At 35.1% G+C, this 72,089-nt stretch overlaps 2 protein-coding genes and 1 long non-coding RNA gene across 11 annotated transcripts in view; 2 read left to right on the forward strand and 1 right to left on the reverse strand.

Annotated features, from left to right (window-relative positions):
- LOC110879469 overlaps positions 1-1,095 on the forward strand; it is a 2,942-nt gene extending 1,847 nt beyond the window's left edge. For 2 of the 9 annotated variants that reach the window (XR_004867767.1, XR_004867770.1), the window contains exon 5: positions 1-1,091. This exon is cut by the window's left edge and continues 157 nt beyond it. This is a non-coding gene — a long non-coding RNA (uncharacterized LOC110879469). The other 7 variants (XR_004867768.1, XR_004867772.1, XR_004867773.1 and 4 more) reach the window with 7 other exon arrangements.
- A 13,100-nt stretch (positions 1,096-14,195) lies between these two features.
- Positions 14,196-35,133, reverse strand: LOC110876713. Its single transcript, XM_035977116.1, has 2 exons — positions 34,975-35,133; positions 14,196-14,609 (listed from the first exon to the last, which is right to left on the reverse strand). The coding sequence occupies exons 1-2, from the start codon at positions 35,131-35,133 to the stop codon at positions 14,196-14,198; spliced, it is 573 nt and encodes a 190-aa protein (XP_035833009.1).
- A 12,423-nt stretch (positions 35,134-47,556) lies between these two features.
- On the forward strand, positions 47,557-48,438 carry LOC110879471 (transcription factor MYB44). The gene has a single exon (XM_022127933.2). The coding sequence runs from the start codon at positions 47,673-47,675 to the stop codon at positions 48,339-48,341; it is 669 nt and encodes a 222-aa protein (XP_021983625.1). The 5' UTR covers positions 47,557-47,672; the 3' UTR covers positions 48,342-48,438.
- Positions 48,439-72,089: the final 23,651 nt, after the last annotated feature.

Below are 72,089 nucleotides of genomic sequence, written 5' to 3' on the forward strand. Positions count from 1 at the left end.
GAGTTTTGACTACACTTGAAGCAAGTGTAAGTTTATTTATAATGTAGCTTTAAAGTTACATGAACTTTTTATAATTCACACATCCTACTTTTCTAAATTTTGGTTCTTTTAATACTAAGGATCTTAGCAACAACATTTACAATGAACTTCCATACAGGCTGCCTTTAAATCTAACACACTTGTAAGTTTCACTCTAGATAAATTTACTAGGTGTGTCAATCGTGTAGGGTTAGCGGGTTGTGGCTTGGCGAGTTGCAGGTTGACGGGTTGATGGGTAGATTGTGGAACACGAACTATATCTTTATTCATGTCAAAATCCGGATACACATAATCTGGGTCAAATCGAACACAACCCATTTTTACCAATTTGCTAAATAATTATTTGGAATTTGAGAATCATACATAAATCCTAAGATTTGGATTCCGATTGATATAGACCAATACTGTCTCTTCCTTGCATAACTTTATATAGTATGATAGTCGGGTCAGATAATGCGTAAAAACAAGTCATGTTTCATTATGCTATTACCCATTGTAGATAACATAACCCAATTTATTTCTCTAATCTTCGTAACCTATTAGTGGTCATTGTCACATTTCTTGTAGGTCGTTTTATGTTGGTGCTGCTGGTGGAAGAGTATCATAGTAATGCGGACGAGAAGTTTGCAGAGGTAGTATGCATTATATCATTTTGTGCTTCATGTTTGTTTATACTACTAAACAGGAGCAATTGTAATTTGATTTTCATTTATAGTTTTTTAATTGGGTATTTGTTAAATTAGCCCTTTTTGTTCCACGCAACTGGTTTGAAGTTTTTTCTTCTGCTTGAGCTTATAACAAGCACAAGCCTAAGTTTTTTGTTATTTTGATTTGCTCTGGAGCTGTAATTTAGTAAGTTTAACCATTTGGCCCCTTCCCTACGCAACATCTGATCCTCTAAGACAATTGCGCCATCACGGCACTGCTTGTATCAGTCAATATATGGTCACGTAAAGACTAGCTTAATGCCATCCAATTGATTGAAATTACCTCAAACCTTGCTTTTTCGGATTTTTAGGCATATTATACGTGTAAATATTACATTTTGATGAAACATTCCATACATTTAGGATCTTTTTAAACAAATAATGTTTTATTATGTAAATAAAAAAATAATTATATCATTACGATTAGGGATGACCTCGGTATCGTCCGGTATCGAACCGGTACCGGTACCGAAAGAACCGGTACCGAAAATCCTCAAAAGTGGGTACCGGTACCGAATATACCCGGTTCGGTACGGTTCGGTACCGGTATTTGAGGGTAAAAACCGGTAAATACCGGTACCGAACCGGTATCGTCCGGTATCGAACCGGTACCGGTACCGGTACCGAAAGAACCAGTACCGAAAATCCTCAAAAGTGGGTACTGGTACCGAATATACCCGGTTCGGTACGGTTCGGTACCGGTATTTGAGGGTAAAAACCGGTAAATACCGGTACCGAACTGGTACCGTACCGGTACCGAACCAGTACCGAAAATGCTAAAAATCGGTACCGAATCGGTACCGAAAAAGTACCCGGTTCGGTAAATTCGGTACCGGTACCGGTTCGGTAAATTCGGTACCGGTACCGGTTCGGTACCGGGAACGATTTGCTCATCCCTAATTACGACGCTAAAAACCCGTCCACCGGACGGGTATTAAACTAGTTTATTCATGTGAGTATGATGTAGGTGAAGAGGCATCACAAAACCCACGAAATTAATGTCTCGGGATTGTAAAGACCTTGTTTTAGCACAACAAAGTATATAAGCTACAGGGTGTGGGATGGAGCCTCTAGAGGCTTTATCAGGACACGTCAGCATCACGTAAGATCCACGTCAGCCAGGAGGTTTTATCACGCCCTCCCTTAATTTGCAAGGTGTGGGATAAAGCCCCATATTAAACAAAATTAAAAAAAAATTTGATTGGATGAAATCAAGTGGGCCCCACCTGAACAAATGGTTCTTCCTCGTTAACATGCTGGCGCCCCACCTATAGCGCCCCACCTTGAAATCAATGGTGTGGGGTGGCGCCACCACCCAGACGCCATAGAGGCTGAGATGGCAAGGGTGACGCCCCCATACCCTCCGGCCTAACATATATTTACCATGGGCCTTTTGAATTATATCTTGTGTAGCAACACTACATACTCATGTGCATACTATGTATTCATAAGAACCTATCCTTGGTATAATTTATATAAACTTATGTAACTGAAGAAGTTCACATGTTCAACTTTCTTGTTTTAATGGTTTAAACAATGCTTATAAAATGTATTTAGTATAAATTTTATATGAAATCAAAGAAAAAACATGATTTGAAAATTTAGGGATGTTATGGAACCTTAGACTCACTCGTACTCACTTGAGCCATTGGTTAAATTTGTATACACGTTAAGCCAAGGTGAACTTATTTATTGTCCACACGAGTAATTTTAATAGCAAGTGGGCTACTAAAATCATTGTGACTTCTTTTTGTCCCATCACATAGGCTATATGAGTGAACAAAAGCGGAGCGATTATTTTACAATTCGTTCCATTGCGTATGAGTGAGCATTAGCGGAAACTTCTTCGCCAATAGGTTCTTTCTACTGATTTAATACGGGATGAGTTTTAGCTCAAGTTTCAGTTAGGCGATACCTGTCATATTACCCAAACCCATGTATCTGCATCAAAGCCGAATATATAAATATATTATATAGTCTTTAAAAAAAATAATAGACAACATATTAAGGTTGTTAAAACTTAAAATTTGTAAAATTATAGAATTGTTGGAAATGTAGTTTAACATCATTAGTCTTAAGTCGTTTTTATATGGATTTAAGATATGATTTCTAGTAACGGACATTACAACGAGTGATTTTTACCATGCATAACAATAAATGAGTATACCCGCAAACCAGGGGCGGAACCAGAGGGGAGTCAAGAGGGTCCGTTGACCCTGCGGTCACCGGAACTTTTTGAATTTTTATTTATAAATTTTGAGTTTTTGAAGAACAAACTTAGAGATGGACCCTCAAATTTGAACCAGTATAGAATATAAGCTTATGATGACGCCCTAACTAAATCGTTCTGGTTCCGCCACTGCCGCAACCCCGATGGGTAATGTGTAATAAATACTCGACGAGCACGGAACTGAGTTATATAACCGAGGATAAGACAGATTACCTATAACCGGCTCATTACTCATCCTGCTCACATATGTAAATCTTTTATATTCTAAAACTATAAAACTATATATGGATTCTAGAACTATATACAAATAAAAATGTTTAAAGACTAATATTTGATCTCTTTCATTCCTAAAATTGTCTTACACACACTTGAATTAAATTGGAAAATTTACCACAAAAGTAAGGAAGTAGAAAGCAAGGAAGAACAATGACCCATAACTATGTATTGCCGTCCACTTTAATAAAGTCAACAACGGTCCACGCGGAACATGTGGGGGTAACAAACAGGGGATCAAGATCAACTGATTGAAAGATTTGGACCCCACTGATTTGGACATATCTTGCGTCTATATCCATTTTGTCACTTCACCTGTGGAGTGGGTGGTGTACGGTGCACAGTTTTGCGTCGTACGTTGAATTTACATACCTACAACTTAATGATTGTCGGTGAATATAAACCCAACCCTGATGTTTCAGATATTGACCAAATGGACCCTTACGTTTAACTTACTCACAACTGATCCTTAAAGTTGTAAGCTCTTAGGCCATCTGAATCTGTTATGCTCGTCACCTCAACGCATCATCAACTCCTCCACCACTCAATTTATGTAATGACCTCATCACTCACCAGTCACCATTAAAGATGCAAATGAGCCTAGCTCGGCTCAAGAAAAGTTTAAGATGAGCCGAGCTTAAACGAGCTCGAGCCCGATCTTCGCTTATCGAGCTCGAGACGGCTTGCAAGTGCTTACTGTGTTTATATATAATATATTAAATATATTTTTAAATAGTAATAATTACTATTTACAATATCATAAAAAATAACTAAAATATATATAAAACATTGATTACAACTAGTATAAATTAATTATTAATAAATAATAGAAAGTCAAGCTTAGGCTTGAAAAACTACCAATGAGGTGAGCTCGAGTTGACTTGGCTCAGCTCTTTTACACCTCTTCTTTTAATTTTTAATACAAACAAAAAAATAAACACCAATAAAAACAGGGGCGGAGCACTGAAGAGGGGGGGGGGGGGCGCCCGACCCCCCAAACTTTTTGCTCAGTAGTATTATGTACGTTTCGTATAGAATTTTTTAGGTATATACGTTTTCGACCCCCCGGTTTTATAAAAAATAAAAATTTTAGGTACACACTTTTAGGTCCGGTGACTTCCGACCCCCCGGTGAAAATTTTCAAGCTTCGTCACTGAATAAAAAGACGCTGTGAGGCATATATTGAATGTGTTAAGTTGAGTGATGAGCGGGGTGACCACCATCTCCACACTATAAACTTGCGGTATGAGAGGGCCAACACCGTGTTCCTCGCAATCCCGTGTAGCCACAACATATCACACGCACCCATCTGAGAGTATAACGCATGGCTTTGTAATGGTTGAAAGAAGAAACATTTATTTAAGGGAAGAATAAGTATAACGAAATAGCAGACAATTAAACACAAGGGAGATTATTAGCTTTTTTGTTGAAGTTGGAGGGTGGTGTTGTTTTGGTAGCATTACAGCGGAGCAAAGTGGTTGTCGGGGATTGCCAGGCTAGCTGAAGATTTTTAAGGATCCTTCGTTACTAAAAAGTCATAGATAATATGGTTTCCAAACAAACACTGGTAACAGTTAGCTAATTAATTAGACCAGTGACAATGACTTCTAAACAAACATGCATCGTTGAGTTCAATTTTTAAAGATTAATTATTCGAAAATTTGGTTTGTCTCTCTTCTAGATGAAGTGAATACTTTATTTTGGTTATTTTTAACATTTATAGTTCAAAAAAAAAAAAAAAGAACTAAAGGGTGATTCTTATTTTTTAAAATTTAAATTAAAATTTATAGTTCAAAAAAGAAAAAAAAAAGAACTAAAGGGTGATTCTTATTTTTTAAATTTAAAGGTAGTAGGTAATTTTCAGTGACTAACTGTAAACTATAAAATATAAAAATGAACGGTTAGAATCTTTCAACAAATATATTAATATACAAAATGGCAAGAAAAAAAACGGAAAATTTTCCCCTTTCTCTCTATCATGAGCTTTCTCTATCCGGTGCTTCACTCTCAAGTATCGTGGTTAAGTATAATAAGGACCATTAATAACGGCGGAATGGTATAAACGCTATACAACACCCAGGGCCGTTCCAACCTTTTTCGAAGCCCAATGCAAAATACAAATTTGGGGTTTTTTTTCCTTCTTTGATTATTATAAACGATACTTTTTTATCCCTGTTTAGAACCAATAAAAAATCTAACACAACTATAATACATGTGCTTTGCTTGTATAAGAAATCAAACAAATCTAAAACATTAATTTGCATTAATATTAATAGTTAGCATATTAATTTTTTTTTAAGTAGAGGCCCTGTTTTTTTGAAGGTCCTATATCCAAGCCTAGATTACTTGTACTATAGGTCCGGCCCTACGACACGAAAACACATGAATGTTAAAAATCAACTGAATTTTATGTCTATAAAGAGATATATAACCCAACCCTTTAGACATGTGAGCATTTCACTTTTTTATGGGTTTTCTCAGACCTTTATCCTTATACCAAATATTAGTGTTATAAAGCATTATGTACTCTCCTTTCTCCTCTTTCCGTATCCGTCTCATCTCATGTACGTGTCCGTCCTTAAACATGTGATTCAAACACCCTTAGGGTGAAGGGGGTGCTCACCTAATAGGTGAGTCCCCTCTCTTACGCCAAACCAATCCCCGTGTGCCACGTCAACTCCTCTCTTAAACTCCCCTAACACCCCAATTTGATGGCGCCACTCCCCTCTTAGGTGAATTGGTTTTTTTTTTTTTTTAAAAAAAAAAAAAAAAGGAAAGCTGTGATTGGTTGATTTGATAGGGACCACCTTCTCTTTCCTCTCCTCTCATCGGTGCCTCTCCCACGAATTTCCTCCCCTCTCATCGGTCCCCGAGTGATTGGCGCCACCCACCGATCGGCACATTCGGTCCCCGAAAGGGGTCACCGAACTGTGCCCCGCACACCCTTAAGTAATTATAGTGTTATAAAGCATTATGTACTCTCCTTTCTCCTCTTTCCGTCATGTTTATTAATTAGGCATGTCCATGTGGGGATTATATAAATGCGTAGCTATTTTTAATAAATGTTAGGTGAGCAGAAAACCAAAATAACTGAATCGTAATCGAAATAACCGATAAAATCGAACCGAAACAAAAACCCATAGTTCGGTTTTCGGATTTTAAAAAACCGAAAATTTCGGTTCGGTTTTCGGATCACCATTTTCAATAACCCAATAAACCCAAACCGAGAAGTTACAATCCATATATTTTTATGCTTAAGTGTTTAACCCAATACTAGTAGAAATTATTAATTTTATTCTTGAATGTTAAGTGTTTATAATAAAAACATTACATGTTTATTTATAATTGAAATGATCTATTTATTACCTGCAAGAAATAACAAAATTTAATATAAAAATTAAATGATCCTTAAATTATTAAAAAAGAAAATGTCTTAATAAAAGCTTTAAAGAAATTTAAAAATCGATTAGAAGGTTAAGTATATGTTAGCAATATTAATTAAAGAGGTTAGCTATAATAATTTAAATTTTAAACATATAAGAAAAATTCTTATATTTTAAATTATATTTTTTATTTTTTGAATCTTAAGTGATTTAGTTCCGAAAAATCGAACCGATATAAAAACCGAAAAAATCGAACGGTTTTAGAAAACCAAAAACTGACATTTCAGTTTCGATTTTAATTTTACCGAAAAACCGAATCGAATCGTGCACACTCCTAATAAATAGAATACTTTAGATTTTATATTTTGTTTTAAATTTATAACTTTTAAGAATATTTTATGAAATTATGCTGATTATCTGACATTGTAATAGTAACATGTAGGGGTGTGCATTGGTCGGTTCGGGTCGAGTCGGTTTTGCCCAAAAACCATAACCATAAACATAACCGTGATGTCGGTTATTGGATAACAATAACCATAACCGATCGGTTATGGTGGTTATTGTTATTCGGTTTTGATGGTTATAGCGGGTCAGTTATTGGTGGTTAACCGTGTATTTAGCTTAGCTAAAAATAGCTTAATTTTTTTAACATGGAATAAATTGTTATTGCAAATTTTTATATATTAGTATATTACATAGTATTAAAAAATACATACAATCTATAATATTAATACCAATTATATAATACTCTAATTTGCAACATTTTGTTGCAATAGAGGTTGTACACCATGCTTTGTTAGTGTTTTATGCATGCAATAGTTGTACCAAGGTTGCATTGTTGTTTGTACCATGGTTGTTGTGTCATCTTCTTATCATGGAGCAACAGAGAGACACAGTAGAGAGAATCAGGAGAGAAAAAACTAAATAGAGTCGCCGCTTCTCTGACGATTGGCCGAGCTCCGGAGAGCAAGGAATCTCATGGTGGTGCTGATGTTCGCAGACGTGACGGCTAGGGTTCCGGTGACCCTAGATGGTGCGGTGGCGTACACAATATGGCAAGAGGCTGTAGGCGCCGGCTGTTGATTACCTTATCCAGTTTTCAGGTTTTCAACACATTTTGAATGAGCATGAAACTTGTAATATTTTGTGTATACAGATGAACACTTGTTCTAAGAAGAAGAAGAAAAGAAAAGAGGGGGCGTCTATAGTAAAAGGCAACCTTGGACTATTGCGGACGATGAACTTCTTACTAGGGGTTTTTTACATGTATCAAACAACAGCGTTGTCGGGAACGGCCCGAAGAGCTTGGATTTTTGGAAGAGGGTGTTGAAATACTACACGGAGGGAGATGGTTCTGGGGCTGAGAGAATGGCTGACAACTTGAGGTCACATTGGCATATAATGAAAGTTAACGTGACTTCATTCAACATCATTATGATACGGTTGAGAGCAGAAAAGGAAAGTGATTTGTCTGATGATGAGTTAAAGACAAGCTCATAAGGTGTATCATGAAGAACATAAAGCACATTTTATACGTGAACATGTGTGGAATTTAGTCAAAGACGATCCCAGCGGTTACATCTTCTATTGTTCTTAATTTGTAGGATTCATTTCACTTATTCCGTCTGAGTCTTTTCTGGTTTCTTCGGTAATCTCTGTTTGTGTCTTCATTTAACCGTCAAGATACACCCTGGTTGTGGTTGTTAATGTCTTTACATTGAACAATTGTTTTTGGCCACACATCACAATGTATGTCCGCTCGCATCGACTACATCGACTACATGTCAATTTGGTTCGCCGCCGCGGCGCAACGCGCGCGGGCCAGTTTTCTAGTTATTATCGAATATTCAAATAAAGTGATATGATACATTCCATAAATTCAAATAAACATTCAACTAAAACCATAAAATGATATGAAAAACCCAAAAATACTAAAAAATTTCAGTCACAAACATAAAATATTAAAAAATATGGGGAAAAGTCCTAAATCCTACAAAAATTTATTATATGTCGGTTTGGTTCGGTTATGGTGGGTATGGAAAAAATGATAACCATAACCGACCCGCTACTTTTGATTTTCAAAAAAACCATTAATCAACCCACTGGTTTTTTATTTGATTCAGTTTTTTTAGTTTGATTTTATCAGTTAATTCGGTTATGATTCGGTTAATTCGGTTTTTTGCACACCCCTTGTCACTTCTATTTACTTTGGATGTTACAACAGCCGATAAAGAGAGGATATATATTAAATGATTTATTACATTTCATGATTGTTAGAATGAAAAAGAGAAAAATATTTATGTATTTCTATTTTATCCTTTTCTTGTTGTTTTTATTCGAATTGTAATTTTAAATGTTCAAAATGAGAAAAAAATATTATTATATTTTTAAACTTTTTTAATAAACACTTATGCATCAACTTTTCATGTTATATAAAAGTATGCGTGTATATATGTGTTAATCTATTCCATATGTACGTTAATACATAACTTAAGAAGTGTCACAAATGATTAACTAAAAAAATCAGAACATATAAAAAGACGGAAACGATCTTATGTAAAGTGTATATAAATTTTAATTAGTTTTTGGAAGTTAAATAATTTGTTAATTTAACTATTTGTTTTACGAATTAAATTTGGTATATTTTTTATGAGTTAGAATAGAAAAACATCTCATCGACAATTGTTATAAAATGTTCTAGTTTTATTTTACTTTTTTGTTGTTTTTATTCGAATCATAATTTTAAATGTTCAAAATATTATTATATTTTTATACTTTTATAATAAACACTTTTATGCAACAACTTTTCATGTTATATAAAAATGTGTGTAATGTGTATTAATATATTGCGCCTGTACGTTAGTACATAACTTAACAAGTGTCACAAAGTATATTAACTATAAAAAGAATCAAAACATAGAAAAAGACTGAAACGATCTCAAGTAAAGTGTATATAAATTTTAATTATATTTTGGAAGTTAAATAATTTGTTAATTAAACTATTTGTTTTACGAATTAAAATTTGGTATAATTCTTTTTTTTTTTTTTTTTTTGTGAGTTAGAATAAAAAACATCTCATCGGCAATTATTATAAAATAAGGTTACATTCGCGACACGTCTCATTCCTAATTTCTTACGTACAAACATTACAATTATTGGTGAAGAAAAAGAGATTCTGCAAAATGTACCAATTATATCAACCTGGCAGTTTACAGTTTTCACATTACAACTGTGTAAGAACTAATAATTCAAATTATAATTTATTACAGGCACGTGACCTTTAGCTTTTAAACCTTCAAAAGTTTTGTCTCGCTCGATGCAAGATTCATTCCTTCAACTTTGATTACATTAAAAGTTGGACGGTGTGGGGTGATACAAAGTGGTATTAAGGGGCTCGGGAGAAGCGGGATGGTCACCGATAAGGAGAAAAGTTTATGAAGAGAAGAGAAGACGAGATGCAGGGGATCGGTAGATACATACCGACCTCATAATGTTTAAAATTAGTTATGATATTTGTACTTCGAATAATTAAGGATCAAATCTATAACCTTAGATAAGCCATAAAGATCATCTTTATAGTTTTATCTATATATACTAGGGGGAATACCCGTGCGATGCACGACATGCATAATAGTTATTGTTTTTTCCTGTAACGACGACTGATATAGATAGTGCGTGACACGGTACGAAAGTGCGAATATAGTATAGATTTTTAAAACAAAAACCGGGTTTTTTTAAAGTTAGCCGCTTGACCATGGTTATTTTGACCAAAGTCCACTCCTCATTCGATGCTTTGTGGTAGCACCACCAGTCAAAAAAGGCCCAAAACACCCGAGGGTACAGTGTTCCCCCAAGTTTTTAAGACGCTTTGAGAGAGGTTTGCGCCCCACCACATGTGGTCTCACAAAACTTCAAATCTATGGACGTGTGGTTTCTCAATCCTCTTCAAAAGACGTCACAGTTTTCAAATTTTTTTATTTTTTCTTTTTCATTGTGTTTTAAATGGTGTAAAATAGATGTTATATATATATATATACATATTATACTACATACACATATACATATAAATTTAGTTTTAACATCTAAAAGTCAAATTGCAGGTTTTGTTCCCTTTTATAGATCAGAAAGCCGTTTATAAACCAACAAAATTAACAAATCCTAACAGTTCTTCAAGTGTTTAGTTATATAATCTATATATTTATTTACTAAAATTTATTACAATTAACCCAATACTTAATAAATAGGGTATGCAGGACTTAAAAAGTGTTATCTGGACACGTATGTCACTCCAGCTTGCCAATCTTGTGTACCGACTCCAGGGTAACATTTTCAGATGCCTGCAACACATCTGGTTATAAAAGTAAAAAATAAACAAAAATGATATTTTAGATTTTTACCCTGGTCTTAAACTTAATGTAGTTGTTTAGTCCATTTAATTAAATTTTATTTTTAGTTGACGCATAGGTACAATGTAGTCCTCTATTTGTGACAATTGTCATTGTGCTTATAGTCATGTGATGTTGTTTTAATACCCGTTAACCAACTCGTTTCGCCTCTATTTCTCAGTTATTTAAAGAAGCAACATATACATCAGAAGTAAATTTCTAAAGATAATGGTGAACCGTCAATGGTACAATAAACTTACCTCAAGACTACCATTTGCTAAACTGGTAATGTATCTCAGAGTCCAGAAATCCCGTGCTAGAGCTATTTCAATTAATATATGGAGAAAAGGAAGAGCCGCATTGATTAAACATGGTCATAAAGGCTCGTACTATTTTATTAAAGTTAATTGTAATATTAAGTATTAGTTATCTAATAACCAATCAATCATTTAAGGTGAATTGTTATGAAAAGTCTATAAACCCTAACTTAAACATTAATATATGGAGAAAAGGAAGAGGCTCATTGATTAAACATGGTCATAAAGGCTGGTACTATTTCATTAAAGTTAATTGTAATGCATTTAAAGCAACCATAAATATTGATTTTAAATATAAGATATAGCTAAACTTAGAAATTGTTTACTGAAAGTTGAAGTTGAAATAAATCATATTCAGATAATTATTTTTTATATGCAAATTCAAACAGACCTATCAAAATATGTAGGAAAACTCCATGCAAGTCTAACTCCGTCACGCTTAAATTCATGTAACCTGAATGCTGTTCATTACTTATTTAACCCATTTATTTAAATAGGCAGGCGAGTAGTAATCGGGTTGATGGGTTGTAAAACTGTGTTAATTTTACCAGCATGGTGGAAGTCAATATTCTACCAGCATCATTACATCCAACTTTTTAAAAGTAAACAAATGGTTTGATAATATGAAAACTATTTCAAATGAATATTAGTAATGTATAAATTTAAACGAACATTCAAATGAAAATAAAGAATGGTTACAAACAAACGCAAATAAGAGAGAGGACAGACATAAACGAAAGTCAACCATCGAACATAAATGAACGAAAATAAACGAACATAACATTGAACCTCTAATTCGTTTACGGGTTGCACCTACTTCTGTTTAAAGCAAGATGTATAGATTATGCAACGTACCTTAACCACGCGTGTGTGTGTATGTGAATATATGTTTTTAACTTGATCCGCATAAATAGTTTTGAGCCAATAGAAAGCGAACCGGGGACTAAATAAAAAATGGAACCCAACTAAAAGCGAAAACCAAGGAAACTGAAACCAAACCTAAACGAACCAAAAAACAAAACCAGACCGAAATGAACCTATACAAACTGAATAATTTTACCGAAACAAATAAGCTGAGACAAATAATGTTGCTGAAATGAAAACCGAACCTGAACCAAAAACAAATAAAGCGAATCTAACCGGAAAGGAAACTAAATTTACACAAAACTAAAAAAAACTGAAAACGGAACAAAAAACGTAAAAGATCTTACCGAAACGAACTCAAAAAACTTAGATTGAAACAAAACAATTGCTGGGAAAAATCAAAACCAAAACGATGCAAAAAAAATAAAACAACCTAAAACCAAACCGAAACCAAAAACTGATAAAAGTAAACAAAATTGATTCAAAATCGACCCGACAATAAAAACGGTCACGTTAATAAAGTATTCACCTTCATACCTGGCAGGGGTGATTAGTATGTGGTAGCAAAACAATCAAATAGTTTACGAACAACAAAAATGCAGGTACCTTAACAACGGTAGTGACTCGGTTAGTGACTATCAATTGTTCGGATATTACTTTGAATCAAGAGTTAGTATGCTAATGGGCTATTAAGCAGTTAGTAATAAATAACCGAGTCACTAACAGCTCTATTAACCAAAATTGTTGCACCAGTTCTACTAAAATTGTTAAATAACAATTGATAGTCCTTATTATTAATTCTAACAACATTAGCATACTAAAATTATTATTGACTATCAGCTAATTATTTATTACTAAAATGTTGTATTAACTTTATTCTGCAACATATTCTTTATAAACTATGCTTACCTTGACATAACCTAATAGCTATATTTCCTTATTAGAAGTCAATGATAATTGAAAATTAGTACATATTATTACCTTGCTGGTGAACACATTTACTCTATGTTTAGGGCACAATTTGATTAGGTTGCTGATACTGAATTGAATATCACACCAAATTACAATAGCAGTTTATATTGCTACTATTCACCCAAATCAAGCACCTTAAATAAGGCAGTGTTTCTCTATATTCAAAAAACGAACTATAACTGACGATCATTAAATTGCAACAGTCAATTCAATCCAAATACTGCAATAGAAACATAAAATCTACCACAATCCGTTGGTTAATCACGTATAGTTCTTAATCGATTAGAATCAGAAAAAGGAAATTGACTCACTGTAACTTAAAATTAGGAAGAAGGCGAACAAAGAGGCGGAGTTTTTCGAAATCAATGACCCCTGTCTTTCATTGTTATTCCTTGAATGAGGTAAGCAAGACCCCATACTACACACTGCATACACATACATAAAAATTGGGTTCAATATTATTTGTATAAACACCGATTGGAAACCCTCACATTGCATTTGATGAAACCCTAATCAATATAAACACACACACTAACACTCACGAATCGAACTTATAAAAGGAAAAATTCGGGCTGTTTTTACCTCTTGCTGCTCCAAATCTTCATTACCATACATTATCTTCATCTTAGAAATATATATATTGCACTTAAAGGTTGCTGGAGAGTCGGAGGATGATGTGTAATTAAAGGAGCAAGTAAATGACCCATTTTGATTCCAACTGAAGTTGCCGACTGATAGAGAGCCTGATGGAGAGCCTGTGCAGGAGATCAATCGAAGATATATGTCTAAGAATTGTGTGCCAAATCTATGAAGATCTTCAATTGGGGAGAAGTTAATTACGATTCCAATTGAGTTGCCGACTGATGGAGAGCCTGATGGCGAGCCTGTGCAGGAGATCAATCGAAGATATATGTCTGAGAGTTGTGTGCCTAATCGATGAAGATCTTCAATTAGGGAGAAGTTAATTATGGATTGGAGAGCATATATTGAGAGGCGAAGGATGAGTATCACGGACTCCAAAGTCCCTACAAACGCCAGTTAAACAACCCTTTCACTTCCGGAAGTCCTCTTCTCGTCGTTGCATCCGTCTCCGGCGACTCCTCCACTACCTCATGTTCTTCCTTTGCACATTCTTCAACTAATGAGATGTTGTACGAAGGTGAAACCGAAACCTCTGGCGAAGGATTTAAAGCTTTTCCGGCGAACCTCCGATGACTCGCCTTCTCTTTCTTCTGGTTAGGTTTACGGCCGCGACAGTTAACCTGTTCACTACTGGTAAAGTTTTCTTCAATAGCTTCAATTACTTGATGAATTAGCTCTCGGTTAACAGACGTGTCCCACCGGAACCAGTAGTTCGTGTAATAATCGAAGCAATCGCAGTCGAATACCGGAGATTTGTGTGCGGCCGGAGCTTTCTTCTTATTGTTATTACAGATGATCTAGGGTTTGTGGAATTATTTTTGACACAAATGATTAAAGTAATGTAACTTGTGATTATTAAACTGGAATTGTTTTTGACCCAAATGATTAAAGTAATATAACTTGTGATTATTAACTAAATTAAATGAAATTAATAGGATTCTTATAGGCTGGTGCATTTAAAATGAATTTTTACATATATCCCCTTATTAAAAGCCCTTATTACATATTTGTCCAATTTTTAAAATCAATTACATATTTCCCCCTTTCTTTATGAAATTACCCTTTTACCCTTTTTCTTAATTTCTTATCTCTTAACTTCAAAATCAATCTAGTCAATACTCTATATGTTGTGATAAAATCTTTAAAATATTTCTTTGAAAAAAAAACGGTCATACCCATTTTATAAAACAAGTGACCTTTTTACATATCTAGTTACTGGTTAAGTTTAAGTTTACATATTTTTTACAACCGACCCATTATACATTTAAACTTTAGTTAACTACACTAACAATTTACGTTAATATATTGATTATCTAAAATATCTTATATAAAAAAACATATTGTTATACAATATACGTTTGTTTTTTTCAAGTCGTAAACAATTTTTCTTTAGCCTAAATCTTAGTTCGATCATCAACATTTTAATTGTTTTGAAGCAGGAGCTAAATTTCCATTTTTTTTGTGTAATGCTATTTCAGAAATCTAATTGTCATGTTTTAAACATTCAAAATAATATTGAAAAAACTGTTTTACAGCAAAAGTAAATTTTTAAACCATGGTCGCATGCCTGTTTTCTTTAAAAAAAAATAATGCTTAAGAGTATGACGTATTATATATAAGCAAAACTTTCAATTTTCACATAACAGAGGCAGAAGCTTATAAAAAAATAGGCAGGGCTTATAAAAAAATGAATTCATATCATTAGGTTAATACCTTATTTGTAAACAATTATATTACACATTAAATCATAAAACATGTAAGTAATGGTATTAGAAAGGGGAAAAATGTAATAATCATTTAATAAGTTCATTAAGGGTAAAATAGTAATTCAATAGGAGTGATTTTAATAAAATGCGTAAATATGTAATATGTATGGTTTAAAAGGGGAAAATATGTAATTGATTTTATGGGTTGGGTATATATGTAATAAATGATCTTAGGAGGGGGATATATGTAAATGATCTCATTTAAAACAACCATAAATTTTGGTTTTAAAATAGAACATATAACTAAACTTTAGAATATATATAGATATTTATTTATTATATGTGACAGATTTATTAAAAATTCAATCAGTAGCAAGACAGTATAAAGGGTGACAAATTAATCTATTGAGGCTATGTGTCTTATTTTGATTGGAATATCAAGATTGAGAGAGATATTCATGATACAATATTGTTAGGTGAGAAAAAAAGGATCAGTCATTGTTTTTTTATTAGTAATTAACTGGTATGGAACCTGAAGGGGTATAGTCTTAAATCATGAGTCGACCATACTCAGGTCGTGCGTGAGACCATACCCAAATTAGGCTAAATTGCAAAATTCCCCGACCTCACGCCGGCTAAACAAATGCGTTCCTCTAATACCCTAACACGGTTTGATCATAAATACGTAACGGAAATACAAACCATAAAATTTATTTCACATCAATGCTCTAACATTATTGAATAGCATTTAAAACGACTCTTTTTAGAGAAAGACATCATTCATCCTTAATGAACGTATCAAGAATAACATGCAAATACAATCTACGTGACTACCCTTCCGTACAATCCATGCTCTTTATCTCGATCTTCACCCGCTTGTTCTTCATGATGATAACGATGTCCTTGTAACCTGCGGTCACCATATATAACCGACGCATTAGTAAATGGTGACATCATACATAATTTAATACATATACTTAAAAGGCCATATCACATTCTAACTACGTAAGATATTCCATTGAAACATCCTATCAATTTTATTCACCCGAGTCCAACATAAATTCATCGAGAGTCCGGCGTTCTCAAACCTGCACTTCATTTCATTCTCAATAGTAACTTGGTTAGGAATACGGAATCTCAAACAGATTGAAAACCCACATCTTCTCATAAACGTATACCAGTGGTCTACAATCATTAGATTACAACACGCGTATACACTTTCAAATATCTAAGTACATTCATACGTGTCCCATTCATATGTGCGCACATACAAATTCACACTACTTACACAAGCTACAGTTCGATATCTACGTACATACATACATACATACATACATACATACATACATACATACATACATACATACATACATACATACATACATACATACATACATACATACATACATACATACATACATACATACATACATACATACATACATACATACATACATACATACATACATACATACATACATACATACATACATACATACATACATACATACATACATGCATGCATACATGCATGCATGCATGAATGCATGCATACATGCATACATACAAGTCACATTCGCTTATTTGTATTCAAATATCATACTTTTACATGCACACAACTATCTAATCTACATACATACATACATACATACATACATACATACATACATACATACATACATACATACATACATACATACATACATACATACATACATACATACATACATACATACATACATACATACATACATACATACATACATACATACATACATACATACATACATACATACATACATACATACATACATACATACATACATACAAATCACATTCACTTATTCGTATTAAAATATCATATTTTTACATGCACACAACTATCTAACTATAATTTATTACAGGCACGTGACCTTTAGCTTTTAAAGGTGACACCTTCAAAAGTTTTGTCTCGCTCGATGCAAGATTCGTTGCTTCAACTTGATTACATTAAAAGTTGGACGGTGTCGGACAATACAAAGTGGTATTAATTGGCTCGGGAGAAGCGGGGTGTGGTCACCGATAAGGAGAAAAGTTTATGAAGAGAAGAGAAAACGAGAGGCAGGGGATCGGTAGATACATACCGACCCCCATAGTGTTTAAAATTAGTTGTGATATTTGTAATTTTGAATAATTGAGGATCAAATATATAACCTTAGATAAGCCATAAAGATCATCTTTATAGTTTTATCTTATATTTATTTAATACAAGTGACGGATTTATTGAAAATTCAATCTGTAGCAAGACAGTATAAATGGTGACACGTTAATCTATTGAGACTATGTGTCTCATTATGATTGGAATATCAAGATTGAGACAGATATTCATGATACATTGTTGTTAGGTGAAAAAAAAAAGATTAGTCATTGTTTTTTATCAGTAATTAAAACTGGTATGGAACCCGCGCTTTGTGGCTGGGCCGTAGAATGATGCTGGAGATGATACACTGGTTAAATGATATATCATTGTTGAAGTATATTACTTAATCACTAGTATGTTTCATAAGCACCGTAGGAAGTCATTGTTGACACCCAAGGGCCAAGTCAGTCTATGCCTCATATGGTGTAAGAATCCAAAAAAAATCTATGACATAAATATGGGAGGTAGGGAGATATGTTCAACATATATTAATTAATAAGAGAGACAAGGTTATTTGTATATATACATCATATAATTGAGTATCGAACTTTTGACAGCTCTATGACCTTTCAAAGTGAAGGTTATGGGTTTGAGTCTCACTTTGACCAAAAATGCTTTGGGGTTGGGTAAGGGATTTTTCTATAGTGGACCTTTGGACGGTGGGTTTCTTCTGTAATGGTGGCAGGCCGGGTCACCAGCGTTGTCTGTGTTTGCGAGTGTGGATGACATTTTGCTATTGGATTTACCCAGATGATCTATCTTTTACTGGTCATTAATATATATATATATATATGCACACACAATATACATGTGAGGGGACCTCACTGGTTGGGATATATGTTAGTATATATATCAGGAAAGTATGGGGAAGGTTGCTTGCAGGACATTTCTTCTTACCTACTTTGATCCAATCAAGGCGACACGATGTCGGAGAAGATCCACTATTTAGAGTGTTAATTATCGACCTTCAAACCAAAGGACATTTTGTTAGTCAGCCTCCAATTTTAAGGCTTTGAAAGGTTGAATCCAAGGAAAGTTGGATGGTCTTAGAGGTTCAAAATCAAGCTAACAATTTAGAAAATGATAAATTAAGCTACAAGGTTCGTTCATCAAATTGAGTTTCTACAACTATTAAAACTGAAACATGGATACTCAAAAATATTATATAACCAATACATCTTTGGCCAAACGATTGCAAGGGTGTCCTACAAACCAATAGTTATGTGTTCAAATCATATCTAAGACATAAGTATCTATATAGATTTGTGTATATTTGCCTTTTGTAAGTGCCAAACCCGGATCTCTAATTCTAATGATGTTTTATGAGAATGTCTAGGTCTAAAACATCAATCGATTTGATGTTTAGACCGGAAAATACGAAGAACGAGATAAAAAATTATGAACACACTTGTTTAATCTTTAAAACCCAAAAGATAATTTACAAAAGATGTTTACAATAAAACCCTCAGTTTTATCTTAATGTGTGTTATATAAAACCCTAATCGCACTTTCTATTTATAGCTTAATTAAGATTAGGCTAATTACACTTTAAGCCCCTAAAGAAATAAATCACTAAAACTATTACTTTAAACAAGAAAACTATATGTCAAAAATGTTACATATATTTTTGTATAAACAAAATATATTTCTTCAACTACAAGTCACGTTCCCTCGTATCTCCGACCTTCACGATGAACCTTCACTCAATTTTCTTTTCTTAACTTATGCGTTGAGAACGGCTCGATCAACTTTGACTTTTGTGACACTTGAGCAATCATGGACGCCAGTGACACTATGTTAGTCTTCGTTGAGTGTTGCCGAACACCATCTTTGTCAGATTTGATATGCAATTGTAGATGCACCGACAACATTGAGATGTCACTGCGATGTGCACCGGTAACACTCAGATATCACCGGGATAACCGGAACACTAAACAGTGATCAAATACATGTCGCTAGTGACTGACGCTTGGTCAACTGAGTCTTCATCTGGAACATACAATCTTCACACCTTCCTGGCGGCACTAAGAGTAAGTGTCGCCTCATCTACTAAGTCTTCATCTGCACTCTTCCAATCTTGACACTTTCAGTCCCCACATCTATCAAGGTGTGGTATATAATGTGTAACACCCCAAAAATCCGATTGATTATATTCGTAAAAGGTTCTTATATAATATATCCCAAAATAAGTATTAGGCTATTTTACCTAGTTAAGGTTTATGGTAAAAGCTAGTAAAAGAGATAAGTAGTGCCAATTGTGTCTTAGAGGCAAACTCAAGGGGGTTAAAATGGGATAAATAAAAGTTAAGTTATTAAAAGAAAAAGATTACACACACACACACATCTTCGTGTGTGTTCTGGATGGATCGAGCAGGGGCTATCAAAGCCCCAAAACCCTAGTTCTTCAAAGCTTCAAATTGAAGAATAAATCAAGGCTCAAATTCACAACCGAACATGAATTAGTGATCACCTTCACAAGGGGATCGTAAGGTATGTCTTAAATCTAAGATTTGTGATCATGTGTGAAGTGGGTTATGTTCAAATCCGTGAGTTAATATGGAATTGATTATGTACAAGGGTTAGAATCATCGTATAGAACATGGGTTACGTATGGTTTGTGTTAATTTGATGATTAGAGGTGAAACCCCTTAGTTAGGGTGAAGATGATGACTAGAATCACCACCCATGTTCGAGTCTTGTTGAAAGATTGTTGTATTATGTGGGTATGATGAATTCTTGTTGGATGAATTAGGAGAAATATGATGATTATATGTTTGATGTTCATTTGGAATGATATATGATTATTAGTAGTAGGTTTTGATGGGTTATGTACGAGTTTAGAAGATTTATGTATGAATTAGTTGTATGTTATGCTTAAAAGGTGGTACGCACATCAAGCGTATGATAAAATGTATATAGTGTCGTCTGTATAGTTGATTATGATGTTACAAGTATATGATGATAAGTCGATAGATGAATATGGTTGATAGTTGACTCTTGAAAGTCAACTAAGTATAAGAAACATGATTTGACTCGTTATTGTAAAGGTAGGATTATAGGAAGTCGTTTGGTACATGTTGTTTTAATATGCGTTATTTTGATTTCATGATGAATTACATAAGTTGGAAAGGATATGAAGTTGATTTTATGTAGTATGCTTGTTAGAAATGACTAAGGGAAGTTAGGTGTGGGTTATGCGATTGGTATGGTTGATAACATGTACAAATGGGTATGCTAACAAGAACGTGGTTTCGATGACATGGAAGTGTAGGGACCATGTCGAGACGGACTCGAGCATGAGAGGCTAACGGGTCAAATAGAGGCGAGGAAACGGATACGAACATGGACGCGTAAGGTAAGTGATTCCTGTAATCGCTTCTTAGTTGTTAAGTAATATAGTGTTTTAACTAATTAAACGTGATGCTTGAGGTTAATTAATTATGTGCTGAAATCCTTCGTTGTAAATGTGGGGCTAAAGTTGACTAAAATGCCCTTGGTGGGTATTTTGGGCAAACAACCTTTAAAAGATGTTTAGAAATAAGATAAATGATCAAGTGAATGATTAGGATAAGTATGGAAGTAAAAAGTATGTTTTTGAGAGTCAAATGCATTGAAATACGTAAATACCCTTAACGGGTCAAAATAAGCATTTAAGCGTAAACGGGACTTTATCACGTAAGGAACCTGTGATTTGAGTTTTATATGATAGGAGATATTAAAATAATGAATGTCATTAGTTTATAGCTCAAATAAACATGTTGGTGTGATAAAAATTATGAACGGGTCAATTCTTGGTAAAACGGGTAGTAAGCCGAAGACTTAAAAGTTTGGGATTTTGATAATCCGGATGTCGGATTTTAACTCCATAAGATGGAGAATTAAATTACAGATGCGTAGGAAAAAGAATCGGTAAAAACGGACTAATAATGAAGAAGTTATGGCCGTTTCCGTGAAATCGGGTTGAGCTGGGAATCTGCAGCACCAGCAAACAACATTCTGTCGAAAACAGGTGCTAGCGTAGCGCGAGCATGTGCTAGCGCTACGCGAGCATGTGTCTGTTTGGCAAAAGTTGTTCTTTTGCTCCGTTTTGTCTTGGGAACTTGTTTAAACGCGTTTTAAGTTGTGTATGACTAATTTAACTTACGTTTTTATATACTTAAGTGTATGCCCATGTGTGGATAGGTATGTATGTATATTTATAAGTATGTGAGCAAGTACTTGGATATATGATGGTATGTATGAGAATAGGTTTTGTATGAGTTTGGTTTGTTGCAAGTAGGGAAGTACATATATATATGTATAATGTCATGGGCGTACATAATGGTGTAGGTATGTGTATATGTTGATACGAATATAATGATGTAGATGTATTTATATGTAGGTATGCATGTAGGTTGGCATGTATGTGTGTGAGTATGTATGCAAATAGGTACTTATGCATGTGTGTACATATGTATGTATGGAGATAGTATGTATGAAGTTTAGGTATGTATGTAAGTCATTCAATATGATTAAGTTTTTATGTCATTATTCGTGTACCTGGAGGTTTAAGGGTAATGTAGGTACAGTATCGAAGAATCACCAGAAGTGAAGTACTCAGAAGGAACGTTAATGCAAAGGAATAATGGAACATAAATAACCCAAGGCTAAGTTTCGTTTATATTGATAACATCTTAATGTCTTGTATGTGTTTGGTGAGTGCAGGTTGTTCGAGCCAGATTATCTTATGTAAAGGGAGCGACCAAAGATCGAGTCACAAGATAAATTGTACGGAAGTGTCGAGTACGTAACTGAGTGAAGCTAGATTATGTTTTCTTATTGTAAATGAGTATAATAAATGTATTTATTGTAAAAGAATTTACCTTAAGAATGAATTTTGTAACACCCTAGTTACTAAATTACAATTTTATAAGAAAATACCACAATTAGATGTGTAGTTAAGACCACACATACTGTACAAAATGCGGGTTTATTAAAACTTCTACAAATCATAAGTTATCCAACATAACGTAATTGGGTTCGTTGTTTAAAATTTACGACGTGGCAATGTGCGAAAGCATGTAACTGTATCGTGTTCGGTTCTTCGTTGAGCTTGATCGTCTTCCGGCATCCGTGGTGTACCTACATTTCATAAACATGAAATGCTTTAGTTATACGAGGTTTAAAACGTGTCTAAACGAGTTCGATAAACAAACGATCACCAAAACAAAAATCTTTTTTTTTTCAATTCTGGCCTCCACCGTAACTTACGGTTCCACCGTAAGTTACGGTGGCCTCTGGTTTAATCTGTTTCTACCGTACAACAGTAGAAACCCACCGTATCATTTTCATCTCCACCGTAACTTACGGTGGCACCGTAAGTTACGGTGGACTCTGTAACAGCCCAGTTTCCTTTTTGCCGTAATTGACACGAAATCTTTCGTATCTTTCAAACCGCTTGTCCGTTTAACCTACCGTTTCTTCCTACGTGATTGTAATTTGATTCTCCATCACATGGAGTTAAAATTCGACGTCCCGCTTAACAAAATTTAAGACTTTTAAGTCTTCGAATTATTACCCTTTTTACCAAATTTTGACCCATTCGCGGTTTTACCAAACAAACGTATTTGTTTGATTCCTATGTCACATAAATCTTGTAATTTCAATGTTGTCTATCTTATTAGGTTCAATTCACGAGTTCATGTATATTCTTAAACCCGTTTGTACTCAAATGCTTATTTTGACCCGTTAAGGGTATTTAAGCACTTCTCCGGATAATTCATAATTATTTATTTCTAGCTTCTTAATTTCGCAATATTTGGCAAATGATCTTCCACCACAACTATATTTATGGTGGGTTTACTAAGGTAATCTATGCAAACCGAGTTTTACCCCTCAACTCATTATTTTACGGCAAGGACTCAAATAGAGCCGTTTGACTAACGTGATACAACTTTCAACTTCTATACTTGTCCTATGTATTTATTTAATCGTAATAATCATTTCCAAACAACTTTTAAAGGTTGTTTGTTCAATTTAGCCTCCAAGGGCGTTTTGGTCCATTTTAGTCTTTTATTAACAATGAAGGACTTTTGAAAGTATATTTGACCCATAATCCCTCTTTTAACCTATGATTTTGTTTGAAAAGTCATTAAGCTTTCCAAACGCTATGTTCATTACTTAAAACATTTGGTTTACTTATCAAGTAACCAAATGTCCACTTTGACCTCTTTTAACACTCTTGAACCACATGTTCTAAATGAGTGTTACCCTATTTCACATACCTGGCGCAGATCAATCTATTGACCCGTTTTTAATACCTTGCTTTTATAACCGCTAATTCATAGCGTTGCTAATACCCATTTGACATTTACACCTGAAATAATATAGCTCGACAATAATCATTAGTCGTTATTGTCAAAGGGTGATATTTTTTCACCTTTTGACCCATTTGGTCTAAGTGACCGATTATGTTGGCGAGATGATATTTATTACCATCTCATCTATATGACTCGCTTCGGTTTACACCGTGTGGTCATTTCACGTATTAATCGTTTTCTTAACGCTTTTTAGCCTATCATGGCTTACGCCTTACAGTGACTTTCAAAACAAATAGTTATGGTCAACGCATGACCAATTTACCGTTTTAATTTCTTTAAAACCATCAACACGGTTTCTTGTCATGCTCGACTACCTTGTTCCGTACGTTTACACGTCGGAACATCGTACTTAAATTATGTATTTATCTTATTCGTAACTAATACGATAAGAGAATATTCTAACATATAAGACTAGTGTAAGCTATACTTACCTTGCATCCGAGTTATGCTTTTTCCTTCATTCTTGATTCGTTTGACCCGCTTCCTTCCCCAAGCCTTTCACCTAGCTCGTTGAGCGTCAAATTATTTTCAACATTTACAAGGTGGTTAGATTAGTCATTAACAATCACGACTATTCCACCTTACTTATTTTCTTTGTCGAAACTATTATTCGACTTCATCACTAGTTAGTTTGACTTTCTAAAGTCAACTACCTTTAATCATATAATATGCACGATCAAGGCAAATCAACATTATGATTGGAACCCGTTTTATCCCATGTCTCATGTAATTAGTCAAACTTGCCAATTACACGTTTTAATTGAATTTCAACACTTTACTTCTCATTTAGGCATTTTATCAAACACCTAATAGGCATACTTCTACACATTTGCTAACTAGTTCACAATTAGTTATTTTTACCAAGATTAACATCAAAATTCAAACTTTCATGTCTAGTGTTCATGAACTACACTTAGTACTAGTATCATAACATCAATATTCATCAATTTAACACTCTAATTCAAGTGTTCATCTTCTTGTCATAAAACCCACTTAGCACACATATGGGTAATCATCAAATTTCTATTTTTCAACACTAGTTTATCAAATTATTAACTAGGGTTGTTCCTAAACATGGATTTCATCACAATAACACTCATAGATTCAACATTCATTCCAGAATTTTGATTATGATTGTTCATCATAATTTCAAAGTATCACTAAATCATAAGATTCAACATACCTTGTGATCCCCACGACTTGGTGATCATTAATATGTGTTCATGCATCCGATTTGGACCAGATTTGACCTTCAATTTGATGGATTTGTTGAAGTTAGGGTTTGAGCTCCCTAAAGCTCTCCCTGTTCGATCCTCACACACGCACACATACTCTTGTGTGTGTGTTTGTGTTTTATTTTTAAGTTTATATTTCATTTTCAAGTTACCCGGTTTTGGTCCCTCGTGTTTGGTTAGTTATTAATTAGGTTACAACCTAAATTACTTTCAATAATATTCCCACTTATTAACTAGGTTTTACATTTCTAGTTAACTTAGCGGGTTCGGGAATATTTATGACTAAGTTTATTTTAGGTCCCGTTAACTCGGGCCTTTTATCCATTTTGTTTCCTTAAAAGCTTTTATTCACCTTTTAGTTAATATTAGGATTATTTATTTAAGTCCTAATATTCACCGGGTTAAATTTTACCACTAACGGTATTTTACCAAGTCATTAATATTAACGTGGTTTGATTACAAAACCCGTTTTTGGGGTGTTACAAATTTTAAGTGCGTCGAGGTGTTTGTAATGAAAGAAATTTTTATGGTACGAATTTCCGCTGCGACTTTAGTTAAATACGAACTAGGGTGTTACAAGTTGGTATCAGAGCCCTGGTTTGAGAGAAATCAAGTATGAGAAGGTAGTACTTGAACTCAAACCTGTGTGCTCGTGTGACAAGGAACTCGTACAATCTAGGACTCGATCAAGATGCAAGGGCAGAAACGAATGTAAGTATGTATTTATGCATGTGAATAAAGAAACTAACGGTTTTGTATGTGCAAGGTAAGCATAAGTGATTAAAGAGGATGGTCCGTGGATGCAGAATAGGATGAATGCTAAGGCAGGCAAAGATGCAAATAGAAATTAACCCCAGGTACACGCTGCTAATATGTATGGGTACCAATGTTAAAAGAAAAAGGAAGAGATCTCCTTTGGAGGGTAATTATTAAACAAAAGACAATGATGTGGTCTTGGGGAAGTTTTGGAAATATGCACGAAACTGAAATCCATTTCTCAGACATAAGGCGATGATTAAACGAAGGCACAAAACTAGTGTGTGGATTGTGCACCTGGCCAGTACGCAAGAAGCATATGACGTTTGTGAGACTGTGGTAATTATCGCAGGTATGTCCGGTAGAACTGGGTAGCAGGTGGGCGTGCGGGTGAAATGGGTAATAAGACTCTCGGAAAAATTGAGGATACTACGTAAGAATAAGAAGTATAAGTGATAAGAATGAAGAATGTTGAATCCATAAGAAAGTACGGATCAACAAGATATGAATGCAAAGTTTGAATTCGCGAGACGGATTCAAGGAATGAAAGATACGAATGATGCAAATCCCTTGCGGATTTGGTTATGATAGCGAATGCTATAATAAGCTATGCAAGTCGACCGGTTCAAGTTGAACAAGTCGAGTAAGGATAAGGTACCATCCGTTTAGAACGGGTGGTCGTGAATGCAATAAAGAATGTATGAAGTTCAATCCATTATACGGATATAACAAAAGATTTATGTTGAAAGCAATTAACCCGATATGACCGGGTCGTAAGTGGTATGCTTGAATCTCATTATGAGAGTATATGCCATTACCCCTTTAATTGGGTAATCGAATGTGTAAAGGAAATGAAAGTATATGAGCGAATGGAACTAAAATGTTGGTATTGTAAGCGAAATAAGTATTATGACTAACTTTTAAAACGGGAAGGGCAAGTGTTTGCAAGAAAACACTGGAACAGTGAAGCGATGAGATCGTAAGCATGTCTGAATAGAAGTGGAGTACAAACATGTACTTCGATACGTATGTATATGTATATATATATATATATATAATAAGAAATAAGTGGCAGTTTGACCTTGAAAAGTCAAACTGCAGAAGCTGAGAAGTAATTTAATTTCAAACCGTGGGAGTGCTAGAGAAGAGAGGAAAAGTGTAGTGTAATACACCAAATGAGTTAAAGAATTACAAAATAATGGTTATGCATTTACCCATCAAGAAGGGGTCAAATAATAAGGATGATATATTAAGAAATGGCCATGTATTGACCCGTTATGAATAGGTCTAACACACTAATGTTTTAAGAAGGAATTGAGAAAGTATTAATATATAAATGAGGTGATGTGATAAACATCATGTCTGAATGAAATCGAATGAAGTGTGTAAACCCCTAATTTTATAATGAGATTGGCAGTAATCATGATGCAATAAATTTACCGAGGACGGTGAAAGAATGCTCATGAATGAATGCTCATGATACCAGATGGACAAGATCAACCCTGTTAAGATACGGATTCATGAGGGAGCGAGTCAACTCGGGTTGTTACACGTTGGTTTGTGCCAAATCACCAAGGTTAGTAAATGGTTTAACTTGTGGATGTTAAATAGAAACTTACATATTGAATAATGCTTCTATGTGAACTGGTGGTACTGAACTTGAATGGTCGTAACTGTGGAAATTCTGATAGAATATACGAGACGGCGAGTATCATTAAGAAATGCTAACCTTGATGCTCGGCGTGTTGGCCATGTTCATTTGACAAGACCTTGTAGAAAAGATACGCATGGCATAATTAACAATAGTGACCACGGAAATAATGCTTAGTCTTCATGATAAGTACGGATAAAAGAAGGGTGATTTTGGTTATAATAATAAGTCTTTGAGTGATTATAGCATGTGTACGATAATATATCGGCCCCTCCTAAGAGCTTAAAGGTAGTCAGAAGTAATGATAGTAATGGAATGTTTAGGATGGTTCATAGTGAACAAAATGAAAGATAGCATATGATGTATGAGTAGTATAAAATAAATCGATTTATTTCGATTAGCAAATATATGAATGTAATACGCTTATATAGGAAGTTAGATACAAGCCGCAGACTTAGGTTTGTACGATTAATAATTGTATACATTTGGAATAAATTCGATGAATGAAACGCTAGTGATGATATGTGCTAAGAGCTAGTATTATAAAGTAAAAGACACTAATAAGAGCTCTGGATAAGTTCCGACCTTTTTATGTGGCTTAATTTAAGTAGGTAGGGGCAATGTGTACAATTACATTTGATAATAAGCCAAGATCTGAAATGTATTCATATTGTCTTATGAACTCTGAATGGGTACAAAGTAAAGGTAAGAGTAAGAATGAGCACGGTTTCGGGGACGAAACCTCCTTTAAGGAGGGTAGACTTGTAACTCCCCAAAAATCCGAATGATTATATTCGTAAAAGGTTCTTATATAATATATCCCAAAATAAGTATTAGGCTATTTTACCTAGTTAAGGTTTATGGTAAAAGCTAGTAAAAGAGATAAGTAGTGCCAATTGTGTCTTAGAGGCAAACTCAAGGGGGGTTAAAATGGGATAAATAAAAGTTAAGTTATTAAAAGAAAAAGATTACACACACACACACACACATCTTCGTGTGTGTTCTGGATGGATCGAGCAGGGGCTATCAAAGCCCCAAAACCCTAGTTCTTCAAAGCTTCAAATTGAAGAATAAATCAAGGCTCAAATTCACAACCGAACATGAATTAGTGATCACCTTCACAAGGGGATCGTAAGGTATGTCTTAAATCTAAGATTTGTGATCATGTGTGAAGTGGGTTATGTTCAAATCCGTGAGTTAATATGGAATTGATTATGTACAAGGGTTAGAATCATCGTATAGAACATGGGTTACGTATGGTTTGTGTTAATTTGATGATTAGAGGTGAAACCCCTTAGTTAGGGTGAAGATGATGACTAGAATCACCACCCATGTTCGAGTCTTGTTGAAAGATTGCTGTATTATGTGGGTATGATGAATTCTTGTTGGATGAATTAGGAGAAATATGATGATTATATGTTTGATGTTCATTTGGAATGATATATGATTATTAGTAGTAGGTTTTGATGGGTTATGTACGAGTTTAGAAGATTTATGTATGAATTAGTTGTATGTTATGCTTAAAAGGTGGTACGCACATCAAGCGTATGATAAAATGTATATAATGTCGTCTGTATAGTTGATTATGATGTTACAAGTATATGATGATAAGTCGATAGATGAATATGGTTGATAGTTGACTCTTGAAAGTCAACTAAGTATAAGAAACATGATTTGACTCGTTATCGTAAAGGTAGGATTATAGGAAGTCGTTTGGTACATGTTGTGTTTGTCACACCCTGACTTTTGCGGAAGCGTGATTATGGGGTGACTTACTTGTTATCATTGCATTCAACCATATCAAACAATCTATATGATAATACCAAAGATTTGTCATCCATAAAATGAGTTTAAAACATAACAACATTGTCTAAAACGTAGACTTCAAAATTTAAGCTTTACAAACCAGATGAATTGTGTAAAAGTTTGCTAAGGACTCGTCAATGATAATAGTTGTAATCCAAGTTTGGAAGACGTGTCTCGTCCAGGATTAAGACACACCGGCCAAACCCAAAAACCACGGATGGCATCTTTATACCTAACATGACTTGAAATTCCAACGCCCGCCAGATCCATACTTAATTTCCTGAAATACATGTAGTTTGGAAAACATCAACAAAAGTTGAGCGAGTTCATGTGTATGTGAGTCTGTATAAATCGTTAATGTGTGTCTGTAAAATATGTCTGTATAAATGTATGTCCTTGGTATGTAGCAATAAGGAAAAACAGATCAATTAATGTGTAGCTAATACATTAATAAGTGATATGGCCTAGGAAGCACTCAAACCTGTAACGCGTACTTTATACCGGTCCTTCCGGCGGAACGACATAGTCACCACATGCAGCCACACGCTGGCCGATGTGTGGGGCTCGCAACACCCAATAGATCTATCACTCATGCCTCTCGGTCCTTATACAAGGATTAATGGTCTTACGATAATAGCCTATCCATTCACGTGATCTAACAGTAAATTCCTTAGCTAATCATACCATGTATAAAAGTGTCTGTAATTGTCTGTAAAAATCTGTAAATGTCTGTAATGTCTGTAAATGTCTGTAATGTCTGTAAATGTCTGTAATGTCTGTAACATGTATTTCACCCCCGAAGTATAAAACTGAAAATAGTTAAGAGAAAAGGGGGACATGAACTCACTGTATTGCGTCTTCGGTACTCGTAACCCAAATCTCCTCAGCAAACACGACTACCTACAATGGTCTAATGTCTATTAGACGAACGGATCGCGCCTTGTCTTAATATTTATGTCTTTGGGTTACGCTTCTTATATTATTTCGTGTGATAATTATTTGTCAAAATAATTAGTATTTCAACTTAATCATATGTCGTGTTGGAATATTTGTTTGTTCCATATTCTAGTATCAATACTTCTAAAGTATCTTATATATGCGTTTCCTTCCCAAGGATGGGATGCCGGAAATATATATTTAACCATGTTCATGTATGAAACCAACCTCCGATAATTCGTATCTTGTGATAAATATTATGACGAGTTTTATCTTTGAAAAACTTAGTCGAAAATATACTAGTAAGCTCTTGTCTAGAAAATATTTACTAAGTGTTAGGATTTTCGGAAAATTTCGCCATAGTCTCCTTTGTAAATAGAGGTGTCCATGCTAAATTAGCATATCATTTTCTTTTATATATATCCAATAGTTCATTTTCAATAATCAAACCGACATATCGACAAACAAAACATTACTTACTTTATTTCAGCTTTACTACTCAAAACCGGTCTGTTTTCGAGGATTTTTATAAAATAGTTAACCTTTTCTAAAAATTCTCAAATTTTTACAGAATATGACATATGTTCCAAAATTTATTGTGTAAAAATATCAAAGTCCAATTCGTTACCCATATTTTATAAAAAATCATTCTCTCGACTGCAATCAGATTTGCTACCTTCTGATCGCAGTTTACGAAAATATTCACTAAAAATCAACCGTAAGTCCGTTTGACGAAATTCCAGTTGGAGGGTCGTCCTGACAACGGTGTCCATCTACTGTAAAAATTTCATGAGTTGATTTTATTCAGGTTTTAAGTTGTGACTCCAAAAATGTCATACTTTTTCTGCAATAAAATGCAGCTTGAGCTGCTGTCCAAAAATAACCTTTTAAAAATAGTAAACGGTCTCGAAAAATTATGATTCCAGTGCCATTTGTTTAGTTATTCCAAAATACTCATTTTAGGCTTTAGAAAATCCGTTTTTCGACTTAAAATGATCCCGTTACAGCCTGTTGAAGTTGGCTGGAAATCCAACTCAGCAAGCTGTTTGAGTTTTTGTGTGTGAAGAACAATCAACAATCGAACAAGAATCGAAGTGAGACAAGAGTATGAATGGACTTACTACTAGCACAAGGCTAGGGTAGTAATCTTAGGATGAGATGATGGTGAAAAGTTGGTGACAAAGCTTGAATCAAACTTCCTTGAACACCTTCAATCTTACACTTCTATGGATGAACTTCAACCTTTGAATGAGAGCTTTTGGAGAAGAAAATAGAGATGGTGAAGTGTGGTGATGGTGAATTCAGTTATGGAGAGAGGGGGGGGGGGGTATGAACCGAAAATTAAGAGAGAGAAGGGAGGTGATTGGTTGCAATCTTTGTGATGATGGAGAATCCTTGGAAATGTGCACTACTAGGGGTTAGGGTAATCATTCCCATCCTATTGGCCAATGGAAGTGAGATTTGTCTTACACAAGATCTAAACAAAATATTCTCTAATTATGTGGGCAGATTTTCGGTTATGGGGGGGGAGGTAAAGTGTAAATTTTGTTAATTAGAAGGTAGTAGGTTAGAAGGTTAAGGGTATTTACAAGTATAGTGGGTGTAAGTCATGTTTACATGATGCATGGGGATTTTTGTGACCATGATTAATTTAAAATAATAAAATAATATTTCTAACAATATTTTCATGTCCCGGGTAATGTCTGGTTGTTCGGTTTCGCATCGTTCGTTAAAGCGTTTAATTGTCCCGTAAAGCGTCTTTTGTGCATCTTTTTGTAACGAAATTAATTCCAACACTTAGGAAAGTGTCCAGGACCATTTAGTCAATACTCTGTATAATATGAGTGTGTTAAAAGCTGAATTGTTACTGAAAATGCGGAATTCTGTAATTAAATTGCGTTTTAGGCACTTTCCGGCACTCAAACTATCACCTAGTGACATAGTCTTATGGTCCTCACTTCCCTACACTCCATACTGGTGTAGTGTTTTATCCTTGGCCCATACTGGCCTAAAAATAGTGTCTGTCTATGTGCTGGCATTGTCAACATGTGTCTGAGTTATTCGCTCACTGTACTAACTGTGCTTTGTGCATCAGGTTGTCACTAAGAGTCTGTATGAAATAATTGAAGTGACTGTATGTAAGAATGCACATGTATGTTTGTAATCTAAATCAGTAAGCAGTTTAAAGTGTCAGTTGTAATCAAGCACAGTCATTAAGCTCATAATTAAAATTAATTAATTGTACGGATGCATGCAAAATTGACGGTTGTCACATTCTCCCCCCGTTAAGAAAATTTCGTCCTCGAAATTTGTACTACCTTAACTCCTTAGGGTTTCATTATGTATGTATGCATATGAATAGTACCGAGGTAGATAATCACCAAATCGAATCAAACCCTATTCACATCAAGTGAGTCCAAGAATATATATAATATCACGAATTAAAAGGTATGTGCTTTTAGCATTTGGCGTCGAAGGTACAAGACGTATCGACGCATACTCTAGTGTAATCCAGTTAACAGGGGTTTCACAAAAGAGGAGTTTTGTCCAATAGGATTCTCAAATGATTGGTTATAGTATGCAAATTTTCACAAACCATAGCATCCGCTACATGAACTCAAAATCAACAACTTGGAGATGAAAATGACCTGTCAGCTTTCGAATGAGTAAATGATAAGAATTTGTGTGCTGACATTCTCGAATTGCGAAAATACACTGAATGAAATACAAGTGAATCTGGTGTATCATTGTCTTGATTCGTAGTTGCATCAGGAATGTTTAAATGACTTAGTTCAAACAAAGGTATAAGTAGTTTTGCGTGAAACGACTGACTATGATTAGCACAAGCTACAAGTTTGTAATGACGCCACAAGGTGTCGCAATGACGTAATTCAATAATAGTGGTGACTGAACAAGTTCACTGTGTTTTAAATCAAATGAAAGTGAACCGAAACAAGCCTGAAGATTTGATTTACCCAATGTTGCAAAGTTTTTAGTTGAATTCGGAACATCAAAGAGCCACTGTTTCCGATCGAAGGTGGGAAGCAATAAGTACCGCAAGGTATACGATAGACAATGAAAGAATCGTTAGGAGGTACATTGTGTTTATGAAATGAATCCATGTACCATTGCCTTAACACACAACTGTGTTGAGACTGCTTTAATTGTGATAAACGAGACAGATTTAGAGCAAATAAATAATTTAAATCCGTATATGAAGTGAGTAATCCAATTAGCACAAGCTTCAATTTTGTGAAAATATCACCTCAAGGTGTCGAAGTCAATCAAACGATTTAGTGGAGTCATAGACCGACCGAATCTACTACGACTCGTAAAAGAACTTTTGCAAGAATATTTGAATATGATGCTCCCAATACATCATATTGCGTCTCAAATCAAACGTGTGAAATGGATAAGTTCAAACAATTGAACTTAGTTTCAGCGTAACCCGACAATAAACGTATGTATCAACAAGGGAATCCCAACATGGTTACAAAAATAAACCATGAATGTATCTTGAAACAAAAGAAGTTTTCGAGAAGGTGTGTTGACCTGATAGCAAAGAGTCAACCGTTACAATAATGTAGGCCATTCGAATCACAAACCAGTAGTTAGATTTAGCAACATAATATTCGAATTTCAATGAAGCGTTCAAAATGAAACCGCACGCGTAGCAAAAGGTGCATGCGTAATATGTGAGTTTTCAAGTAATGACACAATGAGTATGAGGTAATGACCAAATATCGAAGCAAATGTGTGTTCGCTCTCAGCGAAGAAAATCAAAGCGGTACAACTACTTTAAGGGGAGTAGAGATGCAAACATCTACTCGGCTAGAAGCAAAAATGAAAATTTAAACGAAAGAATTTCAAGTACTTTCTGTTCTGTTAACTGAAATGGCATATATGTCAGGTTAGTGGTGTTCGATTGAGTTAATAGATATGGTGTCTAAGTAACAACCTTTACACGTTTGGACCTGGGTTCCCAAGGGTCCTAATCATATGTTTTCTAGATCCTCAAGGTTTCATATTCTGTGTAGCTCAGTTTTGTGCATTGTGTAGGAAACACCATCTTGTGTGCGTCTAAAGACAAGTTATCGTCCCACGATTTCCCCGGTATACCTTCTTCCTGAATTCATCGCTAACGACACTCGATCGTCAATTAGTCATGTAATAGTAGTTGGATCCTCACAGTTAGTTAAATAGTAATTCGTTAATCCTTAGCGAGAGTCACCGACTCTCGTGGGTTAGCTCGTTCGGCTCCTAGTAATTGATGCTCATTTGAAAGTCACATCCTTCTTCTTGATGAGCAGAGCTGGGGTTACCCAAAATGGGAAACTTGGTCTGTTATCTTCCTTCTCTACCAGCTACTGAAGCTACACTGTCGATCCTTGCATGTCTGAAGGTGTAAATTGCCAAGGTGTATTGGCTGCAAGCGCGGCGCCTGGAAATCAAATCGATGCAAAATTCGACTTGTCACTGAGTAGATAAATCTGGTAAGTTTTCGGGGATGGCTTCAGGATATTCTTTTATTCACAGGGACATCTTCGAGTTTTAGTTCTTCGGCTCCCTCGTCCCCGACATGAGCCATAAAACAACCCATCCTTTTCGTAACATTCTTTGTGCCTTCAAGCGATTTGTAATTTGCAGAGGCGTATCCTGCTTCATGAGTCAAGATCACTTCTTCGTTCGCCATCATGGTGCGGATATCAATCTCTTATTGACCATTTGTCAACCAATCCCTCCAACTACCTTGTTGAAGTCTCCCAATTCATTGGCAGTAGATCAAGTGTAATCTTACGCTTCCCGGGTTCGGTCTTGCCGATTCCAGTTACTGTGTTGGCTTCCACTAGCTTCCCCTAAGCTAGTTCTAATGGGTATTGGAATATCTACTTACTCGTTGCTTAAACCAATTATTCTCTCGAACTCTAGAGGTGCGAATCGTAGAATTTGCAATAGTATTCGGCAATAAAAATGCATAACATTGAGTAGTATGGGACGTACCGATATCCATGCTTGGATTCCTGGCGTGCTTTTCTCGCTCCGGTGTTAGACATCTTTCCCTTGATTTTGCTTAATCTCTCTTGGGCAATCTTTCCTAAAGTGCCTCATATCCCCGCAGGTATAACATCCTTTATCTTTCCCCTTTCCTTTCTTTCCACGCTTCGTCTCACTCCAACACGTTTCCCTGTTGTGTCCCACTTTGCCACAGCTGTCACACTTCCCATTTTTACATCGCCCGGTATGATGACGTCGGCACCTGTCGCATTTAGGTAGTTTACCCATGTACTCTTTTCTCTTTTTGACCTTGTTGTTGCTATTCGTCTGAGTACTCTGCTTGAAGTTTGCGAACTTCCTCTTGTTATCTCCAGATGACTCTACATGAGTCTCCTTCTTCTCCTCAGAGGTTGAAAATCTGTTCATCCTGATTGCCTCTTCAGTCAAGGCCACACTTAGATTAATGGCTTCAGCGATCGTTGTAGGCTTCGATGTCGTCACCATGCTCATGATTTGGGGTGCCAATCCCCAAATGAAACGCTCAATCTTCTTAAACTCTGGGTCTACCATGTAAGGAACGATACGCGACAGAACTTGGAACTTCTCCACATACTCAGCTATTTTTGGACCTTCCATCTTCAAGTTCCAGAACTCAGTTTCCACCTTCTGGCTTTCTGTTCTCGAACAATACTTTTTATGCATTAGCTCTTTCAGCTCGTCCCATGATAAAGCATACGCAGTAGTCTCGCCCATCGTCTGAACCTGGAGTTTCCACCATGACAGAGCCCCATTTTGGAACAGTCCGGAAATGTACGTGACCTAGTGCTCTGGGGCGCATTTGCTCGCACGCAAAACAGTGTCCGTTTTCTCAACCCAGCGCACGAAAGCTACGGCACCCCCAGTGCCGTCGAAACGTAGGGGCTGGCAGCCTAAGAACTGCTTATAGGTACAGCCGTTGGCTGGGTTATTTCCCAAGGTACCCCCGCTACGCTCAGAGCGAAGGGCCTCGTACTGTGCGATGACCTGTAAGAGGCGTTCTTGAAATTCCGCCTCTGTCGTTGGCAGAGGGTTGCTGATATTGGTGTTCCCTTGAGTCGACATCTTCCTAGAAGAATGTTGGTTAGGTCAGGTCTTGTTAAGGACATGAGTACACAAGTCTTTATTTAACGAATAGGACCTCAGAGGTATATTACATATATGTATATACGCAGTTGTTGTAACATTCAATCACGTATCATCGCAATTATTGCACAACTTGTAAATAGGAACGTAACAAGTAAGCATGTAGCATTATAGTTGTAGCACAAATATGCTGATCAACAGCGTGCTTAGTGGGAATATAGCGATCGAGTTTTTCATTAGTTATTAGTCATAAGTATTGTCGCATGTTTAAAGATGATTGGGCTTTCGTCATCCTCCGACCACAATCACTGTGTTTTACAAAATGTATCATATCAGAAGGAACGCAGGGTCACCCTACCCTTGTCCAACAAGTATATTAGTGCATCAAAATTACGTAGTCAGAAGTGGTCTTTAAAGTCTCCACAGACCCGGCTTATCATTAGTGTTTTTACCAAAGTGTAATGCAATCCGCATGAATCCAGAAACCAACTATACTGGTGACTGAGGAAGAGGAGGAAAAGAAAGTAAACCGTCAACACGCGTGGACTTCCTCCTCGGGCTTGTGTACACGTCGAAGTAATTGTCTGCTCTGCTGCTTGATAGTAAAGAAATGAGTATCAGAATCCTGGGAACGGTGTGATAGCAACGTCGAGAGCGCAAAAAGAAACCTTGATATATGTGGAGGTTCAATGCATACTGGCAATAGACAGGGTGGAGGGCGTGGTGTCTTACATAATTTTTTCAGGCAATATGCTGTCTTGTGATGTAAATACTTAAATCATGTTTTCAATTATGCAATGTTTTTGCATTTGAAGTTACCAAATGTGGTGTCAGCTCAAGCTCCAACACTCTGCGAATCATATCCTCAAACTGTAGCTCATGTGACAGGTGTACTCATCCTGTGTGTAGCCTCCATAATGTGAGGGATAACAAGGGTCTAAAATCAACATAGTGTAGCATAGGGATCCATCGAAATGACTTGTCCAGCGTTGTAGAGGTGAATGTAGCAAACGGCGCGTCTTGTAAAGTTTAGGAAAAATGTTGCCGTAGCAGAAGAATCGTTACGCGGGTGCTGACCTGGAGCGCCTTCCCGGGGTGCGGGTATGTCTTGAAAGAGAGCGGTTGGCATGTCGGTGCAATGGACGCCGGTCTTCATAGATGCAACATCAGCGGGTGCAGGTGTGGTAGAAATGTCTCAACAAAAGGAGATTCAATAGGCGTAGGTACTGGGTCTGGTAAGAGGAGTGCAAGGTATAGTAGTCCAAAGGAAATAATGTCACGTTTAAACAGGTTTAGCAGGTGCAACATCAAGCTGGCCCGCAAGGAACTGGAGCTGCCTCAGGGGCAGGTCCTGTGGAGTGTGAGGGTATGTGATCTTGAGCAAGTATTAGTGCAGTAGTCAAAGCGGCATCGTCGTCCGTGTCGGGAGCAAAAAGCGGTAACCTGCCTGTTGGTAAAATCGTAAATGTCGCAGACTCAAAGGAGTCTGAAATCGAGTGTATACTAGAATCAGAGGATAGTTTGATAATATGGATCTCAAAACGTAGAGTTAGTAACAACGTCCACATCTAACTTTCCATCATCCTGGGTATCAACGGAAGGATCATCAATAAGCAAATTAACGTCGTCATCAAACAACTTGTCCAAGAGGTACGGCGTCGAGAATCGGAGCCACGATGTGCGCGTCATCGAAGTGTCCAAATGATGAGGTAATCGTGGACCGAAACAAGGATGACAGGAAGTTTCTTGTCAAGGAAGCCATCTGCAAGGGTAATTCATCACCAGAGTCTGGCAGCGCGGATGGTTGGCGGTCGTCCTTGTTCTTGGCCAACATGTCAGGGTCACTCTCAGTGTCTGACGTAAATATCTCCGGCGCAAGTGCAGTCTCATTATTTGTGGCGGCGGCCATAGGGTCATCAATGTTTGACAACCCGCTTTTCGGTGCATGGTAGTAATAGTATGTATTTCCATAGTAATCACTATCAATTAGCGTATGCAAACAGGTTCCACATATGCACATTTATCAAAAATCAGCAACTAAGCATGCATGCGATAACAATGTAAGCAAGTAATCATCCTAGTCTTCCCTAGACTATCTCACCCAGTCTCTTAGACCGAACTCCCTAGTCTCTTAGACTAACTCCTTGGTCTCTAAAACCAACTCCCTGGTCTCTAAGACCAACTCCCTGGTCTCTAAGACCAACTTCCCCAGTCTCTAGGACTAAATCCCTGGTCTCTAAGACCAACCTCCCAGTCTCTAAGACTAAATCCCTGGTCTCTAAGACCAAACCTCCCAGTCTCTAAGACTAAATTTTTTTCCCCAGCCTCTAAGACTGAACCTCCCCAATCTCTAAGATTGAACCCCTCATTCTCTAAGACTGAACCTCCCCAGCCTCTAAGGCTGAACCTCCCTCAATCTCTAAGATTGAATCCCCCAGTCTCTGAGACTGAACCTCCCTCAGCCTCTAAGGCTGAATTATAAACATATATTTTGGAATGTGTATTTGTGCCTTTTGTTTGTAAAAATGTTTGTTCCCCGGATCTGGGCGTTTTGTGTATGCAATGAAAACATGTTTGTAAAAGCGTTTTCGTGAGAGCCCTAATGATCGTAGTCTAGACTCGAGAATGAATCCTAGTTCGCTACGATCGAAGCTCTGATACCAAGCTGTCACACCCTGACTTTTGCGGAAGCGTGATTATGGGGTGACTTACTTGTTATCATTGCATTCAACCATATCAAACAATCTATATGATAATACCAAAGATTTGTCATCCATAAAATGAGTTTAAAACATAACAACATTGTCTAAAACGTAGACTTCAAAATTTAAGCTTTACAAACCAGATGAATTGTGTAAAAGTTTGCTAAGGACTCGTCAATGATAATAGTTGTAATCCAAGTTTGGAAGACGTGTCTCGTCCAGGATTAAGACACACCGGCCAAACCCAAAAACCACGGATGACATCTTTATACCTAACATGACTTGAAATTCCAACGCCCGCCAGATCCATACTTAATTTCCTGAAATACATGTAGTTTGGAAAACATCAACAAAAGTTGAGCGAGTTCATGTGTATGTGAGTCTGTATAAATCGTTAATGTGTGTCTGTAAAATATGTCTGTATAAATGTATGTCCTTGGTATGTAGCAATAAGGAAAAACAGATCAATTAATGTGTAGCTAATACATTAATAAGTGATATGGCCTAGGAAGCACTCAAACCTGTAACGCGTACTTTATACCGGTCCTTCCGGCGGAACGACATAGTCACCACATGCAGCCACACGCTGGCCGATGTGTGGGGCTCGCAACACCCAATAGATCTATCACTCATGCCTCTCGGTCCTTATACAAGGATTAATGGTCTTACGATAATAGCCTATCCATTCACGTGATCTAACAGTAAATTCCTTAGCTAATCATACCATGTATAAAAGTGTCTGTAATTGTCTGTAAAAATCTGTAAATGTCTGTAATGTCTGTAAATGTCTGTAATGTCTGTAACATGTATTTCACCCCCGAAGTATAAAACTGAAAATAGTTAAGAGAAAAGGGGGACATGAACTCACTGTATTGCGTCTTCGGTACTCGTAACCCAAATCTCCTCAGCAAACACGACTACCTACAATGGTCTAATGTCTATTAGACGAACGGATCGCGCCTTGTCTTAATATTTATGTCTTTGGGTTACGCTTCTTATATTATTTCGTGTGATAATTATTTGTCAAAATAATTAGTATTTCAACTTAATCATATGTCGTGTTGGAATATTTGTTTGTTCCATATTCTAGTATCAATACTTCTAAAGTATCTTATATATGCGTTTCCTTCCCAAGGATGGGATGCCGGAAATATATATTTAACCATGTTCATGTATGAAACCAACCTCCGATAATTCGTATCTTGTGATAAATATTATGACGAGTTTTATCTTTGAAAAACTTAGTCGAAAATATACTAGTAAGCTCTTGTCTAGAAAATATTTACTAAGTGTTAGGATTTTCGGAAAATTTCGCCATAGTCTCCTTTGTAAATAGAGGTGTCCATGCTAAATTAGCATATCATTTTCTTTTATATATATCCAATAGTTCATTTTCAATAATCAAACCGACATATCGACAAACAAAACATTACTTACTTTATTTCAGCTTTACTACTCAAAACCGGTCTGTTTTCGAGGATTTTTATAAAATAGTTAACCTTTTCTAAAAATTCTCAAATTTTTACAGAATATGACATATGTTCCAAAATTTATTGTGTAAAAATATCAAAGTCCAATTCGTTACCCATATTTTATAAAAAATCATTCTCTCGACTGCAATCAGATTTGCTACCTTCTGATCGCAGTTTACGAAAATATTCACTAAAAATCAACCGTAAGTCCGTTTGACGAAATTCCAGTTGGAGGGTCGTCCTGACAACGGTGTCCATCTACTGTAAAAATTTCATGAGTTGATTTTATTCAGGTTTTAAGTTGTGACTCCAAAAATGTCATACTTTTTCTGCAATAAAATGCAGCTTGAGCTGCTGTCCAAAAATAACCTTTTAAAAATAGTAAACGGTCTCGAAAAATTATGATTCCAGTGCCATTTGTTTAGTTATTCCAAAATACTCATTTTAGGCTTTAGAAAATCCGTTTTTCGACTTAAAATGATCCCGTTACAGCCTGTTGAAGTTGGCTGGAAATCCAACTCAGCAAGCTGTTTGAGTTTTTGTGTGTGAAGAACAATCAACAATCGAACAAGAATCGAAGTGAGACAAGAGTATGAATGGACTTACTACTAGCACAAGGCTAGGGTAGTAATCTTAGGATGAGATGATGGTGAAAAGTTGGTGACAAAGCTTGAATCAAACTTCCTTGAACACCTTCAATCTTACACTTCTATGGATGAACTTCAACCTTTGAATGAGAGCTTTTGGAGAAGAAAATAGAGATGGTGAAGTGTGGTGATGGTGAATTCAGTTATGGAGAGAGGGGGGGGGTATGAACCGAAAATTAAGAGAGAGAAGGGAGGTGATTGGTTGCAATCTTTGTGATGATGGAGAATCCTTGGAAATGTGCACTACTAGGGGTTAGGGTAATCATTCCCATCCTATTGGCCAATGGAAGTGAGATTTGTCTTACACAAGATCTAAACAAAATATTCTCTAATTATGTGGGCAGATTTTCGGTTATGGGGGGGGAGGTAAAGTGTAAATTTTGTTAATTAGAAGGTAGTAGGTTAGAAGGTTAAGGGTATTTACAAGTATAGTGGGTGTAAGTCATGTTTACATGATGCATGGGGATTTTTGTGACCATGATTAATTTAAAATAATAAAATAATATTTCTAACAATATTTTCATGTCCCGGGTAATGTCTGGTTGTTCGGTTTCGCATCGTTCGTTAAAGCGTTTAATTGTCCCGTAAAGCGTCTTTTGTGCATCTTTTTGTAACGAAATTAATTCCAACACTTAGGAAAGTGTCCAGGACCATTTAGTCAATACTCTGTATAATATGAGTGTGTTAAAAGCTGAATTGTTACTGAAAATGCGGAATTCTGTAATTAAATTGCGTTTTAGGCACTTTCCGGCACTCAAACTATCACCTAGTGACATAGTCTTATGGTCCTCACTTCCCTACACTCCATACTGGTGTAGTGTTTTATCCTTGGCCCATACTGGCCTAAAAATAGTGTCTGTCTATGTGCTGGCATTGTCAACATGTGTCTGAGTTATTCGCTCACTGTACTAACTGTGCTTTGTGCATCAGGTTGTCACTAAGAGTCTGTATGAAATAATTGAAGTGACTGTATGTAAGAATGCACATGTATGTTTGTAATCTAAATCAGTAAGCAGTTTAAAGTGTCAGTTGTAATCAAGCACAGTCATTAAGCTCATAATTAAAATTAATTAATTGTACGGATGCATGCAAAATTGACGGTTGTCACAGTGTTAATATGCGTTATTTGTGATTTCATGATGAATTACATAAGTTGGAAAGGATATGAAGTTGATTTTATGTAGTATGCTTGTTAGAAATGACTAAGGGAAGTTAGGTGTGGATTATGTGATTGGTATGGTTGATAACATGTACAAATGGGTATGCTAACAAGAATGTGGTTTCGATGACATGGAAGTGTAGGGACCATGTCGAGACGGACTCGAGCATTAGAGGCTAACGGGTCATATAGAGGCGAGGAAACGGATACGAACATGGACGCGTAAGGTAAGTGATTCCTGTAATCGCTTCTTAGTTGTTAAGTAATATAGTGTTTTAACTAATTAAACGTGATGCTTGAGGTTAATTAATTATGTGCTGAAATCCTTCGTCGTAAATGTGGGGCTAAAGTTGACCAAAATGCCCTTGGTGGGTATTTTGGGCAAACAACCTTTAAAAGATGTTTAGAAATAAGATAAATGATCAAGTGAATGATTAGGATAAGTATGGAAGTAAAAAGTATGTTTTTGAGAGTCAAATGCATTGAAATACGTAAATACCCTTAACGGGTCAAAATAAGCATTTAAGCGTAAACGGGACTTTATCACGTAAGGAACCTGTGATTTGAGTTTTATATGATAGGAGATATTAAAATAATGAATGTAATGAGTTTATAGCTCAAATAAACATGTTGGTGTGATAAAAATTATGAACGGGTCAATTCTTGGTAAAACGGGTAGTAAGCCAAAGACTTAAAAGTCTGGGATTTTGATAATCCGGATGTCGGATTTTAACTCCATAAGATGGAGAATTAAATTACAGACGCGTAGGAAAAAGAATCGGTAAAAACGGACTAATAATGAAGAAGTTATGGCCGTTTCCGTGAAATCGGGTTGAGCTGGGAATCTGCAGCACCAGCAAACAACATTCTGTCGAAAACAGGTGCTAGCGTAGCGCGAGCATGTGCTAGCGCTACGTGAGCATGTGTCTGTTTGGCGAAAGTTATTCTTTTGCTCCATTTTGTCTTGGGAACTTGTTTAAACGCGTTTTAAGTTGTGTATGACTAATTTAACTTACGTTTTTATATACTTAAGTGTATGCCCATGTGTGGATAGGTATGTATGTATATTTATAAGTATGTGAGCAAGTACGTGGATATATGATGGTATGTATGAGAGTAGGTTTTGTATGAGTTTGGTTTGTTGCAAGTAGGGAAGTACATATATATATGTATAATGTCATGGGCGTACATAATGATGTAGGTATGTGTATATGTTGATACGAATATAATGATGTAGATGTATTTATATGTAGGTTGGCATGTATGTGTGTGAGTATGTATGCAAATAGGTACGTATGCATGTGTGTACATATGTATGTATGGAGATAGTATGTATGAAGTTTAGGTATGTATGTAAGTCATTCAATATGATTAAGTTTTTATGTCATTATTCGTGTACCTGGAGGTTTAAGGGTAATGTAGGTACAGTATCGAAGAATCACCAGAAGTGAAGTACTCAGAAGGAACGTTAATGCAAAGGAATAATGGAACATAAATAACCCAAGGCTAAGTTTCGTTTATATTGATAACATCTTAATGTCTTGTATGTGTTTGGTGAGTGCAGGTTGTTCGAGCCAGATTATCTTATGTAAAGGGAGCGACCAAAGATCGAGTCACGAGATAGATTTTACGGGAGTGTCGAGTACGTAACTGAGTGAAGCTAGATTATGTTTTCTTATTGTAAACGAGTATAATAAATGTATTTATTGTAAAAGAATTTACCTTAAGAATGAATTTTAAGTGCGTCGAGGTGTTTGTAATGAAAGAAATTTTTATGGTACGAATTTCCGCTGCGACTTTAGTCAAATACGAACTAGGGTGTTACACAATGGTCTCATAAGTTCCAACAATCTCTCCATAGACCATTTCATACCACTTGAACTTCACATGCTAAACCACACAATCAAACAATGTCGCCTTGATCTTCTATTCTTGAGGCTTGTGAGGCATCAACTCCTTTCATCATGTGGTCTTCAAGACTTACTAGTACTGAGCCTTCAACTTACATAATTTGCCTCTTCAATTCATGTACTTTGTTAATAACATTAGGCTATCCTTTCTAGACCCAGCGCCTTTCTCTTTTGAAAATAATAATGATATTATTATATAGACTAAATTACACGATGATTCATGCAGTAAGCTAAAATTTCACATCTCGTCGTAACTTTTCTAAAAATTACCCATGTGGGCTCAACTCTTTGCTCACCTTCTATTCCATTCTTCCACCGTTGCGTCCCTAAAAATAGATAAAAGTTAGTTGTTTATGTTAATTTTTTTAAAGTGACCATTTTCTTAGTGAAACAAGAAAAAGAAAATAATAATTCAATTTACCCCCTCCCCACCCAACTTCGACTTCTCCCCACATTTTGCTACAATGGGGGCAGCGGCGGAGCGAAGGACTACATAGTGTTGAAAGAGGGTCAACAAAGAAGAGAATTTCGGTGGTTTGGGGGGGGGGGGGTTTCGATAGTTCTGGGTGGGGGTTGTCATGGACGAGTAATAAACAATCCAAATAAAAACGTAATTCTTTCTATTTGTGGGCATCATTTTAATTTTTAATATCAAAGACAAAATAGTAATTTTACATAACCTTAATATAGTTTTTAACGAACATCTATCTCAGGATAAAAAGGACAGAGTGAGGTAACAATTGACATCAAGTCCCAAACTCCTAAAAAAATAGAATGAAGTATGAAATATGAAATTATAGATTAGTACATTAACCATTTGGTGTAAATTATCTCATGTGAAATAAAATCGTGACTTATGCAATTGGGAAAGACTTATTGCACTACGATATGGGTAAGTGTTTCAAGCTCACTTCATCTTTTGCATTTACAAATCTTATTTTCATGTCTTCATCAGACTGGGGGGAGTGAAGGCGTTGGTTGGACGGAGGAAGCAAACCAACGCTAGCTCGGCCACTCCGTGCCGGTGTTGGTTTTGGCATTGCCCAGCCAGCGTCGCTATGGAGCCTGGTGTGGGGCGGGAGGCGGGGTGAGCTGGCTAGCCAGGATTGGACCCTCATTTTTGACCGTTAGCCATAGCCGTTTGGCATGACGGTTTAATGGTAAAAATCAATTTTTTTTTTTCGAAAAACCTTACAAATTTTTACCTATAAATACCTTCCACCCCCACACCTTCAATTTTTTTTACAAAATTCTTCAACCCACTCTCACACAAAACTCTCATTTTTTTCCAACCAAACAACAAAACTGAAAATGTGAACTGGACGGAGGAGGAGGAGATCGCGCTAGTCACTTCGATCGTTGACGCACAACGTACGTTGCAACGCGGTCAAACCGCGTACTGGGGACAAGCGTTCCAACAATACCAACAACACGTTGGTAACAATCGCCACAATCTAAACGCGTGCCAACACAAGTGGCGCGAACTAAAACCGAAACTGGATCGGTTTAAAATTTGTTCCGATCGTGTCCCTGCGGGGGACCAAAGCCACGACGATCGAATGGAGATCGCGAAGATCGAGTGGAAGCATGACGGGAATCCAGAATTTAAGTGGGTTCCCCACCTTAATATTTATAGAACTTTGTAATTTTTTTTAAGAATTATTAACTACTTTTTTTTATTTTTTAGGATTTAATAAGTAGTCTTTTTTTATTTTTTAGGATTTATTAAGTAGTCTTTTTTTATTTTTTAGGATGTTATGTAATTTTTTTAAAATATATATAAGTTTGATTTTATTTTGTAAATCTCAAGTATTTAAAAAAAAAAGTCAGCGAACATGGCTGCCCAACGCCACTAACCCACGCCGCTTCCATACCCCACTTTTTTTGGGTTGTCGGGTGGAGCTCACTATCACCACGTATCGAGTAAAGGCTCCAACCCAAGCCCCTCCACTCCACTCCCCGCAGTATCAGGGTCATGTGCGGTTTGCTTAAAGCATAAGACCTCCAAATTTTGTAGTGCCTTGAAAATTCTAGTTATTTTAGTCAGTCAACTATTATAAGCGTATATTATTGATCTATCTATAAACCTAGTAGAAAACGACATTGTTAGCTTTTCTTTTCGAGTGGAATTCTCAATTTTAAGGTAATATACCAACATTTTCTAAAATTTTAAGTTTTATGGTTAGTTTATTAGATTATATCTAAGTCATATATAACGGTGTGTTTTCAAGTGTTTTGAATTCTATTTCATCGTATCATTGTAACATTAACCCAAGTTTGTAAGTAATAGCCAAGGGTGCTACAATTTAATAAAACGATATGGACTATATTATTAGTAAACTAATTATTAAAGAAGAAACAAATAAACCTTCAAAACTTTGTATATAGACACCGTATTCATCATTCATATAATTAACTATTTTGAAACACAAAACCACCTTTTGTAAGACACCGTATTCAATATTCCTATAATTAACTATTTTGAAACACAAAACCACCTTTTGTAAAGTGGTAATTTACAAAGCAAATTCAGACCAAAGGTTCTAGAACCCTTAAACAGTTAAAACTTAAACAAACCAATCCATCTTAAGTTTTGACGATGTGCTCTGGCAACCCCAGCCACATCAACCCTTTAACGTCGTCTCAAACACCATCTCAGAGATGCCAAGAGCTCTTTTGTGAGTGACTTGACAAACGCGAGAGTCAAAATGAAGTGTGGACCCCTGTGTTAGCCGGCTTGACCCATAAGAACCCTACAAGTGACAAGGGGCGCCATTGAAAACCAAACCACACCATGTAACCTTATAGTTAGTTAGTTTGTGCCATAAAAAAACAAACTTATCCACAACACAATTTATCCTCACAAAACCAAATAAAATTTCAACTTCATCATAAAGTTCCGTACAAGATATTTTCCTAACCCTACCCAACCCAACCCAACCCAACTAACTTATAAGTTGTAACACACCCCTAAATTAATAAAACACACCCCAAACTTTTTGCAAAATAATAATAATAAAAAGTCCCATTTCCTAGAACCTACCTTTTGTCATCTCCCCATTTCATACGTACATGCACCCATCCACCTATATATACAATCAACTCCCACTATCCCCCTCATCAACCAACCTCACATAATCACATTCACATTTTATTATTAACCCGGTGGTGGTGTGTACAAACACCAGGGACGTAGTTAACGCAAATCACATACCTATTCGTTTAATGGAACAACATTTCAATTGGCCTGCATCATCATCCTCCGATTCATCCTCATCAGAATCCTCTCACTCGGGTCAAAAACCCAAACATTCCAACCAAATAAAGGGCCCATGGACCGGCGAAGAAGACAAGATTTTAACCCGGTTTGTTGAGCGATACGGGGCCCGAAACTGGTCCCATATTAGTAAATATATAAAGGGCCGGTCCGGTAAATCGTGTAGGCTCCGGTGGTGCAACCAGCTGAGCCCCGATGTGCACCACCGGCCGTTTTCACCGGCGGAAGATGAGACCATTTTGGCTGCACATGCTCAGTACGGGAACCGGTGGGCCACCATTGCCCGGTTGCTTCCGGGTCGGACCGATAATGCGGTTAAGAATCATTGGAATTCTACGTTGAAGAAACGGCGGTTTGAGAACCGGAGTGGTGTGCCGGAGGTTGTGGTGTCGGGATCTCCGAGGAATGTGGGTGTGGCGGCGGATGAGGATGAGGAGGATCCGATGACGGCTTTGTCTTTAGCGCCGCCGGGGACAATGGGGTGTGAGTCGTCGGAAAACCGGACGGAGAGTTTTCCGGTGGGGTTTTGGGATGTGATGAGGGGGGTGATTGCTAGGGAGGTTAGAGAGTATGTTACGACGTCGTTCCCGGAGACTTCTTCTTCTGGGTTTCATTGACAGTTGTGTTTTTTTTTTTTTTTTTTTTTTTTTGTATTTTATAATGGAAGTTAAATGTTGATAAATGATAAATTCGTTAAGTGTAATTTTGTTGATATTTTATTTGTTTTACTAGTTTTTTTTTTTTTTTCCAGACAAACTAACATATTTTTAAATGCTTTTATACCTACTTCTTGTAAGCCTTAATTTGAACCCTCCACCTATATATGATCTATTGGATAGCGCGGATGTACCTTACTAACATTATGTCTCGTGGTATCACAAAACAATAAAAAAAAATAATTTGACCAAGAGGTAACCTAATATTTGCTTAGGATATCTCATTCTTGTAATCAAGAAGAAAAAAATACACTACTTTTACATTTTGCCAAAAAGTTGAGGGGTTGCTGAGACACCTCCTAAAGCCTCCTTGATTGTGTTGCTTAAGAATTGTTTTAGTGGTTGTTTGACAACTTCTGAATGACTAAGTGCTGAACTAGTAATAAGTTTGAACAATTAAGTGCTGAACTAGTAAGAGTTCCGAATCATTAAGACCAATATAATGCTTAACCGTTCAGAGGCAAATGTCTGACCGATTTAGATAAGAGGTCTTAACCATTCATACTTAGTATAATGCTTAATCATTCAGAGGCAAATGTCTAAATCATTCAGACATCTGCTCGCGAAACAAACAGTCTTAACCCTTAAGTGTTGAACTAGTAAGAGGTCTGAAGTATTAAAAATATCAATAAAAGCTAAACAAACAACCCATTAGTAATTTATAAGGTGGTAAAAGACGTAAAAAGAATGAATGACTAGATCTTAAGTTAGCAAAGCTATCATGACTGCAACGGGGGATTGAATAAGTGTGGAATATTATCCAAAGAGATAAGAAAAACATTAACAAAACTAGTTTATGCCTCACCCACATTGCGGGGCGGTAAGCGGACTCAGTTTAATAACATACAGTTATGTGTTTTGGTTACTTGTACAAACTACTTATAATACGATCTCAATAAAAATTAGACATAAATAAAAATACGTGTGTCAAAGAATTTTTGTGTTAATAAAGTTAGGACTATAAAGTAACTTTATTAAAGCCCAAGAGTAGTAGCGGTTGTCTACCAATAGCTAATGGTCACTATTCCCCTTGGTTGAATCGTTATGGTAGCATTGGGAAAAGGCTAAAAGATAGAATACTAAAAGGAATAAAAGAAGAAGGACAAAACATGTACACTATCAAAAAGTTAAAGCGGAGGAACTAAACACACATCTAAACAAAGTTAAGTAATAAAAAGAAAGTTTTTTTTTTTTCTAAAAACAAAGGGGATAAACACGTATATTAGTGAAGTTGAAGGTTTATAATTAAAATAAAAAAAGTGACAACTAATTACTTAAAAGAATGAAAGTAGATTGACTAAACATATACAATACCAAAGTTGAAGCAGATGGGCTAAACACACATATAAACAAAGTAAATCAATATGAAGAAAACTTTTTAAAAACAGAGAGGTGATACATTCCACTAAAAAACAACTCCTATTTCAATATATTTTTACTAAAAACCATGGTTGTAAAACAAGATTTCCAAGGCCGAGTACTCCCCGAGTAGTCGCTACAAGGTAGGCTGCCGAGGCGACTTTCTTCGACTCCGCCTATTACTCGGAGTCGGTCAAACGCGGTCAACCTTGGCCAGAATTGGATCCAGGAGGTCAACTCGGGCCTAGTTTGACTTAAATAATAATAAAACATAATTTCTATGTCTATCTAATCTCCAAAAAGTAATTTCTTTATAATTAACATGTCCGAGTACTCCCCGAGTACTCTCAGCCTAGACCGAGTACTCTCAACTCCCCAGTCGACCGACTAGGGAGCACCTAGTGACTTTTGCAACCATGCTAAAAACAAATGTTTTTTCTCTTTACTTTTCAATTAAATAATATTTTTATACCTTTGTCATTACATTTTTCTCTCTCCTTCACTCACAACCACTTTCAATATATATTAAAAAATTATAGTGGGTGAATAGTGTCCACGCAAATATACAGATGAACAGTAACATCTTCTCTCTACTCCACTCACGACCACTTTTTATACTCTTTATATTTTAAAAACCTCACACACAGATTTTGATTCCTAGGATATGAATGAAACCCATACATCGACGAAGCTAATGGTTTAAAAGTTACATACAAAAATAATGGACAAATGACGGGGTCTCAGACAACTACATGGCACTATTTCCTCTGGTTGTTTTTCTAGTTATAGGTAATACATATTTTATGTTTAATGTTTGAAACATGTGATTCGATAATTGAACCTTAGAATCCTAACATTCTAGAAAATGCCGGTTTTGTATAATTCAATATCTGTCTTGTCCTAAACGATTATTTTTTTTTAGGATTCTTATTTATTTTGAATTACTTTTATTTATATTTATATTTAGAGTTAATTACTGTTTTTGTCCCTGTAGTTTGTCAAAAATCACTATTTCAGTCCATTAGTTTAAAAATTGCGATTTCAGTCCCTTTGGTTTCACTTTCGTAACCATTTCAGTCAACCTCGTAACCATTTCAATCCCTGTACTAACGATATAAATGTATTGAAATAGTTACGAAAGTGAAACCACATGGACTTAAATGGTTACGAAAGTGAAACCACAGGGACTGAAATCGCAATTTTTAAACTAATGGACTGAAATAGTGATTTTTGACAAACAAAGGGACGAAAACAGTAATTAACTCTTATAAAATATACTAACATAGTAACACACGTAATGTATTATTACCAACGGAATTAGCAATGGAAGAATGATCAACTTATGTATAATTTATTAGTTAAAAGAATTCAATTGGTAATTAACTAATTATGTTGGAAGTTAATGTTGGTATTTTGAAAGGGACTCACACGGCTCATTAGTTGACTACCATTAACTAACAACTGATTTCGTTCTTGTTTGAATCTACATTCAAACATATTTATCATGTTTTTTTTCTTCATATTCTCAATCAACCTCAACAGAGAAAAAAAAAACAAACAAGAAAAAGAAAAACTTGTGGCTTAGGCATCTTCTTTCAAGTCGTCGTAAGTTGTCACATATGGTCCTCAAACATACTCATTTCGCCAAAGTAGTCGAGGCTTTCTACCGCCTCCAAATTTCCGGTTTTGTTGTTTTAACTTTTAAATATTTGATATCTTTTAAGTTTTTGTTATCAACGGACTGTTACATGATCGAATTCATCGTATTGAAATATTCATATATTACTAGTAAAACAAAAACTAGTATGAAATTATTATAACTTTTTTAGAGTTAAATGTCATTTTAGTAAATGTCATTTTAGTCCTTGTGGTTTGGGTCATTTTGCTAGTTTAGTCCAAATGTTTCATTTTTCGTCTGTGGGTCCAAAAAGGTTTCACCGTTTCCATTTTAGTCAACTGGGTTAACTTCATCCATTTTTTCTGTTAACGAGAAGGGCAATTCGGTCATTTTATATGTAATTCTGTTAACTAGAAGGGCAATTTGGCCATATAAAATGACCGAATTGCCCTTCTCGTTAACAGAAAAAAATAGATGAAGTTAACCCAGTGGACTAAAATGACAATGGTGAAACCTTTTAGTACACACGGACGAAAAATGAAACCTTTGGATTAAACTGTCAAAATAGCCCAAACCAGATAGACTAAAATGACATTTAACTCTTTTTTTTATCATTCTTTTCTCAAAACAAACTTACAATATTAGTTATAAAGAAACACATGCATTTTCCAATTTGTATTATATTGTGTCTTGAACTAGTTTTATATATATCTTATAAAGATAAGAAAAAAGTAAGCTAAAAAATATATTTAAAAAAGTGGTAAAGAAAAGTGTACATGACCATGAGTATGGACTAAGAGGCCCCACGCGGTGTGTTCCCACTTGTTATTTATCGTTTTATGCCATTATATTCAACACTCTTTTTTGAGAGTTGGGACGGGGTGTTCTTTGCTCATGTTAAAAATAAAATAAAAACGTGCTAATTTCACACTTTAAAAGGCATTGTTTATTTTATTTATTATAAACTATGATGATATGTCGGTTTCTGTTTAGGTAAGGTGACATGAACATAACTATTTTAATCTTTGTGTCACATCTTTCAGGGTTCAAGAGGACACAAGGTAAATGTGCTAAACGTAGATGGCTATATTCGTAAATTATTCATAATAATGGCTACAAATGGATATTGTGTTAGGATGTAAGGATAAAGATTTTATTAATAGATGAGATATGGGAGGTGAAAATCTTAACTAGATTTTATTATTAGTAAAAGACAAACAAAATTATGCGAAATATTGTGAAACGATTTTGTTTTCAAGGTCGAGAGATCTAACTGGGTTGCATATTTGATAATGAGTTAAGAGTTGATCTTGATAACAAATAATGTAATATGAAAAGTGATGATAGAATTAAAAATCTAGCTAGGTTATCAAGGTTTTGAAATTTAGATAATTGCACAATTTAAAATTGAATGATTTCCTGAAAACTACTTATGTTTGGCTACATTTGCATATATGATTATTACCTTATTACCTTTTATAACAGTATTAACACATTTACAAGTTTTTTTTTTATTATTTACTATTTCAACTAATAACATCGTGTTGAGAGTCTACGGTCTTGTGATCAACATCTTGATTCTATGATGAAGTAGCAAAGTGTTCTCACTAAATTAGATTATAAAATCATAATGTTATAAGGCTATGTGTTATCGGTTTCATAGAGCACGACATCCCCTACCAACTAAGCATCTTGGGTGCTGCACACATCACTTGGGTGAAATGGCCACCACCCCTATAGGCATGAAGAGGATGGCGGGATCAGGGGAGTATGTTTAATATTTGTTATTTAATAATTAATATATAACCCAGTTATTTATTACACTTTATCATTTCTTTTTTCAAATTTTTTTATTACTTTTCTCACCATATTTCACATCATCATAACATACCTTAGTGGTGAAAAATATAAAAATGAAAGAAGAAAGAAAAAAGAAAAAAAAAATAATGTGTCTACGTGCGTACTTTATTTTCACCTTTCACCTCACCACAACAAATACTGTAAGATCAACATCTTAACAACCATGCAAATGGCACTATTGTTTTTGGCTTCTTATAACGTGTTTAATTAATAGTATAAATAGGGGCGGGCCCACATAGAGCGGGTCGGGGTCCCCGGACCCCAATGGTTTTTAAAAAATTAGTAGATCTGATATATTAAATTTTGTAAGAACCCCATAAATACAATTTGGTAGACACCATAGAAAGTTAAGGAAGTGAAAATTTAAGATTCAACTAACAATACAAGAATAACACAAGTAATAGCGACAAAACAGGTGACAAAACTCTTATTAAACCAACCTAAAGATGTGCCCCCCAAATACCCAAAAGATCTTACAACTGTAAAATCAACTCAACACAAGTACAACAGTACATCGACGATCATCCACTGATAATCATCAGAACAAGAATACAATCAAAACCAGATGAATAATCTCTCTAATACAGAAGAGAGATTATTCGTACAAATCTCTAAACTCAAACCCTAGCAGAGAACAACAACAAGAGAGAGAAAGTAAATCTGATCAACTGACTTAATGACGAAGACAAAATCCTTTAAATAGGGTGAAACTTAGTAAGTTTCACTTTGACCCAAAACTTCTATCAACCAGCACTTCCAGTCCTTGAATTTACACATTACACCCTGTAGATATTTCAATACCTGTTACAACAACTTGTAACAACTTAACAAATCCATTAGATGTAACAAGTCCAATAACAGCCCAATAATATATCTGGAATATAACAAGCCCAAATAACAACCCACTAATGAATGATAATAAGAAATGTAACAAATATAAGCCCAAATAGCAAATATTTTTAACATCCCCCCTTCATTCAATTAGTTTGAACATGTCTACTAAACCAAGTTGTTGACAAAATACTTCATGCTGATCAGCATTAAGTCCTTTTGTCAGGATATCAGCAAGTTGACTTTCTGAGTCAACTTTAGTAGTACTTATAAGACCATCAACCACTTTTTCTCTGAAGAAATGCAGATCTAACTCAAAATGTTTGGTTCTTTCATGAAATACAGGATTAGCTGCTATTGAAATAGCAGCTTGACTATCACAGTTTAAGATCATAGGTAATTGACAACTAACATTCAATTCAGACAACAAATTTCTTAACTACATAAGTTCACAAGTAGCTGAGCACATAGCTCTGTACTCAGCTTCTGCAGTTGAACGTGCAACAGTAGTTTGTTTCTTGCTTTTCCAAGAAACAAGACACTGTCCTAAGAAAACACAATATCCAGTTACAGATTTTCGAGTATTTAAACACTTTGCCCAATCAGAATCAGCAAAACCATACAATTCAAGCTTAGAACTTTTTTTTAAAACTTAAACCTTTACTTGGACTTTGTTTCAAATACCTTAATAGTCTAAAAGCTAAGTTTAAATGTACCTCTTTTGGGCTATGCATAAATTGGCTCAAAAATTGAACAGTATAACTAATATCAGGTCTTGTTAAAGACAGGTAAATTAGCTTACCAATCAATTTTTGAAACCCAGTTACATTTTTAAGTAACTGTTGATTTTTTTCAATTTTAGAGGTGACTAAAGAGCTTTGTTCTATAGGTGTAGAAACAGGTTTACAACCTAAGTATCCAAACTCATTTAAGAGTTCTAGGCAATACTTTCTTTGACTTAAACAAACAACATTTTTATCATACAGAACCTCAATACCCAAGAAATATTTCAAAATTCCTAAGTCTTTAATTTTGAATGTTTCATGTAAGACATTTTTAATTTGTTTAATTTCATCTTCAGAATTTCCTGTAACAACGATATCATCAACATACACCAGCAGAAACACAGTTACATTTTTCTTTGATAAAATAAACAAAGAATGGTCACATTTACTTTGTACAAAACCAGAATTTAACAAGATATCAGTTAACCTTTCATTCCATTTCCTAGGTGCCTGTTTAAGGCCATATAAGGATTTAACAAGTTTGCACACTTTTGATTCATCTTTAGAATAGTACCCTTAGGCAATTTCATATATACATCTTCAGTAATAGTACCATATAAAAAGGCATTATCAACATCAAGTTGATATAATGGCCACTCAAAAAACACAGCTAAGGTAATAACTGTTCTAACAGTTACCATTTTGACCACAGGTGAGAAGGTCTCTCCAAAATCAAGACCTTCTCTTTGATTAAAACCCTTAGCAACTAATTCAGCTTTAAATCTTTCAACTTCTCCATTCGATTTATACTTAACTCTATATACCCATTTGCACCCAATAGCCTTTCGGCCTTGAGGAAGATCAGCTAGAATCCAGGTATTGTTTCTGAACAAAGCCTCCATTTCTTTGTTCATGGCTTCTACCCATCTAGGATCACTAGCTGCTTCCTCATAAGAAGAAGGCTCAACTGTTTTATTTAGAGAAGCAGTAAAACACAGATTTTCAGCAGATAAACATGCATAATTGACAACCTTATCCAAGCTGTACTTAACTTTACTATTTAGCACAAAATGTTCAAATTTTTTTGGTAAAACAACTTTCCTACTTGACCTCCTAAGAGAGGTACTTGTTCCCTCAGATGGGTTAATCTCATCATTTGAGGTACCAGTGTCCTCTGCCCTACCAGACCCTTCACTACTACTACTTTCAACTCCAGTTGTAGAATGTTGATGTTCAACATTGTTTGGAGTGGCAGATGTAGAAGGGAAAGGTTGCTGATCATCACCAGAAACCTCATGAGATTCACTATTCCCCTCTTCATCATTGGGAACTATAGGATTTGTTGTTAACACTTCAACACTATCAAAAAAATTTAGATGATTTAATCTACCAGTCAAAGTATCATCATGATTGGTTAACTTGTTTGATTTATAAGGAAACACAGTTTCATAAAATTTTACATCTCTAGAATAAAACTCTTTTTTATTGTCTAAACTCCACAATTTGTAACCTTTTTTAACATTTGAGTAACCAATCAAGATGCACTTTTCAGCATTTAAAGAAAGTTTATCCATATTATTAAGTATAGTGCTAAAGCATAAACAACCAAATATCCTAAAATGTGCAAGAGAGGGTTTGAAACCAAACATCAACTCATATGGACTCTTTCCTAAAAGAACAGATGAAGGTAACCTGTTAATAATATAAACAGCAGTCAAGATACAATCAGACCAGAAACAAAGAGGAACACCACTTTGAAATAATAGAGATCTAGCCAAATTCAACAGATGTCGATGTTTTCTCTCAACAATACCGTTTTGTTGAGGTGTATAAGCACAAGTTGTTTGATGTAAAATGCTTTTAGATTTACAAAAATTATCCATTTTACTGTTTATAAATTCTGTTCCATTATCACTTCTAAAAATTTTAACTCTTTTTTTTAAATTGAGTTAGAATTAGCTCATAAAAATTTTCAATATTTTCAAAAACTTCCATTTTATTTTTTAACAAGTAACACCAAACAACACGAGAATAATCATCAACAACAGTTAGAAAATACTTAAAACCATCTCTACTAGTAACCCTATATGGTCCCCAAACATCTAAATGAATCAGATCACCTACATTTTTTGTCTTATGCTCACTTAAAGGGAAAGGAACTCTGACCTGTTTAGCTCTATGACATGTTTCACATGAATGTTTTTCAATATCAACAACACCTAAATCATTTTTTAAGATTGACAAAATCTGATCAGCATGATGCCCTAACCTATTATGCCATAAATTACTAGTATTCAAACTATTAAAACACAGGTTAATAGCACTATCACCTTTATTAACAAAGTATAGACCATTATCCTATTTACCAGTCACCAGGGTTCTCCCTGATTTCGAATCCTGAAGCATACAAGTGTTTTCATTAAACACAACAGTAATTTTGTTATCTTTAGACAACTTATAAACAGACAAAAGATTAACACTATAAGTTGGAACAAAAAATACATCACTTAGAACAACATCTTTAGCAAGTTTTAAACTACCAATTTTAGAAACTTTAGCTTTTGTTCCATTTGGATGAGATACAGTAAGATCATATTCAGAGACATCAATACAGTTAAACATGTCTTTATCAGTTTTAACCATGTGCTGATTAGCACCAGAATCACAAATCCAGTTGTAATCAAAACCAAAGTTGATTAAACTAGAACAACATACAAACTCTCCTAAAAAATTAAATCCATAACTAGTCTTACCTCCCATATTGGAAGGTTGAGACTCTGTACTTGATTTTTCACCCAAAAGACTTAAAATTTTAGCAACCTGCTCAGGAGAGAAAGGAGAAACAGAAGGAACAGAAGACACATTTGATTTAGAGTTAGAAAATTTTTTTCCACCTTGACCTCCAGGTTTTCTTTTAAAACCCTGAGGATATCCTATCACCTCAAAACATCTATCCACAGTATGTCTAATTTTATTACAGTGAGTACACTTGAAATTAGGATTAGGACCTTTAAACTCTTTCCTTTTTTGCTCAAAATATTGATTAGTTTTAGAAGCAAAAGACACATTTTGATTTTTTGTAACACCCCTAGTATTTCTGTGTGACTCTTCTCTGGACACAATTGAAAAAGCAACCTTGACTGAAGGTAATGGCTCTCTAGTTAACAAGTTAGTTCTTACAGGCTGATAGATATCATCCAATCCCATAAGAAATTGCATCAGTTTTATTAAAGTAGAAAAATCATTATAATCCTTAGCTGCTTGACAAGAACATGTAGGCAGTTGAAGCACAACATCAAACTGCTTCCATATTGTATTTAGTCTATGATAGTATTCAGATACTGAACTGCCATTTTGAGTAATACAGTTAATTTTTTTATACAAATCATACACTATAGAGCCATCAACTTTATCATAAGTTTCTTTCAAATCTGTCCAAACTTCAGATGCTAATTTAGAAAAAACTTGTCCTAGATATAATTCTTCTGAAATAGAGTTTAACAACCAACTTAAAACCACAGAATTACATCTGTCCCACTGACTACTTAACACAGGATCCTCAGTATTCTTTTTACATTTACCATCTATAAAACCGAATTTGTTTTTAGCTTCTAAAGCTAATTTCATAGCACTAGATCAGACTCTGTAATTTTCAATTCCCTTCAATTTTATACCAACAATAGTCAAAGAACTAGAATCACTAGGATGTAAAAACAAAGGATCCCCAATATCCAATTTACTAATCAAAGTTTGAGAAGAAGTAGCATTATCTTCTTTATCAAGCATGATGAAAGATCAACAATAATCACAATGAACAATTATAACACAGATTACAACACACAAGAAACAAATACAAACAAAATACCCTAAGGCAAAGCTGTATCAGTGTCCAGATTCCAGGTTCATCACTTATAGTGTCTGGACAGGTCTTAATACAGGAGCCAAAACAACTAAGCTAACAACTACAACAAGATTAATACACAAACCAGATAAAAACAACAACAAACTAAACACATAGAAGTGCCGGTCCTCACTACCCCGACTTCAACTAGCCAATCAACAAAAAATAAAAGAGGAGAGTTAGAATAGTCTCACAGAGGGTGCAAAGCAACTCCAAAGTTACCAGATTTGAAGTTTTTTTTTAAAAAAAAAAACAACAGATCCAATAATATCAATCAACAAGAACAACACTACTGGTCAGTTTGCCTTAAATCTTCGAGGATTTAGAGACCAACACAGCATGTACGAACCACCAGAAGAGAGAAGATTCTTCACAGATCCAACGAAACCCTAGCTAGGGTTTCTAATGCTTTAACACGGAAGCGAAACACGTAAGATCAAGACGATCTATCCAATATAATCACCAGATCTGCAACTTCTAACAGACCTAGCCACAAATCAACACAAAAATCAGTAACACAACAGCAAAATAAACCCAGATCAAGAGCTCATAGCTCTAATACCATGTGAAAATTTAAGATTCAACTAACAATACAAGAATAACACAAGTAATAGCGACAAAACAGGTGACAAAACTCTTATTAAACCAACCCAAAAGATTTGCCCCCAAATACCCAAAAGATCTTACAACTGTAAGATCAAATCAACACAAGTACAACAGTACATCGACGATCATCCACTGATAATCATCAGAACAAGAATACAATCAAAACCAGATGAATAATCTCTCTGATACAGAAGAGAGATTATTCGTACAAATCTCTAAACTCAAACCCTAGCAGAGAACAACAACAAGAGAGCGAAAGTAAATCTGATCCACTGACTTAATGACGAAGACAAAATCCTTTAAATAGGATGAAACTTAGTAAGTTTCACTTTGACCCAAAACTTCTATCAACCAGCACTTCCAGTCCTTGAATTTACACATTACACCCTGTAGATATTTCAATACCTGTTACAACAACTTGTAACAACTTAACAAATCCATTAGATGTAACAAGTCCAATAACAGCCCAATAATATATCTGGAATATAACAAGCCCAAATAACAACCCACTAACAAACCAATGAATGACAATAAGAAATGTAACAAATATAAGCCCAAATAGCAAATATTTTTAACAAAGCTGGTGTAGTGGTAAACCTTTTTCTTTACCAACAAGAGGTCATAAGTTCAATCCTTGTATAGCTTGTTTTTCCTGTATTTTTTAAATCTAATTCAAATCTCGTTATGACCCGACCCGAAAATTTTAACGTTTTGTTATGAACATTTTGAACACTTTGTTATGAAAATTTTGAACACCGAAAAAAATGAACCTCATTGGAAAAAAATCTTGGGTCCGCCATTGCGTATAAACAATGTGAAACTTAAGCTCTAACCATAAATTATGAACCATACTAGCTTGATAACATAATCTTGGATAATTGATTTTCATGCAACAATCTAGTGGTAATAAATACACCAAATACTTCAACAATAAACTCAAAAGACCAGCCTTTTTGTGCCAACGGTTTTCAGCTTCAATTTCTTTTCTTCTTTCTGTATTTTTACATCGAAATTTTATAGCTTTCACACAACACAACAATCCCAATGAATCGATGGGAAATATTAAGTTAGTCTACAACCAGGGGCGAAGCTTCTTGGTGGCCTCGGGGTGCCCCGTCCCCGCCTAATTTTTCCCTCCTAGTGTTAATTTTACCAAAAAATTTTGATACTATTTTGTATTGTAAAGAAGAGTTCTGCTCTCACTGATTTTTCGTTCAAGCTCCGCCACTGATTATAATATTCTCTCAAAGTGGCCTATCTTTAGCCAACGTTGTATGACCGATATTCATGTGATACAATCTCAAGGAAATCCATATCTTAGGGTTAGTTGAAGACTATGACTACTAAAAGGAGCACATTAATCTCTCGGATTCACACCTAACAGTTTACTTTTTTTCTGTTTCTTATGTTTTTTGAGATGGACCATTTCTGTTTCTTATGTTTTTTAGATGGACCATATTTTATTCTTTATGATATATAAATATATATAGAGAGAGAAAGTATAATGTACTTCACGCCTTAACGTACATTAACGTACTTCACGAAATATATAACATGCGTAATTATTTTTTTGACCAAAATAACGTGCGTGATTTTGGATCCCATGCATGATTATGTGGTCCCATGCGTGATTATATGTTCCATGCGTGATTATACCCCTGATCCAACGGTTACCATTGTCTCCTACGTGAAGTATGATAAGCCGTAAAGTATGTTAACCTTTCTCTCTCTCTCTCTCTCTCTCTATATATATATATATATTTTTTTTTTACAAAAGACAAATACAATACTACGGAGTAATTATGTGAATTTTTCAGATGCATAGATTTTAAATAAATCACTTATCATTATGTTGTAGTTAATAAAGTCACTCAAATATTTTTTTTCCGTATCTTAAAAAAAATCTTATGTGGACGGGTGGGTGATTGCGAGTTAAGTCCCTATAAACAAATGGTGATTGCGTATCTTAAAAAATTTCTTTCTGTCCGACCGTTTTGTTGGGGAATGTAAGGACATGACATTTGATGGTGTGTACCGTTTTCTTGAAATAGTTTTTGCAGTTGATGGTTAAGAAACTCGGTTCCAACATCACTTTGGAATACCTTTAGTTTGCATGAAAACTGCGTCTGAGCAAACGTGACAAAAGTATTAAGTACACCAAAAAATTCTGACTTTGCTCGTGGTGGCTGATCTTCTCATGGACGTACACGGCGCAACCCTCATTGCCAATTATAACGACATGATGGTCATTATGCAAATGCTTGTCCAGAATTGGCCTCCTATGCTAACAAATCTCCCTACTCGGCTGCCAACCTAGCCCAAGCATTTCATGCCAATTGCAACCTGATTGAATACACTCCGGATTGGAATACCGATTCAGGCGCCACACTACACATGACCCCCTCATTTGATGATGTTGACTCCTCTGTTCCATATCGCGGTAATGAAAAGGTCTATGTCGGGGATGGTAATGCTCTAATACCATATAAACAAATGGTATATTCTCTCTAGATATACACAGGTTAATACAAGCTCCATATATAGGAGAACAAACAACAATTACGGGAACAAGATAAGGAACTGATAACAACATTTGACCCAATAATTAAGAGCCTAATTAAGACAGAATCATTTCCCGATTAGTCCCTCTAAGACCAAAATGCATAACTCAACCACTAAAATACAAACAATGGAACTCAATTTAACAAACAACAAACCAACAAGGGACATGGACTATGCAAATTTCGGAGGTAATGTACATTGAGAGTTTTGATGGGGGTATGCTTTGTCCTTTTATGTTGTTGCATCTCGTACTAAACAAAAGTTAAAGATTACAAGTTATGCATCTTTCAAAGCATTGGCGGATCTAGGCCACTTTTGTGGGTTCCCAGGAACTCATTCGGTTTAAAAAAATGTAAAAAAAAAATAGTGAGAAACTTGTATGATTTGGAAAAAAATAGTAAGAATCTACCAAAAGGACCCAGTAAAAAAAGTTCTTAGATCCGCCACTATTTCAAAGTTAAAGATTATTATGAACAAGTTATGCTTCTTTCAATTCAAGACCCCTATTTTTTGCAACAAAAAACTTTTAGATCCACGAATCTTTCATTTCTGTTTCTTAATCTTAAAAAAAACCTACTTCTTATTTTCTTTCGAGTTTCTTTCTACAATCAAGTTCTTTTCTACAAAAATAGGCGTGCAATGTACACTGATGTCCGCAAATACACAAAACTATTTGATTTTTGGATAGTTAACATCCGTATTTTTATGACACAAATCAAAATATTTTATTCCATCTCACCATTCATAAAAAAGACATTCACTTGGCAATTTGTATAGATTCGATAACATTGTAACACATAAATAGAAGTTGAGTGACTTTTTTTTCTATAGAAAAAAGTTTAATTGACTTTAATTAAACGTGGAGAAAGTTCTACGAGTGAGTTTTCTCCAACATTTATAATGAGGTGTTTTGAAGAATTAATAATTATCATGGTTTTGTAGTTGCAACCCTAGTCCAATGCATCTTTTGCTAGGCCATACAGGACTGCAGGGCCCGACATGTACAGGGTAAGTTTATTGAGAAGTATCCATTGTACATAATGAGGCCCATTCTTCTATCGGCAATACAATTATTTGTTTTTGGCAGAAGTGAGGCCCATTATTTACTCTGTGATTGACCGTAAAAAAACAAAAATGGGCCAGTGTTGCTCGTCCCTTAGTTAGAAGTAGATATGGGCATAATAACCGTTTCCAAACCCGACCCGGCAGACCCGACGTGAAACCGGTTCTAGTCCCTACCCGCCTTATAGAAGAACCGGTTTCGGGTTGAAAATACCCGTAGGTAACTACCCAGTTCCACTATTTATAAAAATAATGATACGTACCCGGTTCCTACCTGGAACCAGTTCCTCCGTACCCAACTCAGACCCGATGCATTAATTTGTAGACAATGTTACGATGGAATTGATTCCTAGCCGTTTCATTTTAACCAAACATTACATTACATTAAATTACAACCGGTTACATAAGTTAAAACCAAACATTACCAAACACTAAACATTACATTAACATAAAACACACTAAATCAAACCTTACATAACATAAAACACACTAAACCCAACATTACCTAAACACACTAAACCTTTGAAGAACCGGTTCCGGATGATTCACCGGCTTCACTTTTCTTCGCCGTAGCCTTTGTAACCGGACAATGACGGTCGGTGTGTTTTTTAAGCGTCGAGTTCGTCGTAGCCTTCATGAACTTTCCACAACTTTTGCACCGTGCCATCTCATGGCTATCGGACATCAAGCACAAATCAAAGTGCTTCCAAACTTGGGGGTTTCTTTTGGTTTCCAAAACCATGACTACTTCCTTGTTGCACGTCATAACGAGCTTTCAAAGCGATTAGAAGGTGTAAACTTGAAACTGATTTTAGTTGTTTTGGAACTCCTACACTTTTATTTGATGTTGATGGGTATATGTATACTTGAAGCCTATTTTAAATGACCATAAATCGATTCCTAACGGCATTATAGCCGTTAGAATCGATTCCTACAGGTTTTGCAGGCTTTTTCAGTAAGTTACCCGGAGGAACTAGTTTACAATCTACCCGAAATCGGTTAGAATCGGTTCTGGTATTTTTGGTTTAAAACCGGGTAGGAACTGGAACCGGTTCCAACAATAATCGGTTCCATTGAACCTCAGTCAAGAACCGGATACGGCTAGGAACCGGTTCTGGGTTGAAAAAAAAAACCCGATTTGCCTATCTCTAATTAGAAGTGCACAAAACAAGTTTTTTTTTAAATAGCTGGTTAGGTTATTAACTGGTTTTACCATGTAAAGAAAATATAACCTATAGTAACTGAAAAGGTTAAAAATAACTGGTTAACGTATTTTCGGTTAAAAATAACCGTCTTTATAAACAAAAAAAAACATCTATACTATATAATAAAAGAAACCTGATTTGGGACACATGTCATTCAATGAGGGCATCAATAATTTATTGATAAATTTTAAATTTTAAATTAAAAAGATTTAAATATTATATTAGAATTTTATTTTGATTGTAATTAACATATTTATTTTAAATAAATGGATTCATAATTATTATATATTTTAACCATCCACACTATTCGTTATCTATACTATATAATAAAAGAAAACACTTTGAGCACACTTGTCATCATATTAGACCATGTATAATCACTTTTATATTTAAATATTTAAGTAAGATAAGATACTATTTTAAATATAAAGTTAAAATTTAAATATACCCGTGTTTAATAATTAATATTATTCATGCATCTATCTTATATCAAACCACACTTCCATCAATTAATTACATTTACGATTAGCATATGATTCCTTTTTTAAATTTTTCAATCACCAAATTGTATATCCATTGAACTTCTATATATTATTTATGTGATCAATATTTTTTAAAAATAAATCGAACGTTCACTTAAAACTAGTTAACTGAACATTAAAAAATAAATAATAACTATCATAAAGAATATTCACTTAATAATTCTTAACTATATGGTGATTATTTTGAATGAAGTGATTAGTTAGTTGGCTTATTATTCGTGTATATATAAATACTAATTATTTTTAATTATAATCGAACATTCACTTAATAATTCTTAACTGTATGGTGATTGTTTTGAATGAAGTGATAATTTAGTTGGATTAATGTTCATCTATATATAAATATTAATTATTTTTAATTACATAATTACAATCGAACGTTAAGAATATAAAAAAAAAAACTTAAAAAAACAATAATTTTTAACAACTAACAAGAAAAAACAATAATTTTTAACAAGTAACAAGGGGAGTATATTTAACTCACCTTTTTTATTTTTATCTTGAAAATTACAAGTTTTAAAGTAATTTATCAAGTTACAACATCTCATATTTCAAGTCGACAATTATCTGTATCTATATTTATCTATATTTATCATTTTGAGGACACTTGTCATCATATTAGGCCATGTATCTTTTAATTTTACCGCCAATATCTTATGAATAATTATTATTTTGTTTAATCTATTCTCATTAATTATAAATAACTCGCATACAAATATTATTTAGTTTAATTTCTTCTACTTAATTATAGATAATTATTATTTAGTTTAAATTTAATGTATACTTCTCATTTATAGTATTATTTATTTGATTTTCTACAACATATTATCTTGATTGTTTATATTACTTAACGTGATATGTAACAGCTACATGTTTTACTTTCCTATAACTCAAATTATTAGTTCTTTTTTACGGGCATCTACTTTTTATTTGTAATATACAAATTTACTCTTATTCTTTACAATGATGTAATTATCTCAAATAAACTTTATTTACCATGGTATATATAATGCTAGACATAAAATCGAAAAACATTTTGGATGACATCAATAATTTAACACATAATATAATTATATGTATAATATGTACTTTTTAATAAAATAATACCAAACAAAATCATAAAAATAAAATCACTGATTTTACTAACAACAATAACAAAGGTTTTTAAAGATATATTGTTTTATTATTTAATATATAAAATTACATTTATTCTACCCTGTAATAAACAAGATTTTTAAAGATATATTGTTTTATTATTTAGTATATAAAATTTATTTATTCAACCCGTGTAATACACGGGGTTATAACCTAGTTAGAATATATAAAATATGCTCAACAAACTTCATTTTTTTATTTAACATAAAACAAACATGAAATATCGCATTTATATTTTTAAATATAAAATCATCGTCGCCGTCTCTTCAAATCTTCAACAATTTACCACCGTTACTTTTTTTTGGAGTTTGGAATACCAAGCCTCGAACATGTGATGTGTACGATTTTAAAGTTGAACTCCAAAGCCAACAAAGCACACAGAGGTTGGTCGTTACTTTTTTTTTCTTTTTTGAGGAGCACTAAATTCAAAAGAACCTTAGCACTTGAGCTATGCATTTAAGATTTGATGGTTTTGGGTTTTTGTGAGAATACAAGGTATGGTGATGGATCATCCTTGGAGGATGATCCGTCACGTAGGCGCCACGTCATATTCCTCTCAAAGATGGTCCATCCTCCAAAACTAGAGGGCATGGTAGGATGGTCCTAGTCATAGTCCTCCACCACTTTTTATGTTTTTTTTTATTTTTTTTAGTATTCTATTTTTTTAACATTTAACAAATATACTAACAAAATATTTTCATTAATATTAAACCCACATTACATAAACATAAAAAAAACATAAACTTAAAAAAAAAAAACAAAGACTTAATAAAAATAAACATAGAGTTAAATAATTTGATGTTTTTTCATGATGTCGTGTTGTAATTTTTTCAACATCGAACGTTTCGGCTCGGGTTCGTCCTCGACATTCATCGATATTATTTCCCATTCCTTGAGCCGAATTTTTTCATCGGAAATTCGGATTTTCTCATTCGCCAATCGGACCTTCTCGCGTAACTTTTCTTCCGATGCACGACTTTTTTCTTCGACGCCCCGCTCCTTCGCCTTCGTCTTTTGGGCCGTGACGTCGTTGTACATTTTTAGGTGTTCCATAAACTCAACCATGTTCGGGTCCACCTTTTCCTTTTCTTTTCCCTTGGCCCGCTCCTTCTTTGATTTGTCTCGGCCCGTTGGACGCTCCGGTTCACGTACGTTGTACTTCTCTTCGTCAAAGTCGGCGTCATCATTTAAGTTTATGTGACACCTCGCGTCCGATCCACCGGCGCTAAAACTACCCGTTTCCGATGTTTTTTGGCGTTTCGCCATCGCCACCTCGTTGGGAATAGGCCTATATTTTGGTTCGTCTTTTACAACCATCCACGCGCGAACGTGAGGAAAGTTGGTATTACCATTCTTGTCCTTATACTTTTCCAACGCCATTTTGAACACATCCTCGTCGTTCCACCCGCTACGACGGTCAGTTGTATATAATTTATTATATTCCTCGCAAAACCTATTGATGGACGAGTTCATTTTCCGCCACTTTGAGGAGACCGAGTCGACATCTCGATACGGGCCTTGGTCCATAAAGACGAGAAACTTGGCCAATACCTTGGACTAAAACCCCTCACCCGATTGGTTATTACCTATAAAAAACAAACAAAATATATAAAGTGTTAACATAATAATAAACAAAAGTAAAAAACCTACTGTTAAAAAATAAAACTTAAAGTAAAAACCTACTGTTAAAAAAAATAAAACCTACTAATAAAGTAAAAAACCTACCGTGTAGCAAAAAAAAAAAAAAAAAAAAAAAAAAAAAAAAAAAAAAAAAAAAAAAACCTTAAACTAAAAAAACCTACTGTTAACAAAAAAAAATTAAAACTTTAAAACTAATAAACATAAAAACCAACTGTTACAAAAAAAAAACTTAAAAAAAAAAAACAAACTGTCGGGTAAGAAAAAAAAATTTTAACTTTAAAAAATTTAAACTTTAAAAAATGTAAACTTTAAAAAATTTAAACTTTAAAAAAAATACGAACCTTTTGTCGGGTTGTCAGAAGTGCCAATGAAAGCCTTGGCTAAGGCTTCTTCTTCGATTGGTGTCCACTTAGTCGCCTTCGGTTTCGATGGTTGATCACCCACCACTTGCTTGCCTTTGTTTCGTTTTCCTTTCCCTTTAGGCGGTTGGGTTTCGGGAACATCTCCACATCGTCTTCGGGTTCGGATTGGGTCGGGATCGGTTGAGGTTGAACGGGTAGTGTGGGGATCGGTTGAGGTTGAACGGGTGGGAAGTTCCAAGCACCCCGCATCATCATTTGTTAAAGGGCTTGATTTTGGGAGATTTGAGCGAATTGGTTTGGCGAGTGTTGGAATGAAGCAAACACGTTCGATGAATATTGCGAGAATTGGTTCGGTTCTAGCGTCGGATAATATCCCGGAACCGAGAAAACATTAGGTTGGGTCGGATTGTTGGGAGTATTCGGGTTGTTCGGAGTGTTCGGGTTGTTGAACGGATCCATGAAAAAGTGTAAAAAGGTTTATAGTGGAAGAAGGTTTATAGAATAGTGGAAGAAGGTTTATAAAAATTATGTGAGAAAGAGATGAAATTTTGGGGTTAATTTGGTGATTGAAAGTGAAAATGGAAGGTAAATATATATATTTAAAAATTCTGACCGTTTGGAATTATTCAAAATTTGGAATTTTTTTTTTATTTTAACGGTCGAATTCTTTAATGAGGGCCCCACTTTTTGGACCGTCTCCAACGGCGAAGAACAGACGGAGAGGCCGGGACGCGCGGGGGGGGGGGGGGGGGGGGGGGCGACATGGTGTAGCGACCGTCGCCGGTCCTCGACGGTGTGGGGACGTCCCCCATACCGTGTAGCCTGAGTGATTTTGCTATCTTGAGTATTTTTTGTGTTTTTGAGAGTTACAGAATTGGTGCAATTAAACTCACACACCACATACCTATTTATTCAAACCTTGGCACCCAACTTTGGTCTATTTATAGTATTTGGAAGGTTTTTTATGGGCTTTCTAACTTCGGCCCTTAGAAACCTATGCAGCCCAAACACTAATCATAATTTATTGTAGTCTGGACGAGTCATGAAATCTAACTAGTCGCTACTAGTGAATCCTCTTAAGGTTTCGCATGAAACCTAACGTTTAACTTCATTTGCATAGCAACAATCACGAATTATGCACCAACATGAACCCCGATTCTGATTTCTTCAGGTAAGTACCTTTCTTCTTCACTTTTGCTTGGTTTGTGTGAGTCGATCCAGAGCCAAAGCTCTAATACCCAACTCAGTTAAAAAAGTTTGTTAAATATGGTCATTTGGACCCCATATAAGGGTATTTTAGTATTTTTCACATCCCAATATACACGCCAAACACCCACACACACACACTCTCTCTCTCTCTCTCTTTCTAAAAACCCAACTCGACTAGGGATGGCAAAAACACTCGAGCCCGACGGGTATACTCGAAACCCGACACAAATGGGACGGGTATACCCGATACCCGATGGGTATTGGGCCGGGTATGGGATTAGTTTTAAAAATTTGCGCGGGTATTGGATTAGGTGATACCGACCCGATTACCCGAAACCACATACCCGTTTACCCGAACTATATACCCGATCATATACCTGAATTTTTTAATTTATATTTTTATTTTTTGTTAACCTTTGTCTATTAGTGATTTATTTTAGTATGTTCGTAAATCGTAACGTGAAAAATTAAATTTTCTTTTAGTATATATATTTGATAATAGTATTTATATTTTATATGTTGTGAAGTGTAGGGGAAGGATGTATAGAAAACTTATTTGTGCTAAGAAAACCTAGGAAACCCAATCTATAACCATTGATCAAGATCATCCAATGGCTCATAAATTTTGAAGCCTTTTTTAATTAAATTTAATAGAATGATGAGGTCAACAAAAGTACTTAAATGGTATTTAGGTAAAATCAACTATAATTGTAGTACATTATATATATTATAATATTATATGATTTGACATGTATTAAAGGAGGTGCACAAATATCTATAAGAACTAATCAAATACCCCAACCTCATTTCAAACATTTCAAAAGACTCAACCCAAATTCATCTCTTTCTCTCTCAAACAATCGATCTTCCCAAAACCCACCGGAGAAGATGATCTGACCGGAGAAGAAAAGGGGCACCGGAGAAGATGATCTGACCGGAGAAGATGATCTGACCGGAAAAGGGGCACCGGAGAAGATGATCTGACCGGAGAAGAAAAGGGGCACCGGAGAAGATGATCTGACCGGAGAAGAAAAGGGGCACCGGAAAAAGGTGCTACAGTGAATCGCAAAAGAAAATAAAAACAAGGTGCGACGGTGAATCTAAATCACTAGATATGAGATAAACATTTCAGTTGTTATCATCTGGTAAAAGTTGCCGGAAATGGAAGAAAGCAAGAAGCAAGTGCAGAAGCAAGTAAGTTTGGTTCGATTTTTTATCAGGAGGTGTTTTGATTGGTGATGATTTTTGCTTTTTTCCGATCGGTAGGTGTTTTGATCAGATAAATGTTGGGTTTTCTGTTTTTTCCGATCGGTAGGTGTTTTGGTCCGATCGGTGTGTGATTTGATTGGTGGTGATTTTTGTTTTGAATGAGACTAGAAAGTGTTAATGTTGGTTTTTATGTTTTTTTTTTTTCAATCGGTAGGTGTTTTTTGGTCCGATCGATGGTGATTTTTGTTTTGAATGCGACTAGAAAGTGTTAGTTATTTTGAGTAGAAACAGCCTCGGGTTATTTATTATTATTTTTTTTGGATTGCCAACTTGCCAACTGCATGTTAAAACTATTGATTTGTAACATGTGTTAAACCCGTCTTGTTTTCTGTCAAAAACATGTGTTAAACATGTCTTATATTTTTATCGAAAACATATTAGGTAACATGTATTAAACCTGCCTTGTTTTCTGTCAAAAACAAATTAGGTAAACCTCTGGTATTAGGGTACAAGTCTAAGGGCTCAAAAGCATATAAATATATTAGCGTAACATGTGTTAAACCTGTCTGATATTAGGGTACAAGTCAACGGACTCAAAAGCATATAAACATATTAGCGTAACATATGTTAAACCTTCTTATTAGGGTACCATGTGTTAAACCTCCCTGATTAGGTAAACATATTAGTGTAACATGTGTTAAACCTGTCTCATTTTTATCAAATGATGTAAACGTGTGTTAAACCCGTCTTATTACCATGTGTTAAACCTCTCCTACCAGGTAAACATGTTAGTGTAACATGTGTTACACCTGTCTTATTTTTATCAAATTATGTAACATGTGTTAAACTTGTATTATTTTTATCAGATTAGTTAACATGTGTTAAGCTCTCATATTTTTTCCAAGTTATCTAACAAGTGTTAAACTTGTCTTATTTTTATAAAAATAGGTAACATATATTAAACCTGACTTTATTTTATCAAAAACATATTAGGTAACCTGTTTTATTTTAATGAAATTAAGTAACAAGTGTTAAACCTGTTTTATTTGCAGCAACAAAGATAGTAACAAGATCGCAAACTGGTAAGATACCGAAAAAGCGAAAGAAAGTAGACGAAGAAACGAACGATGAATGGGATGAAGAAAGAGAAGAATGCCACTCATATTCTGTTATCGCCCTCTAACACTTTGAACGGAACTCATATTCTGTTGTCGTCCTTTAACAAATGGGAGCAGGAAAATGAAGGAGGTGAGAAAGTTGCGGACGAAGTATGCCACTCATAATATTCTGTTGTCGCCCTCTAATACTTTGAAAGGCAAGATAGAAGCTGCCTCATTTATGGGAGGGCGCTAAGTGTGGTAGTGTTGTCTTTTCTACAGTTTTTGTGGGAACATCTATGGTTGTTTTTGTAGTTATCTTGGGTACCACAACTTTTGTTTATAACAAGTCAACTGGCTAGTGATATATGCGTGGTGGTTTTTGTAACCATCATAGTCACCACGAATTTTATTTATTTTAAACTATGGCAATAACCCAAAATACAATATGACCATTCTGGTCTTCTCTGTAATATGTTGGTGTCTGGATGTTAAATAGTTATGGTGGGAAATGTATTTGGTTACTAGTTATCAGTTAACATGTGTTATTAGTTAACATGTTTTATTCATTACCAGTTGTAAGATAAGTAGTAGACGAGCATTGGGTGGTCAACATATTGTTTCAATTGTAACCTTTGATGCTAATTAACAAGTGTAACATATGTTACACAGGATGAAGTAGAAAACAAGGTACATACCTTTAAT

The sequence above is a fragment of the Helianthus annuus genome, chromosome 9, assembly GCF_002127325.2.
Source record: "Helianthus annuus cultivar XRQ/B chromosome 9, HanXRQr2.0-SUNRISE, whole genome shotgun sequence".
NCBI lineage: Eukaryota > Viridiplantae > Streptophyta > Magnoliopsida > Asterales > Asteraceae > Helianthus > Helianthus annuus.

Bases quoted from the DNA above. Each gene is read 5' to 3' on its own strand.
- LOC110876713 (XM_035977116.1), bottom strand. From the start codon at position 35,133: ATGGCGAACGAAGAAGTGATCTTGACTCATGAAGCAGGATACGCCTCT. The intron at 14,610-34,974 runs GTGAATAAAAGA...CACAAACCCTAG, and splicing joins TAAAACTCGAAGATGTCCCT to ATCATCTGTAATAACAATAA.
- LOC110879471 (XM_022127933.2), top strand. From the start codon at position 47,673: ATGGAACAACATTTCAATTGGCCTGCATCATCATCCTCCGATTCATCC.